The sequence below is a fragment of the Triticum urartu genome, chromosome 1A (assembly GCF_056163025.1).
Source record: "Triticum urartu cultivar PI428250 chromosome 1A, HENAU_Tu73, whole genome shotgun sequence".
Classification (NCBI taxonomy): Eukaryota; Viridiplantae; Streptophyta; class Magnoliopsida; order Poales; family Poaceae; genus Triticum; species Triticum urartu.
The window spans coordinates 94583539-94655627 of NC_141873.1; positions in this window are offsets into that span (position 1 = coordinate 94583539).

Below are 72089 nucleotides of genomic sequence, written 5' to 3' on the forward strand. Positions count from 1 at the left end.
GACTCCTGCCTAAATCTACTACTATTACTCCACACATCGACAGCTATCTAGCATGCATCTAGAGTATTAAGTTCATAAGAACAGAGTAACGCTTTAAGCAAGATGACATGATGTAGAGGGATAAACTCATGTAATATGAAATAAACCCCATATTGTTATCCTCGATGGCAACAATACAATACGTGCCTTGCTGCCCCTACTGTCACTGGGAAAGGACACCGCAAGATTGAACCCAAAGCTAAGCACTTCTCCCATTACAAGAAAGATCAATCTAGTAGGCCAAACCAAAATGATAATTCGAAGAGACTTGCAAAGATAACCAATCATACATACAAGAATTCAGAGAAGATTCAAATATTGTTCATAGATAAACTTGATCATAAACCCACAATTCATCGGTCTCAACAAACACACCGCAAAAGAAGATTAGATTGAATAGATCTCCACAAGAGAGGGGGAGAACTTTGTATTGAGATCCAAAAAGAGAAAAGAAGCCATCTTGCTAATAACTATGGACCCGTAGGTCTGAGGTAAACTACTCACACTTCATCGGAGGGGCTATGGTGTTGATGTAGAAGCCCTCTGTGATCGATGCCCCCTCCGGCGGAGCTCCGGAACAGGCCCCAAGATGGTATCTCGTGGATACAGAAAGTTACAGCGGTGGAATTAGGGTTTTGGCTCCGTATCTGGTAGTTTGGGGGTACATAGGTATATACAGGAGGAAGGAGTACGTCGGTGGAGCAACAGGGGGGCCACGAGGGTGGAGGGCGTGCCTGGGGGGGGGGGGGTAGGCGCGCCCCGTACCTCGTGGCCTCCTGGTTGATGTCTTGACGTAGGGTCCAAGTCCTCTGGATCATGTTCATTCCGAAAATCACGTTCCCGAAGGTTTCATTCTGTTTGGACTCCGTTTGATATTCTTTTTCTGTGAAGCCCTAAAATAGGCAAAAAAACAACAATTCTGGGCTGGGCCTCCGGTTAATAGCTTAGTCCCAGAAAAATATAAAAGTGTATAATAAAGCCCGATAATGTCCCAAATAGAATATAATATAGCATGGAACAATAAAAAATTATAGATACGTTGGAGACGTATCAAGCATCCCCATGCTTAATTCCTGCTCGTCCTCGAGTAGGTAAATGATAAAAACAGAATTTTTGATGTGGAATGCTACTTGGCATATTTTCAATGTAATTCTTCTTAATTGTGGTATGAATATTCAGATCCGAAAGATTCACGATAAAAGTTCAATATTGACATAAAAATAATAATACTTCAAGCATACTAACTAAGCAATTATGTCCTCTCAAAATAACATGGCCAAAGAAAGTTCATCCCTACAAAATCATATAGTTTAGTCATGCTCCATTTTCGTCACACAAGAATGCCCTCATCATCCACCACCCCGATGACAAGCCAAGCAATTGTTTCGTACTTTAGTAATCTCAAACTTTTTCAACCTTCACGCAATATATGAGCGTGAGCCATGGATATAGCACTATGGGTGGAATAGAATATAATGATGGGGGTTACGTGGAGAAGACAAAAAGGGAGAAAGTCTCACATCAACGAGGCTAATCAATGAGCTATGGAGATGCCCATTGATACGTCTCCAACGTATTTATAACTTTTGATTGCTCCATGCTATATTATCTACTGGTTTGGACATTATTGGGCTTTATTTTCCACTTTTATAATATTTATGGGACTAACCTATTAACGGAGGCCCAGCCCAGAATTGCTGTTTTTTTGCCTATTTTAGGGTTTCAAAGAAAAGGAATATCAAACGGAGTCCAAACAGAATGAAACCTTTGGGAACGTGATTTTCTCACCGAACATGATCCAGGACACTTGGACCCTACGTCAAGAAACAAAGGAGGAGGCCACGAGGTAGGGGGCACGCCTACCCCCCAGGCGCGCCATCCACCCTCGTGGGCCCCCTGTTGCTCCACCGACGTATTCCTTCCTCCTATATATACCTACGTACCCCCAAACGATCAGATATGGAGCCAAAACCCTAATTCCACCGCCGTAACTTCCTGTATCCACGAGATCCCATCTTGGGGCCTGTTCTAGAGCTCCGCCGGAGGGGGTATCCATCATGGAGGGCTTCTACATCAACACCATAGCCTCTCCGATGAAGTGTGAGTAGTTTACCTCAGACCTTCGGGTCCATAGTTATTAGCTAGATGGCTTCTTCTCTCTTTTTGGATCTCAATACAATATTCTCCCCCTCTCTTGTGGAGAACTATTCGATGTAATCTTCTTTTTGCGGTGTGTTTGACACTAATGAATTGTGAATTTATGATCAAGATTATCTATGAAAAATATTTGAATCTTCTCTGAATTCTTTTATGTATGATTGGTTATCTTTGCAAGTCTCTTCGAATTATCAGTTTGGTTTGGCCTACTAGATTGATCTTTCTTGCAATGGGAGAAGTGCTTAGCTTTGGGTTCAATCTTGCGGTGTCCTTTCCTAGTGACAGTAGGGGCAGCAAGGCACGTATTGTATTGTTGCCATCAAGGATAACAAGGTGGGGTTTCTTTATCTTATTGCATGAATTTATCCCTCTACATCATGTCATCTTTCTTAAGGCGTTACTTTGTTTTCATTAACTTAATACTCTAGATGCATGCTGGATAGCGGTCGATGAGTGGAGTAATAGTAGTAGATGCAGGCAAGAGTCGGTCTACTTGTCTCGGACGTGATGCCTATATACATGATCATACCTAGATATTCTCATAACTATGCTCAATTCTGTCAATTGCTCAACAGTAATTCGTTCACCCACCATAGAATACTTATGCTCTTGAGAGAAGCCACTAGTGAAACCTATGGCCCCCGGGTCTATCTTCATCATATTAATCTTCCAATACTTAGTTATTTCCTTTGCTTTTTTACTTTGCTTTTATTTTACTTTGCATCTTTATCATAAAAATACCAAAAATATTATCTTATCATATCTATCAGATCTCACTCTCGTAAGTGACCATGAAGGGATTGACAACCCCTTATCGCGTTGGTTGCGAGGAGTTATTTGCTTTGTGCAGGTACTAGGGGACGCGCGCACAACCTCCTACTGGATTGATACCTTGGTTCTCAAAAACTGAGAGAAATACTTATGCTACTTTGCTGCATCATCCCTTCCTCTTCAGGGAAATCCAACGCAGTGCTCAAGAGGTTGCAAGAAGAATTTCTGGCGCCGTTGCCGGGGAGGTTCGTGCAAGTCAAGATTTGACTTCCAACAACGAGCCATTTCTGGCGTCTACGCAAAAGTCAATATACCAAGTACCCATCACAATCACCCGCATTACATTATTTGCCATTTGCCTCTCGTTTTCCTCTCCCCCACTTCACCCTTGCCGTTTTATTCGCCCTCTCTCTCTCTATCCTCCCTCTCTTTCTCTATCTGCCTCTTTTTGCCCGCTTGCTTTTTGTTTGCTTGTGTGTTGGATTGCTTGCTTGTCACGATGGCTCAAGATAACACTAAATTGTGTGACTTTACCAATACCAACAACAATGATTTTATTAGCACTCTGATTGCTCCTCTTACCGATGCTGAATCTTGTGAAATTAATGTCGCTTTGCTGAATCTTGTTATGAAAGATCCGTTCTCCGGCCTTCCTAGTGAAGATGCCGCTACCCATCTAAATAGCTTCGTTGATTTGTGTGATATGCAAAAGAAGAAAGATGTGGATAATGACATTGTTAAATTGAAGCTATTTCCTTTTTCGCTTAGAGATCGTGCTAAAGCTTGGTTTTCGTCTTTGCCTAAAAATAGTATTGAATCTTGGAACAAGTGCAAAGATGCTTTTATCTCTAAGTATTTTCCTCCCGCTAAGATCATCTCCCTTAGAAACGATATTATGAATCTTAAGCAATTTGATCATGAACATGTTGCACAAGCTTGGGAGAGGATGAAATTAATGATATGTAATTTCCCTACTCATGGTTTGAATTTGTGGATGATTATACAAAATTTTATGCCGGATTGAATTTTGCTTCCAGAAATCTTTTAGATTCATCCACGAGAGGCACTTTTATGGAAATCACTTTAGGAGAAGCTACTAAACTCCTAGATAATAATATGGTTAATTATTCTCAATGGCATACTGAAAGATCTACTAATGAAAAGGTGCATGCAATAGAAGAAATTAATGTTTTGAGTGGAAAGATGGATGAACTTATGAAATTATTTGCGAGTAAGAGTGTTTCTTCTGATCCTAATGATATGCCCTTGTCTACTTTGATTGATAATAATAATGAATCTATGGATGTGAATTTTGTTGGTAGGAATAATTTGGGTAACAACGCGTATAGAGGAAATTTTAATCCTAGGCCTTATCCTAGTAATCCCTCTAATAATTATGGTAATTCCTACAACAATTCTTATGGAAATTATAATAAGATGCCCTCTGATTTTGAAACTAATATTATAGAAATTATTACTTTGCAAAAGAATTTCAATGCTTTGATTGAAGAAAAATTGCTTAAGATTGATGATTTGGCTTGGAACGTTGATAGAATTTCTCTTGATGTTGATTCTTTGAAACTTAGATCTATCCCACCTAAGCATGATATAAATGAGTCTCTCAAAGCCATAAGAATTTCCATTGATGAGTGCAACGAAAGAACCGCTAGGATGCATGCTAAGAAAGATGCCTTTATAAGAGCGTGTTCTGCTAGTTCCTATGAAAATAAAGATGAAGATCTAAAAGTTATTGATGTGTCCCCTATTAAATCTTTGTTTGGCAATATGAATCTTAATAATGATGGGACTGAATATGATCCACCTTTACCTAGAAGGCATTCCAAAAATTCGGAGTTTTTAGATCTTGATGCTAAATTTGATGAAAGTGGGATCGAAGAAATTATAACCCTAGATGTTGCTAAACCCACTATTTTGGATTTCAAGGAATTTAATTATGAAATTTGCTCTTTGATTGGTTGTATTTCCTTGTTGCAATCCGTGCTAAATTCTCCTCATGCTTATAGTCAAAATAAAGCGTTTACTAAACATATCGTTGATGCCTCGATGCAATCTTATGAAGAAAAACTTGAATTGGAAGTGTCTATCCCTAGAAAACTTTAAGATGAGTGGGAACCAACTATTAAAATTAAGATAAAAGATCATGAGTTATATGCTTTATGTGATTTGGGTGCTAGTGTTTCCACGATTCCAAAGACTTTGTGTGATTTGTTAGGTTTCCGTGATTTTGATGATTGCTCTCTAAACTTGCACCTTGCGGATTACATTATTAATAAACCCATGGGAAGAATTAATGATGTTATTATTGTTGCAAATAGGAATTATGTGCCCATAGATTTTATTGTTCTTGACATAGATTGCAATCCTTCATGTCCTATTATTCTTGGTAGACATTTCCTTAGAACGGTTGGTGCAATTATTGATATGAAGGAAGGAAATATTAGATTCCAATTTCCGTTAAGGAAAGGCATGGAACACTTTCCTAGAAAGAAAATTAAATTACCTTATGAATCTATTATGAGAGCCACTTATGGATTGCCTACCAAAGATGGCAATACCTAGATCTATCCTTGCTTTTTATGCCTAGCTAGGGGCGTTAAACGATAGCGCTTGTTGGGAGGCAACCCAATTTTATTTTTATTCCTTGATTTTTTCTCCTGTTTAGTAATAAATAATTTATATAGCCTCTGTTTTGGTTGTGTTTTTTGTGTTTAATTAGTGTTTGTGCCAAGTAGAACCGTTGGGAAGACTTGGGGAAAGTCTCGATATCTTAGTGTAAAAAACAGAAACTTTAGAGCTCACGAGAACTGCTGCCAGTTTTATTTGGAAAGTGATATTTAGTTAATTATTTTTTAAGATGATTAATAGATAAATTACTCACGTACAGAAATTTATTTTAGAATTTTTGGGGTTCCAGATATTGCGCTAGTTATAGATTACTACAGACTATTCTGTTTTTGACAGATTCTGTTTTTCGTGTGTTGTTTGCTTATTTTGATGAATCTATGGCTAGTAAAATAGTTTATAAACCATAGAGAAGTTGGAATACAGTAGATTTAACACCAATATAAATAAATAATTATTTCATTACAGTACCTTGAAGTGGTCTTTTGTCTTCTTTCGCTAACGGAGCTCACGAGATTTTCTACTTTGAGTTTTGTGTTGTGAAGTTCTCAAGTTTTGGGTAAGATTTGATGGATTATGGAACAAGGAGTTGCAAGAGCCTAAGATTGGGGATACCCATGGCACCCCCAAGCTAATCTAAGGACACCTAAAAGCCAAAGCTTGGGGATGCCCCGGAAGGCATCCCCTCTTTCGTCTACTTCTATCGGTAACTTTACTTGGAGCTATATTTTTATTCACCACATGATATGTTTTTTGCTTGGATCGTCTTGTATTATTTGATTCTTTATTTGTTAGTTTACCACAATCATCCTTTATGTACACACCTTTTGACAGAGCCATACATGATTTGGAATTTGTTAGAATACTCTATGTGCTTCTCTTATATCTTTTGAGTTATATAGTTTTGCTCTAGTACTTCACTTATATCTTTTAGAGCACGGTGGTGGATTTGTTTTATAGAAACTATTGATATCTCATGCTTCACTTAGATTATTTTGAGAGTCTTAAATAGCATGGTAATTTGCTTAAATAATCCTAATATGCTTAGTATTCAAGAATAGTAAAAACTTTCTTATGAGTGTGTTGAATACCATGAGAAGTTTGATGCTTGATAATTGTTTTGAGATATGAAGATGGTGATATTATAGTTGTGATAGTTGAGTTGTTGTGAATTTGAGAAATACTTGTGTTAAATTTTGTGATTCTCGTAGCATGCACGTATGGTGAACCGTTATGTGATGAAGTCGGAGCATGATTTATTTATTGATTGTCTTCCTTATGAGTGGCGGTCGGGGACGAGCGATGGTCTTTTCCTACCAATCTATCCCCCTAGGAGCATGCGTGTAATACTTTGCTTTGATAACTTGTAGATTTTTTCAATAAGTATATGAGTTCTTTATGACTAATGTTGAGTCCATGGTTTATACGCACTCTCACCATTCCACCATTGCTAGCCTCTCTAATACCGCACACCTTTCGCCGGTATCATACACCCACCATATACTTTCCTCAAAACAGCCACCGTACCTACCTATTATGGCATTTCCATAGCCATTCCGAGATATATTGCCATGCAACTTCCCACCATTCCGTTTACTATGACACACTCCATCATTGTCATATTGCTTAGCATGATCATGTAGTTGACATCGTATTTGTGGCAAAGCCACCGTTCATAATTCTTTCATACATGTCACTCATGAGTCATTGCATATCCCGGTACACTGCCGGAGGCATTCATATAGAGTCATATTCTGTTCTAAGTATCGAGTTGTAATTGTTGAGTTGTAAGAAAATAAAAGTGTGTTGATCATCATTATTAGAGCATTGTCCCAAGTGAGGAAAGGATGATGGAGACTATGATTCCCCCACAAGTCGGCATGAGACTCCAGACGAAAAATTGAAAAAAAGGAACGAAAAGAGGCCATAAAAAAGAGAAAAGGCCCAAATAAAAAAATGAGAGAAAAAGAGAGAAGCGACAATGCTATTATCCTTTTACCACTCTTGTGCTTCAAAGTAGCACCATGATATTCATGATAGAGAGTCTCTCATTTCGTCACTTTCATATACTAGTGGGAATTTTTCATTATAGAACTTGGCTTGTATATTCCAATGATGGGCTTCCTCAAATTGCCCTAGGTCTTCGTGAGCAAGTAAGTTGGATGCACACCCACTTAGTTTCTTTTGTTGAGCTTCCATATACTTATAGCTCTAGTGCATCCGTTGCATGGCAATGCCTACTCACTCACATTGATATCTATTTATGGGCATCTCCATAGCCCATTGATACGCCTAGTTGATGTGAGACTATCTTCTCCCTTTTTATCTTCTCCACAACCACCATTCTATTCCACCTATAGTGCTATATCCATGGCTCACGCTCATGTATTGCGTTAAGATTGAAAAAGTTTTGAGAATGTCAAAAGTATGAAACAATTGCTTGGCTTGTCATCGGGGTTGTGCATGATTTAAATACTTTGTGTGGTGAAGATAGAGCATAGCCAGACTATATGATTTTGTAGGGATAACTTTCTTTGGCCATGTTATTTTGAGAATACATGATTGCTTTGTTAGTATGCTTGAAGTATTATTATTTTTATGTCAATATGAACTTTTATCTTGAATCTTTCAGATCTGAATATTCATACCACAATTAAGAAGAATTACATTAAAATTATGCCAAGTAGCATTCCACATCAAAAAATCTGTTTTTATCATTTACCTACTCGAGGACGAGCAGGAATTAAGCTTGGGGATGCTTGATACGTCTCCAACGTATCTATAATTTTTGATTGCTCCATGCTATATTATCTACTGTTTTGGACATTATTGGGCTTTATTTTCCAATTTTATATTATTTTTGGGACTAACCTATTAACCGGAGGCCCAGCCTAGAATTGATGTTTTTTTTGCCTATTTTAGGGTTTCAAAGAAAAGGAATATCAAACGGAGTCCAAACGGAATGAAACCTTCGGGAACGTGATTTTCTCACCGAACATGATCCAGGAGACTTGGACCCTATGTCAAGAAACAAAGGAGGAGGCCACGAGGTAGGGGGGCACGCCTACCCCCCGGGTGCGCCCTCCACCCTCGTGGGCCCCCTGTTGCTCCACTGACGTACTCCTTCCTCCTATATATACCTACGTACCCCCAAACGATCAGATACAGAGCCAAAACCCTAATTCCACCGCCATAACTTCCTGTATCCACGAGATCCCATCTTGGGGCCTGTTCCGGAGCTCCGCCAGAGGGGGTATCCATCACGGAGGGCTTCTACATCAACACCATAGCCTCTCCGATGAAGTGTGAGTAGTTTACCTCAGACCATGGGTTCATATTTATTAGCTAGATGGCTTCTTGTCTCTTTTTGGATCTCAATACAATGTTCTCCCCCTCCATTGTGGAGAAATTCGATGTAATCTCCTTTTTGCGGTGTGTTTGTTGAGACCGATGAATTGTGGGTTTATGATCAAGATTATCTATGAACAATATTTGAATCTTCTCTGAATTCTTTTATGTATGATTGGTTATCTTTGCAAGTCTCTTCAAATTATCAGTTTGGTTTGGCCTACTAGATTGATCTTTCTTGCAATGGGAGAAGTGCTTAGCTTTGGGTTCAATCTTGCGGTGTCCTTTCCTAGTGACAGTAGGGGCAGCAAGGCACGTATTGTATTGTTGCCATCGAGGATAACAAGGTGGGTTTTTTTTAATCTTATTGCATGAATTTATCCCTCTACATCATGTCATCTTTCTTAAGGCGTTACTTTGTTTTCATTAACTTAATACTCTAGATGCATGCTGGATAGCGGTCGATGAGTGGAGTAATAGTAGTAGATGCAGGCAAGAGTCGGTCTACTTGTCTCGGACGTGATGCCTATATACATGATCATACCTAGATATTCTCATAACTATGCTCAATTCTGTCAATTGCTCAACAGTAATTCGTTCACCCACCATAGAATACTTATGCTCTTGAGAGAAGCCACTAGTGAAACCTATGGCCCCCGGGTCTATCTTCATCATATTAATCTTCCAATACTTAGTTATTTCCTTTGCTTTTTTACTTTGCTTTTATTTTACTTTGCATCTTTATCATAAAAATACCAAAAATATTATCTTATCATATCTATCAGATCTCACTCTCGTAAGTGACCGTGAAGGGATTGACAACCCCTTATCGCGTTGGTTGCGAGGAGTTATTTGCTTTGTGCAGGTACTAGGGGACGCGCGCGCAACCTCCTACTGGATTGATACCTTGGTTCTCAAAAACTGAGGGAAATACTTACGCTACTTTGCTGCATCATCCCTTCCTCTTCGGGGAAATCCAACGCAGTGCTCAAGAGGTAGCACCCATCAATTGATGTTAATGCAAGGAGTAGGGATTGCCATGCAACGGATGCACTAGAGCTATAAATATATGAAAGCTCAACAAAAGAAACTAAGTGGGTGTGCATCCAACTTGCTTGCTCACGAAGGCCTAGGGCATTTGAGGAAGCCCATTGTTGGAATATACAAGCCAAGTTCTATAATTAAAAATTCCCACTAGTATATGAAAGTGACAAAATAAAAGACTCTCTATCATGAACATTATGGTGCTACTTTGAAGCACAAGTGTGGTAAAAAGGATAGTAACATTGTCCCTTCTCTCTTTTTCTCGCTTTTTTGGGCCTTCTTCTTTTTTATGGCCTTTCTCTTTTTTTCCTCACTTGGGACAATGCTATAGAAAATGATGATCATCACACTTCTATTTATTTACAACTCAATGATTACAACTTGATACTAGAACAAAGTATGACTCTATATGAATGCCTACGGCGGTGTACCGGGATATGCAATGAACCAAGAGTGACATGTATGGAAGGATTATGAATGGTGGCTTTGCCACAAATACTATGTCAACTACATGATCATGCAAAGCAATATGACAATGATGAACGTGTCATGATAAATGGAACGGTGGAAAGTTGCATGGCAATATATCTCAGAATGGCTATGGGAATGCCATAATAGGTAGGTATGGTGGCTGTTTTGAGGAAGATATAAGGAGTTTTATGTGTGAAAGAGAGTATCATATCACGAGGTTTGGATGCACCGGCGAAGTTTGCACCAACTCTCAATGTGAGAAAGGGCAATGCACGGTACCGAAGAGGCTAGCAATGATGGAAGGGTGAGAGTGCGTATAATCCATGGAGTCAACATTAGTCATAAATAACTCACATAATTATTGCAAAAATCTATAAGTAATCAAAAACCAAGCACTACGCGCATGCTCCTAGGGGGATAGATTGGTAGGAAAAGACCATCACTCGTCCCCGACCACCACTCATAAGGAGGACAATCAAAGAACACCTCATGTTTCAAATTTGTTGCATAACATTTACCATACGTGCATGATACGGGACTTGCAAACTTCAACACAAGTATTTTTCAAATTCACAACTACTCAACTAGCACAACTTTGATATCACTACCTCCATGTCTCAAAATAATCATCAAGCATCAAACTTCTCTTAGTATTCAACACACTCATAAGAAAGTTTTTACTAGTCTTGAATACCTAGCATATTAGAATTATTTAAGTAAATTACCATGCTATTTAAGACTCTCAAAACAATCTAAGTGAATCATGAGAGAATAATAGTTTGTATAAAACAAAACCACCACCGTGCTCTAAAAGATATAAGTGAAGTACTAGAGCAAAATTTATATAACTCAAAAGATATAAGTGAAGCACATAGAGTATTCTAATAATTTCCGAATCATGTGTGTCTCTCTCAAAAGGTGTGTACAGCAAGGATGATTGTGGTAAACTAAAAATCAAAGACTCAAATCATACAAGACGCTCCAAGCAAAACATATATCATGTGGTGAATAAAAATATAGCTCCAAGTAAAGTTACCGATGGAAGTAGACGAAAGAGGGGATGCCTTCCGGGGCATCCCCAAGCTTTGGCTTTTAGGTGTCCTAAGATTATCTTGGGGTGCCATGTGCATCCCCAAGCTTAGGCTCTTGCCACTCCTTGTTCCATAATCCATCAAATCTTTCACCCAAAACTTGAAAACTTCACAACACAAAACTTAAAGTAGAAAATCTCGTGAGCTCCGTTAGCGAAAGAAAACAAAACACCACCTCAAGGTACTGTAATGAACTCATTATTTATTTATATTGGTGTTAAACCTACTTTATTCCAACTTCTCTATGGTTTATAAACTATTTTACTAGCCATAGATTCATCAAAATAAGCAAACAACACACGAAAAACAGAATCTGTCATAAACAGAATAGTCTGCAGTAATCTGTAGCTAACGCAAGATCTGGAACCCCAAAAATTCTAAAATTAATTTCTGGACGTGAGGAATTTATCTATTAATCATCTGCAAAAATAATTAACTAAATATCACTTTCCAAATAAAAATGGCAGGAGTTCTCGTGAGCGCTAAAGTTTCTGTTTTTTACAATAAGATTAAAAAGACTTTCCCCAAGTCTTCCCAACGGTTCTACTTGGCACAAACACTAATTAAACACAAAAACACAACCAAAACAGAGGCTATATAAATTATTTATTACTAAAAAGGATCAAAAAGCAAGGAATAAAAATAAAATTGGGTTGCCTCCCAACAAGCGCTATCGTTTAACGCCCCTAGTTAGGCATAAAAACCAAGGATAGATCTAGGTATTGCCATCTTTGGTAGGCAATTCATAAGTGGGTCTCATAATAGATTCATATGATAGTTTTATTTTCTTTCTAGGAAAGTGTTCTATGCCTTTCCATAACGGAAATTGGAATCTAATATTTCCTTCCTTCATATCAATAATTGCACCAATCGTTCTAAGGAAAGGTCTACCAAGAATAATAGGACATGAAGGATTGCAATATATGTCAAGAACAATAAAAATCTACGGGCACATAATTCCTATTTGCAACAATAAGAACATCATTAATTCTTCCCATAGGTTTCTTAATGGTGGAATCCGCAAGGTGCAAGTTTAAAGAGCAATAATCAAAATCACGGAAACCTAGCAAATCACACAAAGTCTTTGGAATCGTGGAAACACTAGCACCCAAATCACACAAAGCATAGTATTCATGATATTTAATTTTAATTTTAATAGTAGGTTCCCACTCATCATAAAGTTTTCTAGGGATAGAAACTTCCAACCCAAGTTTTTCTTCATAAGATTGCATCAAAGCATCAACGATATGTTTAGTGAAAGATTTATTTTGACTATAAGCATGAGGAGAATTTAGCACATATTGCAATAAGGAAATACAATCTATCAAAGAGCAATTATCATAATTAAATTCCTTGAAATCCAAAATAGTGGGTTCATTAATATTTAAAGTTTTGACTTCTTCAATCCCACTTTTAACAATTTTAGCATCAAGATCTAAAGACTTCGAATTCTTGGAATGCCGTCTAGGTAAAGGTGGATCATATTCAGTCCCATCATTATCAATATTCATATTGCAAAACTAAGATTTAATAGGGGACACATCAATAACTTTTAGATCTTCATCTTTATTATCATGGAAACTAGAAGAACACGCTTTTATAAAACAATCTTTCTTAGCACGCATCCTAGTGGTTCTTTCTTTGCACTCATCAATGGAAATTCTCATGGCTTTGAGAGACTCATTGATATCATGCTTAGGTGGAATAGATCTAAGTTTCAAAGAATCAACATCAAGAGAAATTCTATCAACGTTCCTAGCCAACTCATCAATCTTAAGCAATTTTTCTTCAATCAAAGCATTGAAATTCTTTTGCGAAGTAATAAATTATTTAATATTAGATTCAAAATCAGAGGGAATCTTATTATAATTTCCATAAGAATTGTTGTAGGAATTACCATAATTATTAGAGGAATTACTAGGTTACGGCCTAGGATTAAAGTTTCCTCTATACACGTTGTTACCAAAATTATTTCTACCAAAACAATTCACATCCATAGATTCATTATTATTCTCAATCAAAGTAGACAAAGGCATATCATTAGGATAAGAAGAAACACTTTTATTAGCAAATAGTTTCATAAGCTCATCCATCTTTCCACTGAAAACATTAATTTCTTCTATCGCATGCAATTTTTTATTAGTAGATCTTTCAGTGTGCCATTGAGAATAATTAACCATAATATTATCTAGGAGCTTAGTAGTTTCTACTAAAGTGATTTCCATAAAAGTGCCTCCCGTGGCCGAATCTAAAAGATTTCTAGAAGCAAAATGCAATCCGGCATAATCTTTTTGTATAATCATCCACAAATTCAAACCATGCGTAGGGCAATTTTGAAGGAAATATGCCCTAGAGGAAATAATAAAGTTATTATTTATTTCCTTATATCATGATAAAAGTTTATTATTCATGCTAGAAATGTATTAACCAGAAACATAATACATGTGTGAATACATAGACAAACAGAGTGTCACTAGTATGCCTCTACTTGACTAGCTCGTTAATCCAAGATGGTTATGTTTCCTAACCATGGACAAAGAGTTGTCATTTGATTAACGGGATCACATCATTAGTTGAATGATCTGATTGACATGACCCATTCCATTAGCTTAGCACCCGATCATTTAGTATGTTGCTATTGCTTTCTTCATGACTTATACATGTTCCTATGACTATGAGATTATGCAACTCCCGTTTGCCAGAGGAACACTTTGTGTGCTACCAAACGTCACAACGTAATTGGGTGATTATAAAGGAGCTCTATAGGTGTCTCCAAAGGTACATGTTGGGTTGGCGTATTTCGAGATTAGGATTTGTCACTCCGATTATCGGAGAGGTATCTCTGGGCCCTCTCGGTAATGCACATCACTGAAGCCTTGCAAGCATTACAACTAATGAGTTAGTTGCGGGATGATGTATTACGGAACGAGTAAAGAGACTTGCCGGTAACGAGATTGAACTAGGTATGGGATACCGACGATCGAATCTCGGGCAAGTAACTTACCGATGACAAAGGGAACAACGTATGTTGTTATGCGGTCTGACCGATAAAAGGTCTTCGTAGAATATGTAGGAGCCAATATGAGCATCCAGGTTCCGCTATTGGTTATTGACCGGAGACGTGTCTCGGTCATGTCTACATTGTTCTCGAACCTATAGGGTCCGCACGCTTAAGGTTACGATGACAGTTATATTATGAGTTTATGCATTTTGATGTACCGAAGTTTGTTCGGAGTCCCGGATGTGATCACTGACATGACGAGGAGTCTCGAAATGGTCGAGACATAAAGATTGATATATTGGAAGCCTATGTTTGGATATCGGAAGTGTTCCGGGTGAAATCGGGATTTTACCGGAGTACCGGGAGGTTACCGGAACCCCCCGGGAGGTATATGGGCCTTAGTGGAAGAGAGGAGAGGTGGCCAGAGATGGGCCGCGCGCCCCTCCCCCCTTGGTCCGAATAGGACAAGGAGAGGGGGCCGGCCCCCCTTACTCCTCTCTCTCCTCTTTTCCCCCCTCCGCGAATCCTATTCCAACTAGGAAAGGGGGGAGTCCTACTCCCGGAAGGAGTAGGACTCCTCCTGGCGCGCCACCTCTTGGCTGGCCAGCCCCCTTTTAGCCTTTATATACAGAGGCACGGGGCACCCCTAGAGACAAAAAGTTGATCCACGTGATCATATTCTTAGCCATGTGCGGTGCCCCCTTCCACCATAGTCCTCGATAATATTGTAGCGGTGCTTAGGCGAAGCCCTGCGACAGTAGAACATCAAGATCGTCACCACACCGTCGTGCTGACAGAACTCTTCCCCGACACTTTGCTGGATCGGAGTCCGGGGATCGTCATCGAGCTAAACGTGTGCTAGAACTCGGAGGTGTCGTAGTTTCGGTGCTTGATCGGTCGGGCCGTGGAGACGTACGACTACATCAACCAAGTTAACGCTTCCGTTGTCGATCTACAAGGGTACGTAGATCACACTCTCCCCCTCTCGTTGCTATGCATCACCATGATCTTGCGTGTGCATAGGAATTTTTTTGAAATTACTACGAAACCCGACAGTGGCATCAGAGCCTAGGTTTTATGTGTTGATGTTATATGCACGAGTAGAGCACAAGTGAGTTGTGGGCGATATAAGTCATACTGCTTACCAGCATTTCATACTTTGGTTCAGCGGTATTGTTGGACGAAGCGGCCCGGACCGACATTACGCATACGCTTACGCGAGACCGGTTCTCCCGACGTGCTTTGCACAAAGGTGGCTAGCGGGTGACAGTTTCTCCAACTTTAGTTGAACCGAGTGTGGCTACGCCCGGTCCTTGCGAAGGTTAAAACAGCACCAACTTGATGGCCATAGCAGCCACGTAGGTAAGATTGGTTCTTGCTTAAGCCCGTAGCAGCCACGTAAAACTTGCAACAACAAAGTAGAGGACGTCTAACTTGTTTTTGCAGGGCATGTTGTGATGTGATATGGTCAAGACATGATGCTAAATTTTATTGTATGAGATGATCATGTTTTGTAACCGAGTTATCGGCAACTGGCAGGAGCCATATGGTTGTCGCTTTATTGTATGCAATGCAATCACGCTGTAATGCTTTACTTTATCACTAAGTGGTAGTGATAGTCGTGGAAGCATGAGATTGGCGAGACGACAACGATGCTACGATGGAGATCAAGGTGTCGCGCCGGTGACGATGGTGATCACGACGGTGCTTAGGAGATGGAGATCACAAGCACAAGATGATGATGGCCATATCATATCACTTATATTGATTGCATGTGATGTTTATCTTTTATGCATCTTATCTTGCTTTGATTGATGGTAGCATTATAAGATGATCTCTCACTAATTATCAAGAAGTGTTCTCCCTGAGTATGCACCTTGCGAAAGTTCTTCGTGCTGAGACACCACGTGATGATCGGGTGTGATAGGATCTACGTTCAAATACAACGGGTGCAAAACAGTTGCACACGCGGAATACTCAGGTTATACTTGACGAGCCAAGCATATACAGATATGGCCTCGGAACACGGAGACCGAAAGGTCGAGCGTGAATCATATAGTAGATATGATCAACATAGTGATGTTCACCAACGAAACTACTCCATCTCACGTGATGACCGGACATGGTTTAGTTGACTTGGATCACGTAATCACTTAGATGATTAGAGCGATGTCTATCTAAGTGGGAGTTCTTTAAGTAATATGATTAATTGAACCTAAATTTATCATGAACTTAGTACCTGATAGTATCTTGCTTATGTATGTTTGATTGTAGATAGATGGCCCGTGCTGTTGTTCCGTTGAATTTTAATGCGTTCCTTGAGAAAGCAAAGTTGAAAGATGATGGTAGCAATTACACGGACTGGGTCCGTAACTTGAGGATTATCCTCATTGCTGCACAAAAGAATTACGTCCTGGAAGCACCGCTGGGTGCTAGGCCTGCTGCTGGAGCAACACCAGATGTTATGAACGTCTGGCAGAGCAAAGCTGATGACTACTCGATAGTTCAATGTGCCATGCTTTACGGCTTAGAACCGGGACTTCAACGATGTTTTAAACGTCATGGGGCATATGAGATGTTCCAGGAGTTGAAGTTAATATTTCAAGAAAATGCCCGGATTGAGAGATATGAAGTCTCCAATAAGTTCTATAGCTGCAAGATGGAGGAGAACAGTTCTGTCAGTGAGCATATACTCAAGATGTCTGGGTATTGTAATCACTTGATTCAACTGGGAGTTAATCTTCCGGATGATAGCGTCATTGACAGAATTCTCCAGTCACTTCCACCAAGCTACAAGAGCTTCGTGATGAACTATAATATGCAAGGGATGAATAAGACTATTCCCGAGCTCTTCGCAATGCTGAAAGCTGCGGAGGTAGAAATCAAGAAGGAGCATCAAGTGTTGATGGTCAACAAGACCACTAGTTTCAAGAAAAAGGGCAAAGGGAAGAAGAAGGGGAACTTTAAGAAGAACAGCAAGCAAGTTGCTACCCAAGAGAAGAAACCCAAGTCTGGACCTAAGCCTGAAATTGAGTGCTTCTACTGCAAGCAGACTGGTCACTGGAAGCGGAACTGCCCCAAGTATTTGGCGGATAAGAAGGATGGCAAGGTGAACAAAGGTATATGTGATATACATGTTATTGATGTGTACCTTACTAATGCTCGCAGTAGCACCTGGGTATTTGATACTGGTTCTGTTGCTAATATTTGCAACTCGAAACAGGGACTACGGATTAAGCGAAGATTGGCTAAGGACGAGGTGACGATGCGCGTGGGAAACGGTTCCAAAGTCGATGTGATCGCGGTCGGCGCGCTACCTCTACATCTACCTTCGGGATTAATATTAGACCTAAATAATTGTTATTTGGTGCCAGCGTTAAGCATGAACATTATATCTGGATCTTGTTTGATGCGAGATGGTTATTCATTTAAATCAGAGAATAATGGTTGTTCTATTTATATGAGTAATATCTTTTATGGTCATGCACCCTTGAAGAGTGGTCTATTCTTATTGAATCTCGATAGTAGTAACACACATATTCATAATGTTGAAGCCAAAAGATGCAGAGTTGATAATGATAGTGCAACTTATTTGTGGCACTGCCGTTTAGGTCATATCGGTGTAAAGCGCATGAAGAAACTCCATACTGATGGACTTTTGGAACCACTTGATTATGAATCACTTGGTACTTGCGAACCGTGCCTCATGGGCAAGATGACTAAAACGCCATTCTCCGGTACTATGGAGAGAGCAACAAATTTGTTGGAAATCATACATACAGATGTATGTGGTCCGATGAATATTGAGGCTCGTGGCGGATATCGTTATTTTCTCACCTTCACAGATGACTTAAGCAGATATGGGTATATCTACTTAATGAAACATAAGTCTGAAACATTTGAAAAGTTCATAGAATTTCAGAGTGAAGTTGAAAATCATCGTAACAAGAAAATAAAGTTTCTACGATCTGATCGTGGAGGAGAATATTTGAGTTACGAGTTTGGTGTACATTTGAAACAATGCGGAATAGTTTCGCAACTCACGCCACCCGGAACACCACAGCGTAATGGTGTGTCCGAACGTCGTAATCATACTTTACTAGATATGGTGTGATCTATGATGTCTCTTACTGATTTACCGCTATCGTTTTGGGGTTATGCTTTGGAGACGGCCGCATTCACGTTAAATAGGGCACCATCAAAATCCGTTGAGACGACGCCTTATGAACTATGGTTTGGCAAGAAACCAAAGTTGTTGTTTCTGAAAGTTTGGGGCTGCCATGCTTATGTGAAAAAGCTTCAACCTGATAAGCTCGAACCCAAATCGGAGAAATGTGTCTTCATAGGATATCCAAAGGAGACTATTGGATACACCTTCTATCACAGATCCGAAGGCAAGACTTTTGTTGCTGAAGTTCGGAAACTTTCTGGAGAAGGAGTTTCTCTCGAAAGAAGTGAGTGGGAGGAAAGTAGAACTTGACGAGGTAACTGTACCTGCTCCCTTATTGGAAAGTAGTGCATCACCGAAAACTGTTTCTGTGACACCTACACCAATTAGTGAGGAAGCTAATGATAATGATCATGAAACTTTAGAACAAGATACTACTGAACCTCATAGATCAACCAGAGTGAGATCCACGCCAGAGTGGTACGGTAATCCTGTTCTGGAAGTCATGCTACTAGATCATGATGAACCTACGAACTATGAAGAAGCGATGGTGAGCCCAGATTCCGCAAAATGGCTTGAAGCCATGAAATCTGAGATGGGATCCATGTATGAGAACAAAGTGTGGACTTTGGTTGACTTGCCCAATGATCGGCAAGCAATTGAGAATAAATGGATCTACAAGAAGAAGACTGACGCCGACGGTAATATTACTGTCTACAAAGCTCGACTTGTCGCAAAAGGGTTTCGGCAAGTTCAAGGGATTGACTACGATGAGACCTTCTCACCCGTAGCGATGCTTAAGTCTGTCCGAATCATGTTAGCAATTGCCGCATTTTATGATTATGAAATTTGGCAGATGGATGTCAAAACTGCATTCCTGAATGGATTTCTGGAAAAAGAGTTGTATATGATGCAACCAGAAGGTTTTGTCGATCCAAAGGGAGCTAACAAAGTGTGCAAGCTCCAGCGATCCATTTATGGACTGGTGCAAGCCTCTCGGAGTTGGAATAAACGCTTTGATAGTGTGATCAAAGCATTTGGTTTTATACAGACTTTCGGAGAAGCCTGTATTTACAAGAAAGTGAGTGAGAGCTCTGTAGCATTTCTGATATTATATGTGGATGACATATTACTGATTGGAAATGATATAGAATTTCTGGATAGCATAAAGGGATACTTGAATAAGAGTTTTTCAATGAAAGACCTCGGTGAAGCTGCTTACATATTAGGCATTAAGATCTATAGAGATAGATCAAGACGCTTAATTGGACTTTCACAAAGCACATAGCTTGACAAAGTTTTGAAGAAGTTCAAAATGGATCAAGCAAAGAAAGGGTTCTTGCCTGTGTTACAAGGTGTGAAGTTGAGTCAGACTCAATGCCCGACCACTGCAGAAGATAGAGAGAAAATGAAAGATGTTCCCTATGCTTCAGCCATAGGCTCTATCGTGTATGTAATGCTGTGTACCAGACCTGATGTGTGCCTTGCTATAAGTCTAGTAGGGAGGTACCAAAGTAATCCAGGAGTGGATCACTAGACAGCGGTCAAGAACATCCTGAAGTACCTTAAAAGGACTAAGGATATGTTTCTCATATATGGAGGTGACAAAGAGCTCATCGTAAACGGTTACGTTGATGCCAGCTTTGACACTGATCCGGACGATTCTAAATCGCAAACCGGATACATGTTTACATTAAACGGTGGAGCTGTCAGTTGGTGCAGTTCTAAACAAAGCGTCGTGGCGGGATCTACATGTGAAGCGGAGTACATAGCTGCTTCGGAAGCAGCAAACGAAGGAGTCTGGATGAAGGAGTTCATATCCGATCTAGGTGTCATACCTAGTGCTTCGGGTCCAATGAAAATCTTTTGTGACAATACTGGTGCAATTGCCTTGGCGAAGAATCCAGATTTCACAAAAGAACCAAGCACATCAAAAGACGCTTCAATTCCATCCGGGATCTAGTCCAGGTGGGAGACATAGAGATTTGCAAGATACATACGGATCTGAATGTAGCAGACCAGTTGACTAAGCCTCTTCCACGAGCAAAACATGATTAGCACCAAGGCTACATGGGTGTTAGAATCATTACAGTATAATCTAGATTATTGACTCTAGTGCAAGTGGGAGACTAAAGGAAATATGCCCTAGAGGCAATAATAAAGTTATTATTTATTTCCTTATATCATGATAAAAGTTTATTATTCATGCTAGAATTGTATTAACCGGAAACATAATACATGTGTGAATACATAGACAAACAGAGTGTCACTAGTATGCCTCTACTTGACTAGCTCGTTAATCCAAGATGGTTATGTTTCCTAACCATGGACAAAGACTTGTCATTTGATTAACGGGATCACATCATTAGTTGAATGATCTGATTGACATGACCCATTCCATTAGCTTAGCACCCGATCGTTTAGTATGTTGCTATTGCTTTCTTCATGACTTATACATGTTCCTATGACTATGAGATTATGCAACTCCCGTTTGCCGGAGGAACACTTTGTGTGCTACCAAACATCACAACGTAACTGGGTGATTATAAAGGAGCTCTACAGGTGTCTCCAAAGGTACATGTTGGGTTGGCGTATTTCGAGATTAGGATTTGTCACTCCGATTGTCGGAGAGGTATCTCTGGGCCCTCTCGGTAATGCATATCACTGAAGCCTTGCAAGCATTGCATGTAATGAGTTAGTTGCGGGATGATGTATTACGGAACGAGTAAAGAGACTTGCCGGTAACGAGATTGAACTAGGTATGGGATACCGACGATCGCATGTCGGGAAAGTAACATACCGAGGACAAAGGGAACAACGTATGTTGTTATGCGGTCTGACCGATAAAAGATCTTCGTAGAATATGTAGGAGCCAATATGAGCATCCAGGTTCTGCTATTGGTTATTGACCGGAGACGTGTCTCGGTCATGTCTACATTTGTTCTCGAACCCGTAGGGTCCGCACGCTTAAGGTTACGATGACAGTTATATTATGAGTTTATGCATTTTGATGTACCGAAGTTTGTTCGGAGTCCTGGATGTGATCACGGACATGACGAGGAGTCTCGAAATGGTCGAGACATGAAGATTGATATATTGGAAGCCTATGTTTGGATATCGGAAGTGTTCCGGGTGAAATCGGGATTTTACCGGAGTACCGGGAGGTTACCGGAACCCCCCGGGAGGTATATGGGCCTTAGTGGAAGAGAGGAGAGGTGGCCAGAGATGGGCCGCACGCCCCTCCCCCCCTTGGTCCGAATAGGACAAGGAGAGGGGGCCGGCCCCCCTTCCTCCTCTCTCTCCTCTTTCCCCCCTCCGCGAATCCTATTCCAACTAGGAAAGGGGGGGAGTCCTACTCCCGGAAGGAGTAGGACTCCTCCTGGCGCGCCACCTCTTGGCCGGCCAGCCCCCCCTTTTAGCCTTTATATACGGAGGCACGGGGCACCCCTAGAGACAAAAAGTTGATCCACGTGATCATATTCTTAGCCGTGTGCGGTGCCCCCTTCCACCATAGTCCTCGATAATATTGTAGCGGTGCTTAGGCGAAGCCCTACGACATTAGAACATCAAGATCGTCACCACGCCGTCGTGCTGACGGAACTCTTCCCCGACACTTTGCTGGATCGGAGTCCGGGGATCGTCATCGAGCTGAACGTGTGCTAGAACTCGGAGGTGCCGTAGTTTCGGTGCTTGATCGGTCGGGCCGTGGAGACGTACGACTACATCAACCACGTTAACGCTTCCGTTGTCGATCTACAAGGGTACGTAGATCACACTCTCCCCCTCTCGTTGCTATGCATCACCATGATCTTGCGTGTGCGTAGGAATTTTTTTGAAATTACTACAAAACCCGACAAATTTCGTATCATTAATTTATCCTCTCCCAAGCTTGTGCAACATGTTCATGATCAAGTTGCTTAAAATTTATAATATCATTCCTAAGAGAGATGATCTTAGCGGGAGGAAAATACTTAGAGATAAAAGCATCTTTGCACTTATTCCACGAATCAATACTATTTTTAGGCAAAGATGAAAACCAAGCTTTAGCACGATCTCTAAGCGAAAAAGGAAGTAGCTTCAATTTAACAATATCATTGTCCACATCTTTCTTCTTTTGCATATCACACAAATTAACGAAGCTATTTAGATGGGTAGCGGCATCTTCACTAGGAAGGCCGGCGAATTGATCTTTCATGACAAGATTCAACAAAGCAACATTAATTTCACAAGATTCAGCATCGGTAAGAGGAGCAATCAGAGTGCTAAGAAAATCATTGTTGTTGGTATTGGTAAAGTCACACAATTTAGTGTTATCTTGAGCCATCGTGACAAGCAAGCAATCCAACACACGAGCAAACAAGAAACATGCAAAAAAGAGGCAAATAGAGAAAGAGAGGGAGGACGAAGAGAGAGAGGGAAAATAAAATGGCAAGGGTGAAGTGGGGGGAGAGGAAAACGAGAGGCAAATTGCAAATAATGTAATTCGGGAGATAAGGGTTTGTGATGGGTACTTGGTATGTTGACTTTTGCGTAGACTCCTCGGCAACGGCGCCAGAAATCCTTCTTGCTACCTCTTGAGCACTTGCGTTGGTTTTCCCTTGAAGAGGAAAGGTTGATGCAGCAAAGTAGCATAAGTATTTCCCTCAGTTTTTGAGAACCAAGGTATCAATCCAGTAGGAGGCCACGCACGAGTCCCTCGCACCTACACAAATAAATAAATCCTCGCAACCAAAGTGATAAGGGGTTTTCAATCCCTACACGGTCACTTACGGGAGTGAGATCCGATAGATATGATAAGATAATATTTTTGGTACTTTTATGATAAAGATGCAAAGTAAAATAAAAGGCAAAGGAAATAACTAAGTATTGAAAGATTAATATGATGGAAGATAGACCCGGGTGCCATAGGTTTCACTAGTGGCTTCTCTCGAGGGCATAAGTATTCACAGTGGGTAAACAAATTACTGTTGAGCAATTGACAGAATTGAGCATAGTTATGAGAATATCTAGGTATGATCATGTATATAGGTATCACGTCCGAGACAAGTAGACCGACTCCTGCCTGCATCTACTACTATTACTCCATACATCGACCGCTATCCAGCATGCATCTAGAGTATTAAGTTCATAAGAACAGAGTAACGCTTTAAGCAAGATGACATGATATAGAGGGATAAACTCATGTAATATGAAATAAACCCCATCTTGTTATCCTCGATGGCAACAATACAATATGTGCCTTGCTGCCCCTACTGTCACTGGGAAAGGACACCGCAAGATTGAACCCAAAGCTAAGCACTTCTCCCATTGCAAGAAAGATCAATCTAGTAGGCCAAACCAAACTGATAATTCGAAGACACTTGCAAAGATAACCAATCATACATAAAAGAATTCAGAGAAGATTCAAATATTGTTCATAGATAAACTTGATCATAAACCCACAATTCATCGATCTCAACAAACACACCGCAAAAGAAGATTACATCGAATGGATCTCCACAAGAGAGGGGGAGAACTTTGTATTGAGATCCAAAAAGAGAGAAGAAGCCATCTAGCTAATAACTATGGACCCGTAGGTCTAAGGTAAACTACTCACACTTCATCGGAGGGGCTATGGTGTTGATGTAGAAGCCCTCTGTGATTGATGCCCCCTCCGGCGGAGCTCCGGAACAGGCCCCAAGATGGGATCTCGTGGATAAAGAAAGTTACGGCGGTGGAATTAGGGTTTTGGCTCCGTATCTGGTAGTTTGGGGGTACGTAGGTATATATAGGAGGAAGGAGTACGTTAGTGGAGCAACAGGGGGCCCACGAGGGTGGAGGGCGCGCCTGGGGGGGGGGGGGGTAGGCGCGCCCCCTACCTCGTGGCCTCCTGGTTGATGTCTTGACATAGGGTCCAAGTCCTCTGGATCATGTTCGTTCCAAAAATCACGTTCCCGAAGGTTTCATTCCGTTTGGACTCCGTTTGATATTCTTTTTCTACGAAACCCTAAAATAGGCAAAAAACAACAATTCTGGGCTGGGCCTCGGATTAATAGGTGAGCCCCAAAAATAATATAAAAGTGTATAATAAAGCCCAATAATGTCCAAAATAGAATATAATATAGCATGGAACAATCAAAAATTATAGATACGTTGAAGACGTATCACCAATCTAGTCCATGCATTCAACCAGTGGCTTAAACAAACATTTCAAGCATGAAAAAGTAACTAGCAATCGACCATATTTATTTAACACATTTTTAAATGCATAAAAGAACTCATATTTAAGTAAGAAAAATCATAGATATTGAAATGACACCATCCAAATGATGGTGTGGCTTGCCTTAGTGCAGAGGAGGGTCACACTCCTCCTGGTTATCCTCAAGGCAAGTCCCTCCTTCCGAAAATAATTAAAAAGCACAAAACAAAATATCAAAAACCAATTTGAAAATCACCAGAAATTCTAGATAGCAAGGAAAATTCCACATTTTGGTGTGCTGCTAGAGCTTTCTGAAACAAACACAATGCAAAAAGAATCAACTTATTTGGACTTATAGGCTAGGAGTTATCACTGGTCAAGTTGTGGTCAAGATTTTTGAATTAAATTGAATTAAATAGAAAATCTGGGGGGGGGTGACGTCGATGGCGTAAAGCCAGGATATGCCTCCACTCGTACCTCTTCGGGTGCAAGTGGAGAGGCTCACACCGGCCCCCACCAGGCAGGAGAGAGAGGGGGAGAGAGGGAAACAAAACGCGGCGGTGCTCCGCCGGAGCTTATGCCGGTGATGAGTGGGTTTTGGGCGAAACCAGAGGGATAGAAGGGGAGAGGGGGTCACGGCGCACTTGCCCATACCCGTGGCATGTCGGGGGATGGCCAGAGCTACTCGCAACCAAGCTCGCAAGTGGCGGTGGCGGTCGGGGCTTGCCGGAGAGGAAGAAGGCGACGGCGAGGGGCGACCCTAGGGGCTCTGCTGCTTCCAGGCGACACCAGTGGATCCCCAATGACACGCCTGAGATGTTGATGGAGCTCGAGGGGCTCTGGAGCAGGTGGTTGGGCTGCGGGGGTCGCCGGTGATCTCTGGTCGAGGCCGACTGCCAGAGGCCTGCCCGACCGGGCTATGACTATCCTACGGGGTCGTGGTGGTTGAGAAGTATGGGGTGAGGCTTCGAAGCGGCGGGAGGGGCTCTATATCCGGAGTGAGAGGGTGGTACGTGGCGCCGCTGGAGCTCTGTGGAAGCCGGAGAACAGCGACGAAAGGCTCCAGTGCGAGGGGGCAAGGGCTTAGTGCTCAGGCGGGAGTTTTCCACGCACGCGGACGAGCACAGGAAGCAGGGAAGAAGCGGACAAGGGCACGAGCGCACTGTGGCTTTTGGCCGCGATGTGCCCGTGCTCGCTGCGGTGTCTCCGGTGTCGGCGATCTCCAGGGAGAGGTCAAGGGTGATGAGTCAGGGCTGGTGGCGCAGCGCGGCAGTCGTCGGCGAGCTCTGGTTCGAGCACGCGCCGAACAGAGGCGGTGGCGCGACGCAGAGCTCGTCGAACGCATGCCAGACCCCGTGTCCGGACGCGGTCACTGCCCTAGCATGGTCAAAATGACACACACGCACGACCGAACCTTGTCTAGGCTATAGTCCACGCAGTGATAGGTCTAGGGAGGATGAGGACTCAATGCCAAGCCGACCAGAGGTGACTCAACCTTCTTGGTAAGTTTCTAGCCAGAAACTTGGCCGCTACTTCTGGATAGCTTCTAGATGGCCATTAAGGCTGATCTCATGGGGTTAAAGGTTCCTTAGGATGGTAAAGAGGCTCAAGAAAAACCAGGGCCAAAGGATCATGGAAAAATACACTTGTTGTACAAAGTGCAATTTTGGGGCAGAAGAGAAATGATTTTCTGTAGCAAAAAAATTACAAAAAGTCATGCCATATTTTTGCTTGGGGAAGTGGGCCAAGGTTCAAAGAATATTGAGGAATTATCTCAAGATTTTTGGAGCAATAAAAATGAGAGTTGCTTTGGAGCATTAGTTTCTGAAATGAGATTCAGAAGAGAAATTGAATATTTTTCTTTTATGAAAAATATTCATTTGGCCATTTTGGGATTTTTCAGAGAAATAAGATTGAATGAGAGGTAGATAGGTCACTTGGGTGAAAATCAAGGGCATGCCCAAGTGATAAGTCCATTTGAATTGATTCCGTAAACATTTCAAATCCAAGGCAAAGGCAAAACCAGGTCCGGAAAAGAGGGAAGCCAAAATCCAAACTGTCACAAACCGCATGGTGGTTTTGTCGCAAGAAGGTCATCTTCACACAATCCCATGTAATGAAAAAGAAAGGGATAAAGAGAGTTGACTTACAATCGCCCCGTCACACCATATTCAAATAAGTCATACATCATCAGAATACACTCATAGTCTGACTAAGGACCACCAAATGAAAAGGAAGATAACCCAACTGCTAGATCCCCGATTGTCCCAACTGGCCTCCACTACTGATCATCAGGAAACGAAGCATAATAACGACCAAGGTCCTCGTCGAACTCCCACTTGAGTTCGGTAGCATCACCTGCACTAGCATCATTGGCACCTGCAACTGTTTGGAAGTATTCGTGAGTCACGAGGACTCAACAATCTCAAAACCCGTGAGATCAATACTATTTAAGCTTATGGGTAGGATGTGGTAATGAGGTGGAGCTGCAGCAAGCGCTAAGCAAATATGGTGGCTAATATACGAGTACAAGAGTAGGATGAGAAACTACGCAACGGTCATGAAAATACAAATGATCAAGAAGTGATCCTGAAACTACTTACGTTCAAGCATAACCCAAACCGTGTTCACTTCCCGGACTCCGCCGAAAAGAGACCATCATGGATACACACGCGGTTGATGCATTTTAAATAAGTCAAGTGTCAAGTTCTCTACAACCGGATATTAACAAATTTCCATCTGCCACATAACCGCGGGCACGGCTCTCGAAAGTTTATACCCTGCAGGGGTGTCCCAACTTAGCCCATCACAATCTCTCACGATCAACAAAGGATATTCCTTCTCCTGGAAAGGCCTGATCAGTCTCGGAATCCCGGTTACAAGACATTTCGACAATGGTAAAACAAGACCAGCAAGACCGCCCGATGTGCCGACAAATCTCGATAGGAGTCGCACGTATCTTGTTCTCAGGGCACACCGGATGGTACAAGCTACGAGTAAAACCAGCCCTCAAGTTTCCCCAAGGTGGCCCCACAGGCTGCCCATTTCGGACCAACACTTAGAGGAGCACTGGCTCGGGGGGGGGGGGGTTTAAAATAAAGATGACCCTTGGGTCCGCGGAACCCAAGGGAAAGTTATGGTTTGTTAGGCAAATGTAAAACCAAGGTTGGACCTTGCTGGAGGAGTTTTATTGAAAGCGAACCGTTAAGGGGGTCCCATAACCCCAACCACGTAAGGAACGCAAAATCAAGGAACATAACATCGATATGACGGAAACTAAGGAGGCAAGAGTGGAACAAAACACCAGGCAAAAGGCCGAGCCTTCCACCCTTTGCCAAATATATAGATGCATTAATTAAACAATAGATATAGTGATATCCCAACATATCATTGTTCCAACATGGAACAACCTCCTCTGCACCTGCAACTAGCAAGGCTATAAGAGGGGCTGAGCAAAAGCGGTAACATAGCCAAACAACCATTTGCTAGGAAGGTTGGTGAGAGGCTTGACATGGCAATATGGGAGGCATGATAAACAAGTGGTAGGTAGCGCGACATAGCGATAGAACAAACAGCTAGCAAGCAAAGATAGAAGTGATATCGAGGGTAATGGTCATCTTGCCTGAGATCCCGCAAGGAAGAAGAACGAGTCCATGAAGAAGACAAACATACGTAGTCGAACGAATCCTCACAACTCCCAAAGAAACCGAAGCTAACGAGAGAAGCAAACCGGAAAGAAGCAAGCAACAAGGTAAACACACAAGCATAAACATGGCATGATGCACAACCAAGGATGATGCATGTACGGTTTAAAAATGCATGGCATGGCAAAGTGCACAAACAAAACTACAAGTTAAGTGGGGCTCAACATGTAACAAGATGCATGTTGACGAGACACCACATTCAATTATTTAGTTCAGTCCCGGTTAGGTACTCAACAATATTAAATGTTGTTAAACATGGCAAGAGGTGAAGCATATGTAAACTACACATCTAGGCAAGTTTAAATGAGGCCGGAACAACAAACAAAAAGTCCGGAAAATCCCCATATGCATATTATGAATTTGGTACTATTCTGCCTTAAACCACATTTTAGAGTTGCTAAACATGCAAGGTGAGTGCACCGTGTTAATCTACGCATTTTTCTACCCCATTTACAAATAAAGTTTGTTAAATTTGGAGCTACGGTTATTTTGTTATGATTAAATCATTTTAACATGCTATTTAAGCAAATTGAAAGGAAACAACATTTCAAACATGGATGGAAGTTGGAAAATATGAAACTAGATGAAATTCTAAGCATTTTCACATATAAAATAGTTTCATATGATGCACGGTTCATGAGTTATTATATGCATGAACATGAGGGACTATTCTGTAAAACTGGAACTCTCTAGAAAATAGCAAATTCACAGACGCTGGGAACAAAATATACGAGCCGAATCTGGATCTAGGCAAAGGTTGCTCACATTAGGCCAGGCCCAGCTGGCGCAGAGGAGGCCGACCGGTTGAAGGGGTGGCAGAGGTGGGCGCTGGGCTATGACAATGAAAAGAGGTCGGCCCACCTGACGCTGGAAGGCCTGCTGGTGAGGTCAACGCACGCGGTTGTTGTCCGTGTGCTCGCACACACGCACAGATGGTGAAGGGCGCGCCGGCAGCGGTTGTCCGGCGAGGACGACGATGGGGCAAGGTGGGCAAGGATGGGAATGAGCGGATCCGAGCGTCCTACACTAGATCTGGGCAACGGCGGCGGCTGGTCGGAGCTCCGGCGACGGATGCGAAGGATCCGAGGCAGCGGCGGCCTTGGCAGGCTCTTGCGGGCAGAGAGAGAGAGGCTCGGGTGAAGGAGGAAGAGAGAAATGAGAAGAAGGATGCGAGGCAGGGCTCTGGCCTGACCTGGGTATGGTTGCGAGGCCCTCCGGTGGCCGGCGTCGAGGTCGCCGGAGAGGCGGGGAGGAAGGGCGGCGGCGGGCGGCGGGGGGGGGGGGCACGGGTGCCTGCGGGCTTCGGCAGTGCAACGCGGGCTTCCTTCGGGCCCAGATCTGGCCCGGGGCAGGCCTGTTGTTGGCCAGGAGGGCCGCAAGGAGGTGGGAGGTCGAGACGCGCTGGGGAGGCGACATGGAGGCGGGGGATTGGTCGAGGCGCGGTCAGGTGGTGGCACCGGCGAGTGGCAGCGCACCATGTGGCGGATCTAAGGTGGAGGCGTACGGAAATTTAGGGGGAGGCGGCTAGAGGTAGGTGGAGGGGTCTAGGTTGCCCAAAAAAGGCAGGAGGGGGTCTATATATAGGGAAGGTTAGGGTTTGAGGGGGTTAGGAGGGGTTTTCGGACCCTCCGATGTAGATCGGACGGCACCAGACGCGAGGAGGAGGGTAGTTGGGCCTATGTGGGGCTAGTGGGCTGTGAAAAGAAGGTCTTGGGCTGAGAGGAAAGAGGAGGAATGCAGCCCGGCGACTGTTTCCAGAGACCGAAAACATCCGGCGATAAACTGACTATATTGCCGCTATAGTTATCCGTTGGGGCATCAAACGAACTCCGAATGTGATGAAACTTGGCAGGCGGCCTACTGACAACATAACTACACCGCATGCCAACTTTCAACCCATTCCGAGAACATTTTCTAGCGACTTATAAAATACTATTTTGGATGTGCTGCGGGCACGTGCGAGTGTGCCTGGGCATAGACTGGACAACGGAGAGAACTGAGGGAACCCCGATGGATGCAAGTTTTGAAAACATGATGATGCAATGCACATGATGACATGGAAAGATGCAACACAAAAGCGAATGACTAGGCAACAACAACAAATAGCTGTAAGACACCTGGCGCATCGGACTCGGGGCGTCACAACACTCCTCCACTTACAAGAGATCTCGTCCCGAGATCTAAGGATGGCATCAGAGAGAAGCGGAAGAGCAAGAGGTAAATTTTTTTTTCTTATTTGACAAAAGAGTGAAACCAACGAACCTTGAGAGGTTAAACAAATTGAAAGAAGGAATCCAATAAAGATGCAAGAAGTTGAAAACACTCCGTTATAAAGAGGAACAAGGAACATTGCGAGAACCTTGTAGGTTGAAGGACATGAAACAAGAGCTTCATGGACCAAAAAGAATCTGAAAGCACACCGGTAGGAAAGAGAAACAAGAACACCATGTGAACCTTGGAGTTAGCAAAGCTATGAATGACAAGAACAATGGACAAGAAGTACATGCAAGCACTCCGATTGAAACGAGATGTACAAGGAACGATAAAGATCAATTACGACAACACTCCGGTTGGAAATGGAAGGCATAGAATATGAACTTGGCAAAATGAAAGCACTTGGATGAGACTCCGGTTGGAAGAGGAATGATAGCCACAACACTCCGGTTAAAACAATATAGAGAAGGAATAAGAATGATATAATTTGAACAGCACTCCGACTGTAAATGGAAGGAATTGAACATGAAGTTGACAAGATGAGAGGATACTTGATGAAATCAACAACACACTGCCTCCGGAACTATTGAAAGAATGGAACAATGGGTAAGAAAGATTTTAGACAGCACTCCGGTTGAGAAGGGAGGCAAAACTTGATAGAATGGGAAGAACTTGAAAAGAGGGCACGACACTCCGGTTGGAAATGGATAAGCACGGAAAGAACACGGTCCTCACAATCCGAGATGATGAGTGAAGAGAGCAACATCACAATGCCTCCAGAAGGAAGAATAGAAGATATATAATTGGAATTAAAGAAAGGAGAAGAAAAAGTCAGCTTCTGCCACCAATGAAATAGGAAAGCACCCTTCCAAGAAGGTTAAAACGGAGTTCTTGGAAAAACCAACAACGAAACGAATAATCTTGTAGTGGGCTTATGGAAAACATCTCAAACTAAGGTGAAATTTTGCCACCGAAAATAATGATTGATCGAGAACAAAGAAGAGATGAAAAACTTCTTCACCGAGATAGGAAGGAGAAGATTGGATCATTGATAAGCACCACAATCGCAACCATCCTTAGGATAGGATTTAGGTGAAATATAACCCAAAATAACTCCAATGAAGAGGTTGACGGGTGTGACGCCCGGATATTTAAGCTACAGTAATCTCTGCTAACAATGCCACATCACCACGATTACTGTTGTTAACCTCGCGATGATTCTACCCCGTTCGAATTCAAAATTCAAATTCTAGATAAACGATAAAGATTTCAAAATATTAAACTAAAATGTTCGGTTTGTACTAAATATTACATAGATAATTATGGTGTAGAAGATACAGTTTTATAAAATGCATAAATATTTTAAATTGAATTAAAACAGAAAGTGAAATAAATAAAAGAAAAGATTAAAACCAGAAAACAAAAGAACAAAAAAATAATAATAGAAAGAGAACCCCCCCTCTCCCCTGGGCCAGGAGGCCCAACTAGCCACACAGCCGGCCAGCCCAGCAACCGTCCGGCCCAAACCCCACTCCTTATCCACTCCCCTCACCCCCCCGCAACCCTAGCCGCCACCCTCCTCGATTCCCCACTCCCCTCGCTCACTCCCCACTCCCCGATCCCCTTCTGGATCAGGGCAACCACCTCAGCGCCCCGTGCCCTCTGCCCCCCCCCGGAGCTTCGCCGTTGCCAGGCACTCGCCGGCCCCCAACTACACCGCCCCGCCGCAGGCACCGCCGGCCGGGTGCGCCCCGCCGCATCGTGCTCCGACCACCTCTGGCGCCGCACGAGGACCGCGCCGCCGGAGCCCCCCCTCACCGTCTTCGCCAGGATCGGCCACCGCCCCGGATCGCCGTCGCTCGGAGCCACGTCGCCGACGCCGCCCTGAAGCTACCGCGCCGTCGTGTCGCCGCCCCGTCGCCGGATCTCGCTTCCCTGACTCCTCCCCGAGCCGCTGCCAGTTCCCTACATCCCCCTGTGAGGCCCCCCTCCTCCTCTCTTCCCTGCATGCGCCCGTCGGCGGCGTCCCGCGTCCATCGGCGCCGACCCGCGTCCACGCCCGAGGCCCCTAGACCACGCCCCTGCCGCCTCCAGTGCTTGCATGGCCGCCCCCGCGCCCGTTTGCCGGCGCGTGACCCGCGTCCCTATCGCTAGTCATCGCCGCAACCGCGCCTGCGTCCCGCGCGCCTTGGCCTAGGCCTCATGCCATGTCGGCGCCCGCCTCTGCGAGCTGTCGCACCGCCCGTCCCTGCTGCCTCGTCGCCTACAGCCTCCTCGCGTGCGAGCCGCTGCTTGCTACCTGCTGTTGCTGTTGCCTGCATGCTGCCTAGCTGCTGCTTTGCTGCTCCTTCTGCCTGCTCCTACCCCGCTGTCGTTGATCGCGTCGTAGCCGCCCAGCCCACGCGCATCTCCGAGTGCTCCTGTATGCTCCCGTGCCATGGCCATGACTTGCCTGTGCTATGTGCACGGCCGTGTGTGAGGCCGGTTGGCTCTCTGTACATGCGGCCAACCCGCTAAACAAGGGCCTAAATAAAAAGATTTGTTAGGGGTACTTAGTGATAAGTTAGCTTGTAGTCCATGGCAAGTGGGACCCCCTGATTAAATTAGCTAGATGATTTATTAACACATGTGCCAATGACATGTGGGGCCTATGCCCCACAACGATTAAAAAATGAATAAAATAAATAAATAATAAATAATTAAATTAATTAATTAATTAAGTTAATTAATCCTGTTAATTAATCTAATCAATTAGTTAGGTTAATTAAACCCTAATTAGACTAAACAGTCTATGACCAGTGGGACCCACACGACAGCGACCCAGTCAACACCTCTGTTGACTGCTGACGTCATGCTGACGTCATGATGATATCAGCATGCACTGTTCTGGATAATGTTAAATTAAATTAATTAATTAAATTCCAGAAATTAATAAAATGTTTAGAAAATCATATCTTTTAATCCGTAACTCGGATTAAATTATTTTCAACATGAAAGTTGCTCAGAACGACGAGACGAACCCGGATACGCATCCCGTTCGTCCGCCACGCACCCCTAACATATCAAACTCGCAAATTTCCCCCTCCGGCTCCTTTGCCCAAAAACGCGAAACACCGGGAATACTTTCTCGGATGTTTTCCCCCTTCGCCGGTATCACCTAATACCGCGTTAGGGAACCTCTAGCACCGATACTTGTCATGTCATGCATCGCTATGCATCTGCTTGCTTAAATATTTATTGTTTCTTCCCACTCTTCTCTCGCTAGACACCAAGACCGAAGCTGCTGCTACCCAGTACGACTACGGAGTTGACGACCCCTCTCTCTTGCCAGAGCAACCAGGCAAGCCCCCCCTTTGATCACCAGATATCGCCTACTCTTCTCTATACTGCTTGCATTAGAGTAGTGTAGCATGTTACTGCTTTCCGTTATTCCTATCCTGATGCATAGCCTGTCCTTGCTACTACTGTTGTTACCATTAGCTGCTATCCGACTGCTTAGTATAGGATGCTAGTGTTCCATCAGTGGCCCTACACTCTTGTCCGTCTGCCATGCTATACTACTGGGCCGTGATCACTTCGGGAGGTGATCACGGGCATATACAATATACTTTACACAGTTACCTTACCTGTGATACTGTTCGGAGATGGGGGCTGAAGGGGCAGGTGGCTCCATCCTGGTAGTGGTGGGCCTGGGTTCCCGACGGCCCCCGACTGTTACTTTGAGGCGGAGCGACAGGGCAGGTTGAGACCACCTAGGAGAGAGGTGACCTGGCCCTGGTCGGCGTTCGCGGACACTTAACACGCTTAACGAGATCTGGGTATTTGATCTGAGTCTGGCCATTTGGTCTACACGCACTAAGCATCTACGCGGGAGTAGTTATGGGTATCTCGGCGTCGTGGTATCAGCCGAAGCCTTCGTGACGTCAGCAACTGAGTGGCGCGCGCCGGATTGGACCGTAAGCCTGCTCTTGTATTAAGGGGGCTAGTTCTGCTTCCGGCCGCGTTCGCAACGTGCAGGTGTGCTATGTGCGATGGGCCCAGACCCCTGTGCGCTTAGGTTTAGACCGCCGTGCTGACCTCTCTGTTGTGCCTAGGTGGGGCTGCGACGTGTTGATCTTCCGAGGCCGGGCATGACCCAGGAAAGTGTGTCCGGCCAAATGGGATCAAGCATGTTGGGGAATGTGGTGCACCCCTGCAGGGAAGTTAATCTATTCGAATAGCCGTGATCTTCGGTAACAGGACGACTTGGAGTTGTACCTTGACCTTATGACAACTAGAACCAGATACTTAATAAAACACACCCTTCCAAGTGCCAGATACAACCGGTGATCGCTCTCTCACAGGGCGACGAGGGGAGGATCATCGGTTAGGGTTATGCTATGCGATGCTACTTGGAGGACGTCCGTCTACTCTCTTCTACATGCTGCAAGATGGAGGTTACCAGAAGCGTAGTCTTCGAAAGGACTAGCTATCCCCCTCTTATTCCGGCTTTCTGCATTTCAGTCCACATATAATAGCCTTATTCCAGTTGATACCAATGCATACATATGTAGTATAGCTCCTTGCTTGCGAGTACTTTGGATGAGTACTCACGGTTGCTTTCTCCCTCTTTTCCCCCTATCCCTTCTACCTGGTTGTCGCAACCAGATGTTGGAGCCCAGGAGCCAGACGCCACCTTCGACGACGACTCCTACTACACCGGAGGTGCCTACTACTACGTGCTGCCCGCTGACGACGACCAGGAGTAGTTAGGAGGATCCCAGGCAGGAGGCCTGCGCCTCTTTCGATCTGTATCCCAGTTTGTGCTAGCCTTCTTAAGGCAAACTTGTTTAACTTATGTCTGTACTCAGATATTGTTGCTTCCGCTGACTCGTCTATGATCGAGCTCTTGTATTCGAGCCCTCGAGGCCCCTGGCTTGTAATATGATGCTTGTATGACTTATTTTATTTGTAGAGTTGTGTTGTGATATCTTCCCGTGAGTCCCTGATCTTGATCGTACACGTTTGCGTGTATGATTAGTGTACGATTAAATCGGGGGCGTCACAAGTTGGTATCAGAGCCGACTGCCTGTAGGAATCCCCCTTCCACACTCCTTGGCCGAAGTTGAGTCTAGACATTACAAAAACTTTTACTAACATGGCTGTGTGCCTTACGGGCCCACGTCGCCATCTAGGTGGTAGTAGGATCTTTTATTCCTCGACTTTTACACTGGGACTCTCAACTCTCTTCTATTCAGGTTAAATGATTTTGCTAAAAACAAAACTAACTCTAGGTTCTCGTAAATACTTTCTCCCGGAGAGCCCCTTAGTACAGATGATCGTCTGCTGCACCAGGAGATTCTGAAGATCCTTTATAGTGTTCTCTCAAGACTTTGTGTCTTCGCTTTTTGCATTCCCTACCGTTGTTATATCCTTAGGGATAACTGCATACACTTGCCAGTCTTACATTGAACCCCATTGATCTTGTTAATACAGGATGCCTCGAACTGCTCTTCGTTATTTCAAGAATCCTTTGAGCTTACCGCCTTGTAGTTCTTGCCCCATGAATACCCCCTATGGATAAATCCTCACACATACCGAGGATTTGTTTCTCCCCGGTTGTTCTTGTGATCCGCAAAGGACTTCGAAATACTATTTGGTCTTTCGAAAATCCTCAGGAGCCTTTTGCTCTTGAAATTCTTGCTTACTTGCATTATGGTTAATTCCATACTTCTAGTAATCTCTATCGGCATCCTTTGTCACTATCATTTTGAGTCACTTGATTCGATATGTTGCGAATGCACGCAATCATCAGTTATTCCCTGAAAATTATCCTTTCGGCTCGGACGTCATTTTAAACATGAGTTGGATCTCGACCCATCAAGTTGTCGTCGATTGTACCCCTAAGTCTATTCAAACTTATCCATTCTTAATCAGAGCGTTTGCTTCTGATCCCTGGGTGAGAAATCATAATTCCTTTACATTTGAGCTTTGAATTAGTCAGTTGTTTCTATAATTTGATCTCCTTGCATTCTTTCTCCCTCTGTTGGGTACCGATGCTCACATCAGACCCCTTGTGGACCACCATATCCTTTGTTGGATTTTATCCGACAGCGTCCTTCATATTCTATAAACTTGTGAGTGTTTCCTCGGATACATAATGCTTTTGGTGAATTGTATCCTCTGTTTTCTCAACCATGCTCTGTTTTTGAGCTGGTGGTATTTACGATTGAAGCTTGGGGTATATGATTCCACGATACCCTGGCGGGTTGAACCTATGCCTTTCTTAATCTGTGTGAACCCGAAAGTTTTCACGGGTCATACTCCTCTGGTAATTCACCAGGTAGGTTTTGACACGGAAATCATTTTTAACTAGAGCAGTGAATGAAAGTTATTGCATTGAAGAAGTGGGAGTCGACCTTGAACCTTGCGTTCATGCCCATGGACATGATGTAGATCTTATCATTAAAGCTTCTCTTAAATTAATTATTCCTTTGATATAAGTTCATCTTATATCTGGGATCTGTCCTTTTGCAATCGTGGTTCCGACCATGTTCTCCTTTAAATACCATTTCTCGTGCAAGTTTAAGTACTTGTCTTCTGCAAAGCATTACACTAGTCCAACCTCTACTTTGATCTGTCTTCGAGTATTACCCCATGGTATCTCGAGATTATCTTGGAACTACATAACTTCCTATGAGTTCTGCATCGAGTACTACATTCTCACTGATTACAATTTTTCATGGGCTCTGAGTTATTAAACACTAAAAGACACCTATAATTGACTAAGGTCCGCACCACGATTAAACAAATCTTGGTAACCTTCATTACTTACAAGTTTGTACCCGATCACGTCATCCCTAGCCTGATCGGCTATAGCATTACCATGCTAAATTTTAACTGTGCTACCTGGCCCTTATTCCCGGAGCACAACTTTCGACGATGAGCTCAGCTCATGTTGACCTTACTCGTCATAGCATTTCGCCTTGAACAGCAAGCTTGATTTTGAGTATGTGTCTAATCCTTGGTTCCAATAACCTTTCGCTTCATCATTCCTTTGACTTGATGTCATCGCCGACTGATTACATCTTCATGAAATTTCTCGACAAATGTGTCATGATCATCATCGGCATTCGGAGCTCTTCCTGTATATCAATTGAGTTCATGATGAGAAATACCATCCTTGCCCTCGATGATTTGTGTTGTCATCGACCACTTATTGACTTCCCTCCAACACAAACTTGTTCCTGATTTGTGTTGTACCTTGAGTTCCTTGCTATCCGACTTATGATATGTTCTACCGCGGAGTATTACCATATTTAATGTCAAGAAGGTTGTGAGGATTGCTCCACCTCTTAAGAATTCTTGCTATAATGATACTTCTCACCATCACAATTCTTTCTTGGTCCTCGTGTTGATTCCAACCGGGGTACCCACAAGTGAACGGTGGGGTATGGATTCTGCACTTCTAGCAACCCTATTGCTTTGAAGTTAATGATCGATAATTCATTCTTAGACTATCGGTTGCTGAGCCACCATTCTAACACTGATCATGCTACATAACCCCATAATTCGGGTGCACCTTTCAACCAATGTTTAATTGTGTATGTTTTCCTCAAGCATACCTCCTTATGTCATCTGATCTGAGAAATGTTATCTCCTTTTTCACATAGTTGCGGAAATCCATCCTTTTGGAAATCTCGAGGAATTGACGCCGAGTCCATCAACCACCTCCTCGTCCTCTCCTTGGTTAGATGATGAACTCTTGTTTTGGAACTCGCTTCCATAGTTCATTTCCAAGGATCTTACATTATCATCTAGTCAATGTGTGTTACACCTTTTCTTCTCAGGCACCCTGAGTCTGAGGTATCCTAACACCGACCAGATCTGAATCCCGGTCAGATATGATGGTTGGAATATATTTCCAAGGGTAATAACAATGTTCTTTTATGACCCGGTAAGGTGATGTCTTGCCCAGCACACTTGGCCGGAGGACCTATTGTTAATGTTTCCTTTTTAACAAGGTTATCCATTCTTCCCTGAGGAAATTGTAAGACTTATTCTACAAATTATTCCTGATGGATCCTTTGTGTTTCCAAAGTCTGATCTTCACCTGATGACCATGTCAATGCTATCTCGAAGCATGTCAATGGTACTCCGATTTTCAACAGGAACATTTGAAGCACGATGCTAAATTTTATTTATCATTTATCCTAACACCGTTGTATGGGTAATATCATGAGATTCCTCCCCCCTTACCTAAAAGGTTTTCTACTTTATATCCTGTCTTGGATATCATCCTCTGTTTGTCCTTGGGAAGGATATACCCCTAAAATATGTGTTTAAACACATTTTCCTTTCCGTTGTTCTGTTTAATCTGTTGATCACATTTCCTTTCCATTGTATTGTTTAACCTTTCCAGTAATCTGACTTAACTGAGCAGTGACATTTCCCTGCTTAGTTAAGCACCTTGTTGTACCACTCCGTCAGTAAGACCCTGATACTATTGTTGATGACATTCTGGTAACCACCGATGGATGAGAACTTTGCCTATTGGTCCGCCTCGTTCAACGAGCAGGAAAATAGTTCTCTTCGTCCCTCGCCCTTGGTACCTACGCTGTTGCCAACACAACTGGCAGGCTACCCTCTGACATGCCTTATCTACATGATCGTGCAAGGCATCACCACCCTTCCTACTTTTACCCCACATGGTGGGCCCATAACCCACAGTTCCACAGGATCGAAACCTGACTCTCCTGTACACCCTGTTGTCAAACTTATTCCTCGCGCGTGGCCTCGTATGTAGTTCACGGGCCACCTTCCTAGTGATCTACTCTGGTATCAGACGCAATACTTATTCTCATGCCCTGAAACCCTTTCACCTTCTAATTGGGCATCGAACGATTGCCTATCCGCTTGATACTTCTTACTATACCCTCTTGCTTGGCTCTCGATGTGTTTCATTTGACCAAATCGAGAGATACCCTTGTGTTCATTCATGGGTAACCCCCAATGGTTAACCCTTATAGCATTCTATCATTGTCGAACTGCCCCTTACCTATTCGTAAGTACGAGACCGACCCCGAAGAAAGGATGCGACTTCGTCAAGATGACCTGAAGTAGAGAAATGGAGACATCAACGTAAAGGATCAACTACTTCGTCGAGTACAACAATGACCGAGAAGACCAATTAGAATTTCGCAACCTAGTCTTTTCCCCTTACTCCCCTCCTAAATCTCGGGACGAGATTTCTTGTAGTGGAGGAGAATTGTGACGCCCGGATATTTAAGCTACAGTAATCTCTGCTAACAATGCCACATCACCACGATTACTGTTGTTAACCTCGCAATGATTCTACCCCGTTCGAATTCAAAATTCAAATTCTAGATAAACGATAAAAGATTTCAAAATATTAAACTAAAATGTTCGATTTGTACTAAATATTACATAGATAATTATGGTGTAGAAGATACAATTTTATAAAATGCATAAATATTTTAAATTGAATTAAAACAGAAAGTGAAATAAATAAAAGAAAAGATTAAAACCAGAAAACAAAAAGAACAAAAAAAATAATAGAAAGAGAACCCCCCCTCTCCCCTGGGCCAGGAGGCCCAACTAGCCACACAGCCGGCCAGCCCAGCAACAGGCCGGCCCAAACCCCACTCCTTATCCACTCCCCTCACCCCCCGCAACCCTAGCCGCCACCCTCCTCGATTCCCCACTCCCCTCGCTCACTCCCCACTCCCCGATCCCCTTCTGGATCGGGGCAACCACCTCAGCGCCCCGTGCCCTCTGCCCCCCCCGGAGCTTCGCCGTTTCCAGGCACTCGCCGGCCCCCAACTACACCGCCCCGCCGCAGGCACCGCCGGCCGGGTGCGCCCCGCCGCATCATGCCCCGACCACCTCTGGCGCCGCACGAGGACCGCGCCGCCGGAGCCCCCCTCACTGTCTTCGCCAGGATCGGCCACCGCCCCGGATCGCCATCGCTCGGAGCCACGTCGCCGATGCCGCCCTGAAGCTACCGCGTCGTCGTGTCGCCGCCCCGTCGCCGGATCTTGCTTCCCTGACTCCTCCCCGAGCCGCTGCCAGTTCCCTACATCCCCCTGTGAGGCCCCCCTCCTCCTCTCTTCCCTGCACGCGCCCGTCGGCGGCGTCCCGCGTCCATCGGCGCCGACCCGCGTCCACGCCCGAGGCCCCTAGACCACGCCCCTGCCGCCTCCAGTGCTTGCATGGCCGCCCCCGCGCCCGTTTGCCGGCGCGTGACCCACGCCCCTGTCGCTAGTCATCGCCGCAACCGCGCCTGCGTCCCGCGCGCCTTGGCCTAGGCCTCGTGCCATGTCGGCGCCCGCCTCTGCGAGCTGTCGCACCACCCGTCCCTGCTGCCTCGTCGCCTACAGCCTCCTCGCGTGCGAGCCGCTGCTTGCTACCTGCTGTTGCTGTTGCCTGCATGCTGCCTAGCTGCTGCTTTGCTGCTCCTTCTGCCTGCTCCTACCCCGCTGTCGTTGCTCGCGTCGTAGCCGCCCAGCCCACGCGCATCTCCGAGTGCTCCTGTATGCTCCCGTGCCATGGCCATGACTTGCCTGTGCTATGTGCACGGCCGTGTGTGAGGCCGGTTGTCTCTCTGTACATGCGGCCAACCCGCTAAACAAGGGCCTAATTAAAAAGATTTGTTAGGGGTACTTAGTGATAAGTTAGCTTGTAGTCCATGGCAACTGGGACCCCCCTGATTAAATTAGCTAGATGATTTATTGACACATGTGCCAATGACATGTGGGGCCTATGCCCCAGAACGATTAAAAAAATGAATAAAATAAATAAATAATAAATAATTAAATTAATTAATTAATTAATTAATTAAGTTAATTAATCCTGTTAATTAATCTAATCAATTAGTTAGGTTAATTAAACCCTAATTAGACTAAACAGTCTATGACCAGTGGGACCCACACATCAGCGACCCAGTCAACACCTCTGTTGACTGCTGACGTCATGCTGACGTCATGATGATGTCAGCATGCACTGTACTGGATAATGTTAAATTAAATTAATTAATTCAATTCCAGAAATTAATAAAATCTTTAGAAAATCATATCTTTTAATCCGTAACTCGGATTAAATTATTTTCAACATGAAAGTTGCTCAGAACGACGAGACGAACCCGGATACGCAGCCCGTTCGTCCGCCACGCACCCCTAACATATCAAACTCGCAAATTTCCCCCTCCGGCTCCTTTGCCCGAAAACGCGAAACACCGGGAATACTTTCTCGGATGTTTTCCCCCTTCGTCGGTATCACCTAATACCGCGTTAGGGCACCTCTAGCACCGATACTTTTCATTTCATGCATCGCTATGCATCTGCTTGCTTAAATATTTATTGTTTCTTCCCCCTCTTCTCTCGCTAGACACCGAGACTGACGCTGCTGCTACCCAGTACGACTACGGAGTTGACGACCCCTCTCTCTTGCCAGAGCAACCAGGCAAGCCCCCCCTTTGATCACCAGATATCGCCTACTCTTCTCTATACTGCTTGCATTAGAGTAGTGTAGCATGTTACTGCTTTCCGTTATTCCTATCCTAATGCATAGCCTGTCCTTGCTACTACTGTTGTTACCATTAGCTGCTATCCTACTGCTTAGTATAGGATGCTAGTGTTCCATCAGTGGCCCTACACTCTTGTCCGTCTGCCATGCTATACTACTGGGCCGTGATCACTTCGGGAGGTGATCACGGGCATATACAATATACTTTACACAGTTACCTTACCTGTGATACTGTTCGGAGATGGGGGCTGAAGGGGCAGGTGGCTCCATCCAGGTAGTGGTGGGCCTGGGTTCCCGACGGCCCCCGACTGTTACTTTGAGGCGGAGCGACAGGGCATGTTGAGACCACCTAGGAGAGAGGTGACCTGGCCCTGGTCGGCGTTCGCGGACACTTAACACGCTTAACGAGATCTGGGTATTTGATCTGAGTCTGGCCATTTGGTCTATACGCACTAACCATCTACGCGGGAGTAGTTATGGGTATCCCGGCGTCGTGGTATCAGCCGAAGCCTTCGTGACGTCAGCAACTGAGTGGCGCGCGCCGGATTGGACCGTAAGCCTGCTCTTGTATTAAGGGGGCTAGTTCTGCTTCCGGCCGCGTTCGCAACGTGCAGGTGTGCTATGGGAGATGGGCCCAGACCCCTGTGCGCTTAGGTTTAGACCGCCGTGCTGACCTCTCTGTTGTGCCTAGGTGGGGCTGCGATGTGTTGATCTTCCGAGGCCGGGCATGACCCAGGAAAGTGTGTCCGGCCAAATGGGATCAAGCATGTTGGGGAATGTGGTGCACCCCTGCAGGGAAGTTAATCTATTCGAATAGCCGTGATCTTCGGTAATAGGACGACTTGGAGTTGTACCTTGACCTTATGACAACTAGAACCAGATACTGAATAAAACACACCCTTCCAAGTGCCAGATACAACCGGTGATCGCTCTCTCACAGGGCGACGAGGGGAGGATCATCGGTTAGGGTTATGCTATGCGATGCTACTTGGAGGACTTCCGTCTACTCTCTTCTACATGCTGCAAGATGGAGGTTACCAGAAGCGTAGTCTTCGAAAGGACTAGCTATCCCCCTCTTATTCCGGCTTTCTGCAGTTCAGTCCACATATAATAGCCTTATTCCAGTTGATACCAATGCATACATATGTAGTATAGCTCCTTGCTTGCGAGTACTTTGGATGAGTACTCACGGTTGCTTTCTCCCTCTTTTCCCCCTATCCCTTCTACCTGGTTGTCGCAACCAGATGTTGGAGCCCAGGAGCCAGACGCCACCTTCGACGACGACTCCTACTACACCGGAGGTGCCTACTACTACATGCTGCCCGCTGACGATGACCAGGAGTAGTTAGGAGGATCCCAGGCAGGAGGCCTGCGCCTCTTTCGATCTGTATCCCAGTTTGTGCTAGCCTTCTTAAGGCAAACTTGTTTAACTTATGTCTGTACTCAGATATTGTTGCTTCCGCTGACTCGTCTATGATCGAGCTCTTGTATTCGAGCCCTCGAGGCCCCTGGCTTGTAATATGATGCTTGTATGACTTATTTTATTTGTAGAGTTGTGTTGTGATATCTTCCCGTGAGTCCCTGATCTTGATCGTACACGTTTGCGTGTACGATTAGTGTACGATTAAATCGGGGGCGTCACAACGGGTTGCAAAGCATCTCCTGAATGAAGAGAAAATGATGGGTTTAAAATATCTCATTCTTAACAACTTGTGAATCATGAAATACAAAAGAAATTGTCAAGAATGACCTAACACCACGTCAAAAGATAAGGTAGAAAGAATTGCACTTGAATGGAAGATGAGGAATGCTTGAACTCCTCAAGACAAAACATGTGTTGAGCACCATGTTTAAATTTTGAGTAAAGCTTGGCGGATCATAACATCGATAGAAATCTTGAAGAACAATTGAAGAATGAAAAGAATCCTTAACGAACAACCATGTAGAGCCTCCATGAAGAACTCCGGTAATAAAAGAATGATCAGACGAAAGGAGAGTTGAAAAGAACTCTGAGAGTAGCCTTGCAATGATTAGATGGAGCTTTGAAATGATATAATTGAAATAACTTGGAGCTCCAGAAAAGAAAAGATGAAGCATCTCGAACCGGGAAATGTGAGATGATGAACCACTCTGGAAAGAAGAAATCAGATCACTTGAATGAAACAAAAATAAGAGTTACGTTAAGCGTATCCTTCACCAATTTAAATCGATGACAAGCCACGGATTTGGCATACTACTTATTCTTGTAGAAAGGATTAAGAGAGATATAGCACGAACTTGAGAAGGTCTTGAACGATCCACTGGTAGGATTGAAACAACGAATAAATAGATATGGTAACAAAGGAAGAGGAATCTTGATCAAACCGCCGTAAGAATTGAAAATGAAAGTAGCAAAGGCACAATTCACCGGGAAGAATTGGAAAAATTGAATGAAGATACTTGAGGGGATTTAGATACATGATAACAAAGAGAACATGAACTGATTAAATGATATTTGAATGATGCATCGGAAGAACTCGAGAACAAGGGCTGAAAGCTGAAATGAATAATTCTGAGATGATGGGCTCTGAATAATCAAACTGAAAAGACTCCTGAATTGCTCTGGATGGGTGAAAAGAATTCTCAAAATCGAAAACAATTATGAGAGGATGGCATCAAGCTTGAACTTCGCGTCTTTGGAAGAACGAGTAAGATTTGGAGGAAAACTCTTCTTTGGACTTCAAATGTTTAGAAAGATGATGGGAAAACACCACCGTGAATAGTTGAGACACTTCAGAAGGATTAAAAGAGGAAAAGATGAGCCAAAGATAAAAAGAATTTGAAAGCGACCTTGGAGAAGGCACATGACTGATGAAAATTCATACTTACGTCAAACTTGAAAAGAAATTTGAGAATAGCTCCAGAAAAATTAGAAGAGTCAGGTAAGATCCCAAGAAAAGACCTGTGGGTTAGGGCCCACTGAAAAGAAACACTGTTGAAGTGATTTAAAAAAGAGATTGCGCCGGTTGAATTAAATGACTCAAAAGAGATAACAACCTCGAGATAGCTTGAACGGATTAGGAATGAAAACACGAATCTCCTAAGATATCTTCAGCACTCCGGATATGAATAGAGAGAGGTGAATGATTATGAGAGGCTTAGATGAGAACTTCCAACATGGAAATCATGTGAAACAAAAAGAAGAGATATTATCAACACCGAAGCTTGAATGTCGTCCATCGGGGAAGAACAGAGAACGAAGAATGATAAACTTGTAGCTCCTGAGCATCTTCATGAGACTCACCGGGTACGAACATTGAAGGAAAAGAATGATGAGACTTCACATGAATAAAATGGATAGTTGATTTGATATCTCTGAGTCTTTGAAGACAAATGGCGGGAGGGTGGGAAAACAAAGGCAACTTGGGACGGATGAAACAAACGTCGTTGAGAAAACTGAGATTGGATCTTGCAAATGGGAAAATGATAGGATCATCTTGAAGAGAATCACACCGGATGGAAAGAATGGAAAAGACAACCTTGATGATCAAGAAGGATTAGCATCCACATAGAAATATGAGAACACCACTTGAAAAAGGTATGGAATCAACACTTGAAATTGAAGCAACTCAAATACCACAACTCAAAAACAAAACAAAGATTTGGCTTGCAGAATAAGCCGGAACAAATACATGTGATATAGATTTACCCAATCCCATATCATGCATTTGTCGAAAAGATATTCTAGGAGCTACTTGAATTCCCACCTATAAACTCCCGAAACTTTCTGGTTATGCAATCTGGTGTTGGGGATACAGGGAGGCACAATATATATCACACAACTAACAAGCCCTACGCTCCAACTGTATCCATCCGTCAACACATAACCAAGAAAACTTTGGAAATCATGTACCTCAACCTTCGAAAAGCATCCGTTATATGAGCTATGGCAATACACCTGAACTCCCACCCAGTACTGGGTGGCGTTGAGGCTATCTCACCACTAACTGCATAAAAGAGATTTTCGATGTCGGCAAACTCAGTAATTCTAGAACTGCAACGATAAAATTGTGACGACAACACCTCGGAGCTCAACTCCCCTGGACACTGCCACAACCCCTAAATGTCAGGAGGCACCAAGAACAACGTTCTCGTCACAAGAATATCGGAAAAATCCCAAGATACCCGCGTGATCCTAATTTTTTAGTGAAATTTGAGGAGAGGAAAGTCAAAACATCTACGCCAGGAGGCCTCACCAGAGCGACGAAGGGACCGAGGAGTAAAAAGAATCCTACTCTCCGATATATATAATCTTAAGACTCAGTTTTTTTCTAGACTCAACAACGTTAGCGATTCGATCAAGCAGGGGGCTCCTAAGTTGGGGATGACTCTCATTACCAACTTGTAATGCCCACGATGCGGCTATATCTCCCACGTGTCGAGGCACGACTTAGAGGCATAACCGCACGGTCGTTTTGTCGCAAGAAGGGTCATCTTCACACAATCCCATGTAATGAACAAGAAAGGGATAAACAGAGTTGGCTTACAATCGCCACGTCACACCATATTCAAATAAGTCATACATCATCAGAATACACTCATAGTCTGACTAAGGACAACCAAATGAAAAGGAAGATAACCCAACTGCTAGATCCCTGATCGTTCCAACTGGGCTCCACTACTGATCATCAGGAAACGAAGCATAATAACGACCAAGGTCCTCGTCAAACTCCCACTTGAGTTCGGTAGCATCACCTGCACTGGCATCACCGGCACCTGCAACTGTTTGGAAGTATCCATGAGTCACGAGGACTCAACAATCTCAAAACCCGTGAGATCAAGACTATTTAAGCTTATGGGTAGGATGTGGTAATGAGGTGGAGCTGCAGCAACTGCTAAGCAAATATGGTGGCTAACATACGAGTACAAGAGTAGGATGAGAAACTACACAATGGTCGTGAAACTACAAACGATCAAGAAGTGATCCTGAAACTACTTACGTTCAAGCATAACCCAAACCGTGTTCACTTCCCGGACTCCACCAAAAAGAGACCATCATGGCTACACACGCATTTGATGCATTTTAAATAAGTCAAGTGTCAAGTTCTCTACAACCGAATATTAACAAATTCCCATCTGCTACATAACCGCGGGCACGACTCTCGAAAGTTTATACCCTGCAGGGGTGTCCCAACTTAGCCCATCACAATCTCTCACGATCAATGAAGGATATTCCTTCTCCCGAAAAGGCCCGATCAGTCTCGGAATCCCGGTTACAAGACATTTCGACAATGGTAAAACAAGACCAGCAAGACCGCCCGATGTGCCAACAAATCCCGATAGGAGTCGCATGTATCTCGTTCTCAGGGCACACCGAATGGGACAAGCTATGAGTAAAACCAGCCCTCAAGTTTCCCTGAGGTGGCCCTGTAGGCTGCCCGTTTTGGACCAACAATCGGAGGAGCACTGGATCGGGGGGGGGGGTAAAATAAAGATGACCCTCAGGTCCGCGGAACCCAAGGGAAAGTTATAGGTTGTTAGGCAAATGTAAAACCAAGGTTGGGCCTTGCTGGAGGAGTTTTATTCAAAGCAAACTGTCAAGGGGGTCCCATAACCCCAACCATGTAAGGAGCACAAAATCAAGGAACATAACACCAGTATGAAGGAAACTAAGGCGGCAAGAGTGGAACAAAACACCAGGCAAGAGGCCGAGCCTTCCACCCTTTGCCAAATATATAGATGCATTAATTAAACAATAGATATAGTGATATACCAACATATCCATGTTCCAACATGGAACAACCTGCTCTACACCTGCAACTAGCAACACTATAAGAGGGGCTGAGCAAAAGCGGTAACATAGCCAAACAACGGTTTGCTAGGAAGGTGGGTTAGAGGCTTGGCATGGCAATATGGGTGGCATGATAAACACGTGATAGGTAGCGCGACATAGTGATAGAACGAACAACTAGCAAGCAAAGATAGAAGTGATATCGAGGGTAACGGTCATCTTTCCTGAGATCCCGCAAGGAAGAAGAACGAGTCCATGAAGAAGACAAACAGACGTAGTTGAACGAATCCTCACAACTCCGGAACAAAATCGAAGCTAATGAGAGAAGCAAACTGGAAAGAAGCAAGCAACAAGGTAAACACACAAGCATAAACATGGCATGATGCACAACCAAGGATGATGCATGTCCGGTTTAAAAATGCATGGCATGGCAAAGTGCACAAACAAAACTACAAGTTAAGTGGAGCTCAACATGTAACAAGATGCATGTTGATGAAACACCACATTCGATTATTTAGTTCAGTCTCGGTTAGGTACTCAAAAATATTAAATGTTGTTAAACATGTCAAGAGGTGAAGCATATGTAAACTACACATCTAGGCAAGTTTAAATGAGGCCGGAACAACAAACAACAAGTCCGGAAAATCCCCATATGCATATTATGAATTTGGTACTGTTCTGCCCTAAACCACATTTTAGAGTTGTTAAACATGCAAGATGAGTGCACCATGTTAATCTATGCATTTTTCTACCCCATTTACATATAAAGTTTATTAAATTTGGAGCTACGGTTATTTCGTTATGAATTAAATCATTTTAACATGCTATTTAAGGAAATTGAAAGCAAACAACATTTTAAACATTTGAAACATAGATGAAAGTTCAAAAATATGAAACTAGACGAAATTCTAAGCATTTTTCATATATAAAACATTTTAATATGATGCACAGTTCATGAGTTAATATATGCATGAACATGAGGGACTATTCTGTAAAACTGGCACTCTCTGGAATATAGCAAATTCACAGACGCTTGAAAAAAATATACGGGCCGAATCTGGATCTAGGCGAAGGTTGCTCACGTTGGGCGCAGAGGAGGCCGGCCGGTTGAAGGGGAGGCAGAGGTGGGCGCTGGGCCACGTCATGGAGAAGAGGCCGGCCCACCTGACGCTGGAAGGCCTGCTGGCGGGGTCAACACACGTGGTTGTTGTGCGTGTGCTCGCACGCACGCACGGATGGCAAAGGGCGCGCCGGCAGCAGTTGTCCGGCGAGGACGATGATGGGGCAAGGCGGGCAAGGACGGGAACGAGTGATACGTCTCCGTCGTATCTATAATTTATGATTGTTTCGTGCCAATATTCTACAACTTTCGTATACTTTTGGCAATTTTTATACTATTTTTGGGACTAACATATTGATCCAGTGCCTAGTGCCAGTTCCTCTTTGTTGCATGTTTTTTCTTTCATAGTAAATCCATATCAAACGGAGTCCAAACGGGATAAAAACTGACGGAGATTTTTTTTAGAATATATGTGATTTTTGGGAAGAAAAATTAACGTGAGACGATGCCCGAGGGGCCCACGAGGCAGGGGGCGCGCCCCAGGGGGTCAGGCGCACCCTGGGCCCTCGTGGCCACCCCGTAAGGCGGTTGATGCCCTTCTTTAGCCGCAAGAAAGCGAATATCCGGATAGAGATCGTGTTAAAATTTCAGCCCAATTAGAGTTACGGATCTCCGGGAATATAAGAAACGGTGAAAGGGCAGAATCAGGGAACGCAGAAACAGAGAGAGACAGAGAGACAGATCCAATCTCGAAGGGGCTCCCGCCCCTCCGCCGCCATGGAGGCCATGGACCAGAGGGGAAACCCTTCTCCCATGTAGGGAGAAGGTCAAGGAAGAAGAAGGAGGGGGGCTCTCTCCCCCTCGCTTCCGGTGGCGCCGAAATGCCTCCGGGGGCCATCCTCATCACCGCATTCTACACCAACACCTCTGCCATCTTCACCAACATCTCCATCACCTCCCCCCTCTATCTACAGCGGTCCACTCTCCCGCGACCCGCTGTACCCTCCTCTACTTGAACATGGTGCTTTATGCTTCATATTATTATCCAATGATGTGTTGCCATCCTATGATGTCTGAGTAGATTTTCGTTGTCCTATCGGTGATTGGTGAATTACTATTATTGATTTAATTTGCTTGTGTTTATGTTGCTGTCCTTTGGTGCTCATCATATGTGCGCGCGCGTGGATCACACCATAGGGTTAGTTGTATGTTGATAGGTCTATGTATTGGAGGGCAAGAGTGACAGAAGCTTCAACCTAGCATAGAAATTGATGCATATGGGATTAAAGGGGGACCAATATATCTTAATGCTATGGTTGGGTTTTACCTTAATGAACGTTAGTAGTTGAGGATGCTTGCTAATAGTTCCAATCATAAGTGCATAGAATTCCAAGTCAGGGATGACATGCTAGCAATGGCCTCTCCCACATAAAACTTGGTATCGGTCTAGTAAAGTAGTCAGTTGCTTAGGGACAATTTCGCAACTCCTACCACCACTTTTCCACACTTGCTATACTAACTTTATTGCTTCTTTATCTAAAAAGCCCCTAGTTTTTATTTACATGCTCTTTATTATCTTGCAAACCTATCCAACAACACCTACAAAGTACTTCTAGATTCATACTTGTTCTAGGTAAAGCGAACATCAAGCGTTCGTAGAGTTGTATCGGTGGTCGATAGAACTTGAGGGAATATTTGTTCTACCTTTAGCTCCTCATTGGGTTCGACACTCTTACTTATCTAAAGAGGCTACAATTGATCCCCTATACTTGTGGGTTATCAAGACCTTTTTCTTGCGCCGTTGCCGAGGAGTTATTGCGTGGGGTGAATATTCTCGTGTGTGCTTGTTTTCTTTATCACTAAGTAACTTTTATTTGATGTTCTAAGTTGTTCTCTGTCTTTTGTTATGGATATGGAACACGAAATACCAAAAAATTAGGTGTACCTGCTACTCATGGAGATGGGGAACCTCCTAAAACCCTCGATGCTGGTTATGTGAAAGATATTATGTACTACTTTGATAATCCTAAGAAAACCCCATTCAACTTAGTAATGGGAGACACGTTGGATCAATGTGAATACTTTAGGTATTATTGCTTGAATCAAAAAGGGAAACTATTATGGGATCAAATTCATATGTTGCATTGGTATGCTCGGGAACTATGCTTGAGATATGACTATACTTGTTGCTCTAGGATGAAGGCTCCACACCTTCCCTTTTCATGCAAATTGAATGATGATGAAACCTTGGCATCTTATGCTAATGGTATATATGATTACTATGATGTGGAACAAATAGAAGAATTTGTTGCTTTTATGGGTGCTTATGAAATTGAATCTTTGTTTAAAGAGTGAAATTTTTGATGATTTAGTTTATAGATCTGAAAATTTAGCTATCCTTAAATATTGCTATGATAATTCTGAATTCAATTCCGATATTGATGATTTTATTGAGGGAGTCTCCGCTGTCCAAGAAGAGACTAATATTTCACAGGAGTCTATGGAAGAAGGAATTGATGAAACTATGAGCTCATTGGATGAAAAAGATGATGAGGAGAGCGAAGAACAAAAGGAGGAAGAGCGGACTGATCACCCGTGCCCACCTTCTAATGAGAGTAACTCTTCAACTCATACATTGTTTAATTTCCCTTCGTGCTTACCGGAGGATGAATGCTATGATGATTGTTATGATCCCGTTGATTCTTTTGAAATATCCCTTTTTGATGGTGCTTGCTATGCTTGTGGCCAAGATGCCAATATGAATTATGCTTATGGATATGAACTTGCTATAGTTCCTTATGTTAAACATGAAATTGTTGCTATTTCACCCACACATGATAGTCCTATTATCTTTTTGAATTCTCCCAACTACACTATATCGGAGAAGTTTGCCCTTATTAAGGATTATATTGATGGGTTGTGTTTCACTACTACACATGATGATTTTGATAGATATTATATGCATGTGCTTGCTACTCCTACTTGCAATTATTATGAGAGAGGAACTACATCTCCGCCTCTTTATGTTTCCAACACGAAAAAATTGCAAGAAACTGTTTATACTATGCATTGGTCTTTACTTTGTGTGCATGAATTGTTCTTTTATGACATGCCGATGCATAGGAAGAGAGTTAGACTTCGTTGTTACATGATATATGTTACTTTGTGCTCACTACTAAATTACAAATCATTGTTAATTAAAATTGGCTTTGATATACCTTGGGATCTGGGTGGATCCATCACTTGAGCACTTTATGCCTAGCTTAATGGCTTTAAAGAAAGCACTGTGAGGGAGACAACCCGGAAGTTTTAGAGAGTGATTTATTTCCGTTGTGTGCTTTTATAAAGTTTAAAAACAAAAAAATAAAGAGGGGAACCCAAAACTTTTTCAAAAAGGAAAGTGAAAGTGAGAGAGACAAGCATTGTTGAAGTGGGGGAGCTCCTTGAACTTTGTTCATGCTCACGGAAACTTTGTGAATCTTGATTACAAAAACTTTTCAACAAAAATAATTATCCCCTTTTACAATTCCATTGTATTATAAAAAATAATGTGCCACGGTTTGCCTTTAGGATGTTTTAGATGCTTGTTGGTTTGTACGGTGCAGGACAACAACTTTGGCTGTAGTGCGTGATTTTACATTTTTTGCTGGAACATCAAACGGTTCTGAAACGTATTGCATTGTATTTCTATACAAATTTTTTATTCCTAATTTTGGTAGAATTTTTGGAGTACCAGAGGTATGGTGAATGTTCAGATTATTACAGACTGTTCTGTTTTAGACAGATTCTGTTTTTGATGCATAGTTTGCTTGTTTTGATGAAACTATCGATTTATATCAGTGGATTAAGCCATAGAAAAGTTATATTACAGTATCTACAATGAAAAAACAAAATATGAATTGGTTTGCAACAGTACTTAGAGTAGTGATTTGCTTTATTATACTAACGGATCTTACCGAGTTTTCTGTTGAAGTTTTGTGTGGATGAAGTGTTCGAAGATCGAGGAGGTCTCGATATGCGGGAAAGGAGGAGAGGCAAGAACTCAATCTTGGGGATGCCCAAGGCACCCGAAGTAAATATTTAAGGAGACTCAAGCGTCTAAGCTTGGGGATGCCCCGGAAGGCATCCCATCTTTCTTCGACAAGTTTTGGTATGTTTTTGGATTCGTTTCGTTCATGCGATATGTGCAAATCTTAGAGCGTCTTTTGCATTTAGTTTTCATTTTTATTTTATGCACCATGCTGGTATGAGATAGTCCTTGGTTGATTTATAGAATGCTCATTGCACTTCACTTATATCTTTTGATTATGGCTTTATAGAATGCTTCATGTGCTTCACTTATATCATTTGAAGTTTGGATTGCTTGTTTCTCTTCACATAGAAAACCACCATTTGTAGAATGCTCTGTTGCTTCACTTATATCTATCAGAGCGTGGGAATATCTTTTGTATAAAGAATTAAACTCTCTTGCTTGACTTATATCTATTTAGAGAGATGACAGGAATTGGTCATTCACATGGTTAGTCAAAAAATCCTACATAAAACTTGTAGATCACTGAATATGATATGTTTGATTCCTTGCAATAGTTTTGCGATATAAAGATGGTGATATTAGAGTCATGCTAGTGGGTAGTTGTGGATTGTATAAATACTTGTGTTGAATTTTGTGATTCCCGTAGCATGCACGTATGGTGAACCGTTATGTGATGAAGTCGGAGCATGATTTATTTATTGATTGTCTTCCTTATGAGTGGCGGTCGGGGACGAGGGATGGTCTTTTCCTACCAATCTACCCCCCTAGGAGCATGCGCGTAGTACTTTGTTTCGATGACTAATAGATTTTTGCGATAAGTATGTGAGTTCTTTATGACTAATGTTGAGTCCATGGATTATACGCACTCTCACCCTTCCATCATTGCTAGCCTCTTCGGTACCGTGCATTGCCCTTTTTCACCTCGAGAGTTGGTGCAAACTTCGCCGGTGCATCCAAACCCCGTTATACGACACGCTCTATCACACATAAACCTCCTTATATCTTGCTCAAAACAGCCACCATACCTACCTATCATGGCATTTCCATAGCCATTCCGAGATATATTGCCATGCAACTTCCATCATCATCATATACATGACTTGAGCATTTATCGTCATATTGCTTTGCATGATCTTAAGATGCTAGCATGATGTTTTCATGGCTTGTCCGTTTTTTGATGTCATTGCTACGCTAGATCATTGCACATCCCGGTACACCGCCGGAGGCATTCATGTAGAGTCATATCTTTGTTCTAGTATCGAGTTGTAATATTGAGTTGTAAGTAAATAAAAAGTGTGATGATCATCATTATTAGAACACTGACCCATGTGAGGTTATCAAAATAAAATAGGCCAAAGAAGCCCAAATAAAAAAAGAGGCCAAAGAAGCCCACCAAAAAAATAAAAAAACAAAAAAACAAAAAATGAGAGAAAAAGAGAGAAGGTGCAATGTTACTATCCTTTTACCACACTTGTGCTTCAAAGTAGCACCATTTTATTCATATAGAGAGTCTCTTGAGTTATCATGTTCATATACTAGTGGGAATTTTCATTTTAGGACTTGGCTTGTATATTCCGATGATGGGCTTCCTCAAATGCCCGAGGTCTTCATGAGCAAGAAAGTTGGATGCACACCCACTTAGTTTTCAGTTTGAGATTTCATACACTTATAGCTCTTAGTGCATCTGTTGCATGGCAATCCCCACTCCTCGCATTGACATCAATTGATGGGCATCTCCATAGCCCGTTGATTAGCCACGTCAATGTGAGACTTTCTCCTTTTTGTCTTCTCCACACAACCTCCACCTTCATATTCTATTCCACCCATAGTGCTATGTCCATGGCTCACGATCATGTATTGCGTGAAAGTTGAAAAGGTTTGAGAACATCAAAAGTATGAAACAATTGCTTGGCTTGTCATCGGGGTTGTGCATGATTTGAATATTTTGTGTGGTGAAGATGGAGTATAGCCAGACCATATGATTTTGTAGGGATAACTTTCTTTGGCCATGTTATTTTGAAAAGACATGATTGCTTTATTAGTATGATTGAAGTATTATTGTCTTAATGTCAAATGATAGACTATTGCTTTGAATCACTCGTGTCTTAATATTCATGCCATGATTAGATATGTGATCAAGATTATGCTAGGTAGCATTCCACATCAAAAATTATCTTTTTTATCATTTACCTACTCGAGGACGAGCATGAATTAAGCTTGGGGATGCTGATACGTCTCTGTTGTATCTATAATTTTTGATTGTTCCATGCCAATATGCTACAACTTTCATATACTTTTGGCAACTTATACTATTTTGGGACTAACATATTGATCCAGTGCCCAGTGCCAGTTCCTGTTTGTTGCATGTTTTTTATTTCGCACTAAATCCGTATCAAATGGAGTCCAAACGTGATAAAAAATGACGGAGATTTTTTTGGAATGTATGTGATTTTTGGGAACAAAAATCAATGCGAGACGATGCCCGAGGGGGCCATGAGGCAGGGGGCGCGCCCCAGGGGGTCAGGCGCGCCCTGGGCCCTCGTGGCCACCCCGTAAGGCGGTTTATGCCCTTCTTTCGCCACAAGAAAGCTAATATCCGGATAGAGATCGTGTTAAAATTTCAGCCCAATCGGAGTTACGGGTCTCCGGGAATATAAGAAACGGCGAAAGGGCAGAATCAGGGACCGCAGAAACAGAGAGAGACAGAGAGACAGATCCAATCTCGGAGGGGCTCTCACCCTTCCGCAGCAATGCAGGCCATGGACCAGAGGGGAAACCCTTCTCCCATCTAGGGATATGGTCAAGGAAGAAGAATAAGGAGGGGGACTCTCTCCCCCTCGCTTCCAGGGGAGCCAGAATGCCGCCGGGGGCCATCATCATCACCACAATCTACACCAACACCTCCGCCATCTTCACCAACATCTCCATCACCTTCCCCCTCTATCTATAGCGGTCCACTCTCCCACAACCCGATGTACCCTCCTCTACTTGAACATGGTGCTTTATGCTTCATATTATTATCCAATGATGTGTTGCCATCCTATGATGTTTGAGTAGATTTTCGTTGTCCTATCGGTGATTGGTGAGTTACTATGATTGATTTAATTTGCTTGTGGTTATGTTGCTGTCCTTTTGTGCTCATCATATGAGCGCGCGCGTGGATCACACCATAGGGTTAGTTGTATGTTGATAGGACTATGTATTGGAGGGCAAGAGTGACATAAGCTTCAACCTAGCATAGAAATTGATGCATACGGGATTAAAGGGGGACCAATATATCTTAATGCTATGGTTGGGTTTTACCTTAATGAACTTTAGTAGTTGCGGATGCTTGCTAATAGTTTCAACCATAAGTGCATAGAATTCCAAGTCAGGGATGACATGCTAGCAGTGGCCTCTCCCACATAAAACTTGCTATCGGTCTAGTAAAGTAGTCAATTGCTTAGGGACCATTTCGCAACTCCTACCACCACTTTTCCACACTCGCTATACTAACTTTATTGCTTCTTTACCTAAACAGCCCCTAGTTTTTATTTACGCGCTCTTTATTATCTTGCATACCTATCACCTACAAAGTACTTCTAGTTTCATACTTGTTCTAGGTAAAGCGGACGTCAAGCGTGCATAGAGTTGTATCGGTGGTTGATAGAACTTGAGGGAATATTTGTTCTACCTTTAGCTCCGACACTCTTACTTATCAAAAGAGGCTACAATTGATCCCCTATACTTGTGGGTTATCAACGAGCGGATCCGGGAGTCCTACACCGGATCTGGGCAACGGCGGCGGCTGGTCGGAGCTCCGGCGACGGATGTGAAGGATCCGAGGCGGCGGCGGCCATGGCAGGCTCCTGCAGGCAGAGAGAGATAGAGAGAGAGTCTCGGGTGAGGGAGGAAGAGAGAAAGGAGAAGAATGACCCGAGGCAGGACTCTGGCCTAACCTAGGTGCGGCGGCGAGGCCATCCGGTGGCCGACGTCATGGTCGCAGGAGAGGCACGGAGGAAGGGCGGCGGCGGGCGGCCGGGGCGCGCGGGTGCCTGCGGTCTTCGACGGTGCAACGCGGGCTTCCTCCAGGCCCAGATCTTGCCCGGGGCGGGCCTGTTGCGGGCCGGGAGGGCCGCGGGGAGGTGGAGGCGCGCTGGGGAGGCAACATGGAGGCAGGGGATTGGTTATGGCGCGGTCAGGTGGCGGTGTCGGTGAGTGGCGGCGCGCCAACTGGCGGATCTAAGGTGGAGGCACACGAAAATTGAGGGGGAGGCGGATAGAGGTTGGTGGAGGGGTCTAGGTTGCCCAAAAAAGGCAGGAGGGGGTCTATATATTGGGAAGGTTAGTGTTTGATCGGGTTAGGCGGGGTTTTCGGACCCTCCGATATAGATTGGACAGCACCAGACGCGAGGAGGAGGGTAGTTGGGCCTAGGTGGGGCTAGTGGGATGTGCAAAGAAAGTCTTGGGCTGAGAGGAAAGAGGAGGAATGCAGCCTGATGACTGTTTCCGGAGACGAAAAACGTCCGACGATAGACCGACTATACTGCCGTTATAGTTATCCGTTGGGGCATCAAACAAACTCCGAATGCGATGAAACTTGGCAGGCGGCCTACTGACAACATAACAAAACATTTTACGACCACTTATAAAATACTATTTCGGATGTGCCGCGGGCGTGTGCGAGTGTGCCAGGGCTCAGAATGGACAACGGAGAGAACTGAGGGAACCTGGACGGATGCAAGTTTTGAAAACATGATGATGCAATGCACATGATGACATGGCAAGATGCAACATGCAAGCGATTGACAAGGCAACAACAGGGAATAATTGGAAGACACCTGGTGCATCGGACTCGGGGCGTCACAGAACACGAGGCCGTTTCCTCCATTCTGCGGTATGCCAGGCCTTGTTTCGATCGGCTGTTTCATCCAAGCCGGTTGGCTCCCGATGAACATGACGACGACGTAGTTTCTCCGTTCCGACCCAGCCATGTACACGAGCCCTGGCCGTACGTATGAGCGAGTAGGCGTTTGAGACCCCGCCCGTATGTACGTACGTGGCCGTATTTACTTTCTTGCGCCCTGGCTGTACGTATGTGTACATGCTCTGTGCACGCCTCTACTACGACACGTGTGCGCCTATACTACGACACGTGCCCTTCCTTACACGACCATGGTTCATAGCTGCAGCTTACAGATAGACCGATCGTACTCCCTCCGGTCCTTTTTACTCTGCACATTGGATTTGCCGACAGTCAAACTTAGCTAAGTTTGACCAAATTTATATTAAAACTTATTAGCATCTATAATATCTAATAAATATAATATGAAAATATATTCCAAGATGAATCTAATGACATTGGTGTTGTTATGTGAATGTCTATAATTTTTTTATATAAACTTGGTCAAAGTTGCATGAGATTGACTTCGGACAAACCTAATATGTAGAGTAAAAAGGACCAGAGGGAGTATGTACATACACATTCACGACCAGAATGACAACACTATGTACGCTTCGACCAGGTGGGTCCTGACTGTCAGGCACTTCCTTGCATGCGAGGATGTAGCTGGTGGGTCCCAACAGTCAGAGGGAAACATTTTTTTCATGAAATACGGTGGCCCGTCCGGTGGGTCCCTGCTGTCAGGTGGAGGAATCATTATTTTCCGTGTAATAAGGAGGCACTTCCTTGCTGCAGCTGTGGACCCAGCTATCAGCCTCTTCACGTAGTACTCTCCCGATGGAAGTCGTTCGTTGACCACATTGACCACGCCGCGCCGAGAGCACCAAGACGGTGGACGACGGCGAGGCCTAGGAAGGGGACGATGCGGAGCCGGGGAAGACGCGGTAGTAGATGCCAACGTGGAGATGAGTATGAGGGTTCACTAGTTCGGCTGCGGTGTGAGGCCGCCGTCGCCGCAGAATAACAGGGGGTGTGGGTGAGTAGAGAGATGGCCTAGCCAGCGGTGGGAGTAGTAGGGTGTTAGGGGACGTAGCAATAATCCAAAAAATTTCCTACGTGTCACCAAGGTCAATCTAGGAGATACTAGCAATGAGAGAGAGGGAGTGCATCTTCATACCCTTGAAGATCGCTAAGCGGAAGCGTTACAAGAACGCGGTTGGTGGAGTCATACACGCAGCGATTCAGATCGCGGTCGATTCCAATCTAAGCGCCAAACAACGGCGCCTCCGCGTTCAACACACGTACAGCCCGGGGACGTCTCCTCCTTCTTGATCCAGCAAGGGGAGAGGATAAGTTGTGGGAGAACTCCGACAGCACGACGGCGTGGTGGTGATGGAGCTCGTGGTTCTCCGGCAGGGCTTCGCCTAGCGCTATGGAGGAGGAGGTGTAGGAGAAGGGAGGGGCTGCGCCAGGGGAAGGGTGTGGCTTCCCTCTCTATCCCTCACTATATATAGGGGGAAGGGGGGGTGGAGGAGGCGCCCTAGGGTTCCCTAGGGGAGGGGCGGCGGCCACAGGGGAAACCCTAGATGGGTTTGGGCGCCCCCACCCCTAGGAAACTTGCCCCCATGCCGGGAGGGGTGGCTGCCCTAGGGGAGGCGCCCCCACCTCTGCAAGATATGTGAGATGGGGTGGGACGGGCACTCAGACCCTTAGTGGGCTGATGTGCCCCCTCCCATTGGCCCATAAAGCCCCCCAACGCTTGTCGAGGCCTCCGAAACCCCTTTCGGACACGCCGGTCGTCACCCGGTACCCCCGGAACAATTCCGGACTCCAATACCCTTCGTCCAATATATCGATCTTCACCTCCGGACCACTACGGAACTCCTCGTCACGTCCGAGATGACATCTGGGACTCCGAACAACCTTCGGTAACCACATACTATTTCCCATAACAACTCTAGCGTCACCGAACCTTAAGTGTGTAGACCATACGGGTTCGGGAACCATGCAGACATGACCGAGACATGTAGTGACCAGACCTCAAACAGTCTGATCTCTGTGTTCCGGTGTCATCCGTGGATCCGTAATGCTGACACCACACAGTACTCGGAGGATTTATAGCAGAGTAGCAATCACACACTTATTACATCAAGTGTCTCATAAGAGAACTTATTATAATAAATATGGCTTAAGGCCATCTAATAACGATAACAGCGGAAGGCTTGGAAGATAAGTGAGTCCATCAAATCCAACGGCATCACTGAGTATAGAACCACGACCTAACTCCTTAATCGTTGTCTGAAAAGTCTGCAACATTAACGTTGCAGCCCGAAACGGGTCAGCACATGGAATATGCTGGCAAGGTAGCACATAGAGAGTAATGGAATAAAACAGCTATACTATATGCATATTTGGCTGGTGGAAAGCTCTATGGTTACAGTTTTGCGTAAAGCCAATTTTTCCCTACTTCAAAGGAATAAATTTATTTAACTATCATGGTGGTTGTTAAACATTGAGAATGGTTGACAGCATTCTCAATCCCAATTAAGCATCATCATTAAACATAACCCAACAAAATTAATTTAGAGTAACATGTTGAGATTCACATGATAATCCAGGTACTAGGTACTCAAGATGTCCATAACTGGGGACACGACTAATCATGATTAGTTTATTACAGTCTGCAGAGGTTTGCGCACTTTTCCCCACAAGACTCGATCGCCTCCGTTTGGTTTCTTGCACTACATGGTGTTTGAGAAGACGGATGACCGAGACATAGTCTTTCAGAAGCGCTAGCACCTTACAATCGGGTAGACCGTACCACCTACATCCCCTACATCTGCTAGTCTACCACTGTAAGAGTTCGCACAACTTAGTCAACTATGCTAGAGCCCATAATAGCTTGTGGCTGCACACGGAAGTTTCTAGTAGGAATAGTCTCATGATCCCTTTGAGCCTGGGTGGTGGTCCAAAAGAAAACAGGCAAGTCCTGGAATACCCAGGTGCCTCAATCCACCCAGATGTGTGTTTAAGTTGCCACCTTAGATAAACCATTAATTAACAAACTCACATCTGTCATGGATATCACTCACCCAATCCACGTTTACTAGCATAGCATGGCATAATAAGCAAACGTAGAAGTAACTCCCAAAGGTTTGATAATAAACAGGTAATAGGTACTACCTCAACTACTTCCCATCCCACAATTTAATTAGATCCTAATCATGCAATGTGTGAGGATTGGGTAGTAGGAAAGGTATGATCAAAGTGTTACTTGCCTTGCTGATGATCCGCGAAACCTAGAGATTCGAAGTAACAAGCGGTGCACTCCGGGTATTCTATCGTAGACAAACAAACAAGCATACAATAAGTACTCAACTAATGCACAGGTAAAACTCAAATAAGAGATCTAACCAGAAGGTTCAACTTAAGAACTCCGGTTGGCAAAAAGAATCAAATCGAACGAAGCAACGAAAGTCAAACGGTGAAAGAAAACAACTTCGTTCTACTAATATGGATTTAGGGCAAATTTTAGAGTAGCAAAATCTGGTTTAAGTTGGTTAAATGGATAGAGGGTTTCGAGACGAAACTCCAGGCGCTTGAATCGCCTGATTCCGATAAACGAGCGAAAAGTTATACTAAAACGAAAATCGGATCAGGAATCGCGATCAGAAAAATCGTGGATTTAATCCGAGAAAACAAAAAATGGCGAACGTTCGCTATTTAAATAAACCGGAAAAACGGATCTATTTAAGTAAAACCGAATAAAAAACCGACGGAAAAACCGAACGGTTTTTCGAAAAAAACCCGGCGCGGATTTCGAGGCGGCGGCGAACCTCGGGCGGCGTGCGGCGAGGCGGCGGCGGCGGCTTGGGGCTGGGGAGGCTAGGGTTTTCCCGGGTGGGCTGCCCCGGCTTATAAAGCCTGCCCGGGCCGGTGTCGGTGCGCGTTTTTTTAATTACGCGCAGAAGAAAAATAAAAAGAAATACTAAACGGACTCCAAAAATTCTGAAATAAATTTTCACGAGCTTCTAAAATCAAGCCGCACAAGGTGAACATTTATTTGGGACCTAAATGCAATTTTGAAAAACGCACATTTTTCCTAAATTCAAATAAAACACCGAAAAACTCCGAAATAAAATCTTATTTGATTTTATTACTAAATCCTCAATATGTCTTTATTTTGGGAAAGTCATTTTATTCCCTCTCTCATATTTTTGTAATAGAAATAATTGATGATAAAATAAATAAAATCAAATGATCCTATTCTCAAAATTTAAGAAAACTCAAATATGAAAATAACCAAATCTCCAACTCTCTCCGTGGGTCATTGAGTTGCGTAGAATTTCTGGGATCAACCGAAATGCAAAATAAAATATGGTATGCAATGATGATCTAATGTATAACATTCCAAATTGAAAATTTGGGATGTTACAAACCTACCCCCCTTAAGATGAATCTCGCCCTCGAGATTCGGGTTGGCTAGAAAATAGCTGAGGGTGGTCCTTGAGCAAATCTTCCTCTCGTTCCCAGGTGGCTTCATCCTCCGTGTGGTGGCTCCACTTAACCTTGCAAAACTTGATAACTTGCTGCGAGTAACTCGGCTGGCAAACTCGAGAATCTTAACTGGTTTCTCCTCATAGGTCAAATCGTTATCCAACTGAATTGTTTCCAATGGCACTGTGTCTCTCAACGGTATGTCAGCCATCTCCGCGTGACACTTCTTCAACTAGGAAACGTGGAACACATCATGAACTTCTGACAATCCTTCAGGCAATTCCAACTTGTAGGCCACTTCTCCCATACGCTCAAAAACTCAATATGGTCCTACAAATCGTGGCGCTAACTTCCCTTTAACTCCAAAACGCTTTGTTCCCCGAAGTGGAGATACTCGTAGATAAGCTCTATCTCCGACTTCATAAACTGTCTCCTTGCGTTTAGAATCTGCATAACTTTTCTGTCTGGATTGAGCTACCTTGAGCCTATCGCGAATCAATTTCACCTTCTGTTCAGACTCTTTAATCAAGTCAGGTCAAAACAACTGGCGGTCTCCAACTTCATCCCACGACAACGGTGTCCTGCACGTCCTTTCGTACAATGCTTCGAAAGGGGCCATCTTTAAACTGGTTTGGTAACTGTTGTTATAAGAGAACTCTGCATATGGCAAATTGTCGTCCCAACTTGATCCATAATCTAGCGCACAAGCTCTCAGCATATCCTCCAAAATCTGATTGAATCTCTCGGTCTGTCCATCTGTCTGTGGATGAAAAGCTGTACTGAATTCTAGCCTGGTTCCCAAGGTTTCGTGCAACTGCTTCCAGAACTTTGAGGTAAACTGGGTTCCTCTATCTGATACGATACTCCTTGGAACTCCATGAAAACATACGATCCTGGTCATGTATATCTTTGCCAACTTAACACTGTTGTAAGTGGCCTTTATTGGAATGAAATGAGCTACTTTCGTCAATCGATCGACTACAACCCAAATCGAGTCATAGCCTGAACGAGTCCTGGGTAATCCCATGATAAAATCCATGCCTAGCTTATCCCACTTCCATTCGGGTATCGGCAATGGTTGTAACAATCCTGCTAGCTTCTGATGCTCTGCCTTTACTCTCTGACATACATCAAAAACTGCTACATACTCCGCAATATCCTTCTTCATTCCGTTCCACCAGAAAATATCTTTCAAATCGAAATACATCTTGGTATTTCCTGGGTGAATCGAATACGGTGAGTCGTGTGCCTCTTGCAGTATCAACTTCCTGATCTCCGGGTCATTGGGCACGTAAATGCGGTCTTCAAAACCATAGGGTATCGTGCTCATCCTCACAAAATCCCTTAGCTTTTCCTTTGCTAAGTTTCTCCTTAATAGCGGCAATTTCTTTGTCAGTCTTCTGAGCTTCTCTGATTCTATCCATCAAAGTTGACTGAATCTCCAATGCTGCTACATAGCCTCTCGGAACTATTTCCAAACATAGTTCACGAAGATTTTCTGCTAACTCCCTTGGTATTTCTCCCATCATTAATGTATTGACGTGGCTCTTACGGCTTAATGCGTCAGCTACTACATTAGCCTTTCCGGGATGGTAATGCAATCTCATATCATAATCCTTGATGAGCTCCAACCATCTCCTTTGTCTGAGGTTTAACTCCTTCTGTGTGAAGATGTATTTCAAACTCTTATGATCCGTGTACACCTCACAATGATTTCCAATGCGGAAATGTCTCCATGTTTTCAATGCATGCACTACGGCTGCTAACTCCAAATCATGCGTAGCATAATTCAACTCATGAGGTTTCAGTTGTCTTGAGGCATATGAAACAACTCTCCCTTCTGCATAAGCACTGCTCCAAGTCCTCGATGTGAAGCGTTGCAATACACCTCATAATCTTTGGTCTAGTCTGGCAAAATCAACACTGGTGAGGTAACCAAGCGTTTCTTCAACTCCTGGAAACTAGCCTCACATTCCTCCGTCCATATGAACTTGGTATCTTTCTTCAACAACTCAGTCATAGGCTTCACAATCTTTGAGAAAGTCTCAATAAATCTCCGGTAGTATCCTGCGAGTCCAAGAAAACTCCGGATCTCTCCAACTGTTGTTGGGGCTTCCCACTTGGTCACGGTATCAACTTTAGTGGGATCAACTGCTATACCTTCGCCAGATATAACGTGTCCGAGGAATCCTACTTCCTTCAATCAAAACTCACATTTGCTGAACTTGGCATATAATTGATGTTCTCTGAGCTTTCCAAGTAGTAGTCGCAAATGTTCCTTATGCTCCTCTTCATTCTTCGAGTAAACCAGGATACCATCAATGAACACCACGACGAACTTATCCAAAAACTCCATGAATACTTTGTTCATCATGTTCATAAAATAGGCAGGTGCGTTAGTCAGACCAAATGACATAACGGTATACTCGTACAGCCCATACCTGGTGGTAAAAGCTGTCTTCAGAATATCCTATTCTTGAATCTTCAACTGGTGGTATCCTGATTGTAAATCGATCTAGGAAAATACCTTAGCTCCTTGCAATCGATCAAACAGATCATTGATCATTGGTAGTGGGTACTTGTTCTTGATCGTTACTTCATTCAATCCTCGATAATCAACAACCATCCTTAACGATCCATCCTTCTTCTCCACTAGAAGTACTGGCGATCCCCAAGGCAAAGAACTTGGGCGGATATATCCCTTATCCAGTAACTCCTTAATCTGCTTCTTAATTTCCACCAAATCTTTTACTGGCATCCTATATGGTCTCTTTGATATTGGCCTTGCATTGTGCCTGGCAATAGCTCAATCAAAAACTCAATATCTCTATCCGGTGGCATGCCTGGCAACTCCTCTGGAAATACTTCAGGGAAATCCTTTACCACTGGTACTTCCTCCTGCACAACTCCTGTTAGGCAATTTACTTGAGTCCTCTTTGGCACATGCCGGGTTACATACTTGATCCTTCTCCCTTCTGGGGTGGTAAGCAAAATTGTCTTACTAGCACATTCAATATTCCCTTCATACTTTGATAACCAATCCATGCCTAATATCACATCCAATCCTTGGGATTCCAATACTATTAGGTCTGAGGGAAAATCATAGTTACCAATCCTTAATGGTAACCGATCACACCATAGACTAGCCACATACTCTGCTCCAGGCGAGGTTACTAACATGGGTGACCTAAGGGCTTGGCACTACAAGGATACCCTATATAAAGCAACACATATTCTCCAACGTTTTAACTGTATGTTGCAAAATTCACCATAGATACGCATATAAGCATTACACAGTATGCGTTGTACAGTTGCACCTCGTGACCCTATTGTAGTACAAGTAAAGCCTAGCACACTACCCAAGCCCAGCCTCGTTCTTGTAATAGCCCGGCCCAAATTGGCTTTCACGAATAACCTAGGTCGTTTTGTCCCCAGCCTCCCCTATGCCTTAGGCTCCCATGCCAGCCGCCGGCCCTCGCGGCTGTGACCAACCCGCATCCCGGCGCGCCACCCCCTCTTCACTCCCCTGCGGTCCTCCATCCCGGCGGCCGCTAGCACCACTTCCCTGCAACCCCGCATCCCGGTGCGCCGCCCCTCGTCACCACTCCCCTGTGGTCCTTTCCTCTATCTCGGCGTGCCGCCAGCACCACTCCCCTGTGACTCTGCATCCCGGCGCGCTGCCCCTCATCACCCTTCCCCTGCGACCATTGGTGAATCCAAGGTATGGCCATGAATATGCTCAAGCCTGCCCACCAAGTTTGAGAAAATATTTTTTAATCACAAGCCCATGAACGGCAGGAACAAATGTTTGAGCCCTAGGTACGCAGAGAAGGTGGCGGCCAAAGAGTTTGATTTGTTTATCCGGTGTTCCTGCATGATGGTCTTGACTATTGAGAGCTGCAAAGACCGTCTGGGCTTAAGAAAATTCTGCAGTTGTTTCTGCACCTGTGTTCATGGTCACGGTCTCATGGAGGTAAGCTTCTGTATGTTTGTTTGGCAGGCGAGCCAAGAAGTTACTTAAGCTTATGATTTGTGCCTTTTGTTCTTCATCCATTAGGTATATGACTTAAAACCAGAGACTCATACATGATTGTCGTGGTATTCAGTGTCCACATATTGCTTAGTTGTAGCATCCTGGATAAAGTGGACATGTTATGTTAGAGATTAAGGTTGTCATTGTCAGAAAATATGTCAGGGCCACTGAAATTTCAAATAGATAATGCACCAATACAACAGATAAGTTGTCAGGACACCGATTCCAAGTCACAACGATCTAGCCGGTAACACCTCATATCACTTTGCGGCCTCACGCACGGTATCCCACGGGTGTCGCCTTACCATGGCCCGGGACCGTTTGCGCCTTTTGGCTCACGTATATGATAGTGTCGCTAGCATCCATATGACAGAGAACCCGGGCCGACATGGCTAGTCGTGAACCCAAAGCGGCACAGACCTATGGAGACAGGCATACATGAATCACATCGAACATGTCGGTCATCACCGAGTGATTCCGGGCTGTAGCACTGGGCTAACAGGACTCCGGGGAACCCCGGGCTGTAGCAGGCTAGGCAAGACTCCGGAAGTCACCCGTGACATTTCCCTGAAGGGACAGACATAGGGACGAAGTGAAACACATGCCAGCCAGTCAAGTGTCCTGAACAGTAGTGCTGGGCTAGCAGGACTCCGGTGAACCGGGCTGTAGCGGACTACTATGGCTCATGGAAGCACTAGACTACATTTCCCCATAAGAGAGACTGCCAAGGATAAACAACTAGATTGTCGGATCCCACACATACCAAGCATTTCAATCATACACACAATATGCTCGATATGTGTAGATACAGCATGGCATCACAACATAACTCTACAACTCAAGTATTTATTCATTAGGCTCCGAGGAGCGAGATATTACAAACATGGGTCTCATGACCCAGCAATCATAGCATACAATGCAAAGCACATGCGGAAGCTTAACATGTCTGAGTACAGACATCTACAAATGAAGAAGGCTAAGAAGCCTGACTATCTACCAGATCCTGCCAAGGGCACAAGATCGTAGCTGAGGTATCAAGCTAAACGTCGAAGTCCACGCGGAACTACTAGCGAGACTGAAATCTCTCTGCAAAACATAAATTAAGCAAACGTGAGTACAAGAGTACTCAGCAAGACTTACATCAGAACTAGCTACATATGCATCGGTATCAACAAGGGGGTGGTGGTGGAGTTTAACTGTAGCAAGCCAGCTTTGACTCAGTGGCTAACCTGAACTACAACTGCAAGCAACTCTTTTGAGGTGGCGCACACGAGTCCACATATTCACCATTCAATACACCACTATGGATCCGCTCCCGTCTCCCTACGAGAAGGCCATCCATAGCACTCACACTTATCTTGCGAGTTTTAGAGTGTCCACTTTCACTTGTCTATGAACTGTTATAGGCAACCTAGAAGTCCATTACCGCGGACACGGCTATTCGAATAGATCATTTATAACCCTGCAGGGGTGTACTTCGTCACACATGTTTCCACCACTTAGCGTCTCCACACGACATGTGCTCGGCAGACTTCAAGCGAAAACCGACGTGGGTGTAGACCACGACCTGACTAACCTCACAAGTCTCTAGTCCAGGTTTATCGCCTATTTAGGTTCCATCCGCAAGGAAATCTGGCCGGGGTGTCCTCAACGGCCCCGAACGATGTGAACAGGGTTCCCGAGACACCAAACGGGTGACTCGGTACACCGTGCCACGGTGTATCTACCGCAACATAGCCCACCTCTAGGGTCAGCGCTACGCACGGCCGCCAACACATGTCCTACAAACACCAAAAACTAGTTGCAACTCCTGGACAGAGGCGAGAGGGGTCAGTAAGTCGAGCGGGGTCATATTTCAGGGCCCAATGTGTGGTAGTAGCTGTTTCATGGATCACAAACACAGAGCTCGGTTCCTGAGGACGATTTCAATGAGACAACCCACCATGTACTCCTACATGGCCTCTCACCGCTACCTTTATCAAAATGTGTTCACACACTTAGCTCACACACAGTAGGACATGTTTACACACCTCCGATCCATCCCCGATGAATCAGACCTGACTCAACTCTAAGCAGTAGCAGGAATGACAAACAAGCATGAATGAGTAGGCACATCAGGGCTCAAACAACTCCTACTCATGCTAGTGGGTTTCATCTATTTACTGTGGCAATGACAGGTCATGCAGAGGATAAGGGGTTCAACTACCGCAACAAGTAACAGATGAATCGTTGTTGTCCTAATGCAGTAAAAGAGAGCAGGAGCGAGAGAGTGGGCTTGTATCGGAATGAACAAGGGGGTTTTGCTTGCCTGGCACTTCTGAAGATAACATTGAGTCTTCATCAGTGTCAACGATCACAGCGTTGGAGCAGCGTCTACCGAGAGGGGACAATTACCGGCAAACAATGAAGAACACAATCAATGTGATGCAACAATATGATGCATGATCATGACATGGGAATATGCTGTTGGTTGAGCTAATGCAACTAACAACAGGTTAAATGGAGTTGGTTTGAACACTAGGTTCAAATTCAAATTCAAACTATGAATTCAAATAATGCATTATCATATTTTGGACTAAACAGTGAGGTTAAGTTGTTCGAACATGCATGAAAATGGTACAGATGGATTCCTTGAATTTTTCTGATAATTTTTCATATATAATTTATCTTATTTGGAGTTACGGTTGAATTTCTATGATTTTTAGAAGTTTTGGGCATATTCTGAAAATAAATAAATCATTTCTGACTTATTTAAAATCCCAGAAGCATATACTGCGTCAGCATGACGTCGGGCTGACGTCAGCAGGTCAAAGGCGTCGACCAGGTCAAACCTGACCAGTGGGACCCACTGGTCAGTGACCCAGTCAACTAACCAAGTTAGTTAGCCCTAACTAACTGGATTGGGCCCACTGGTCAGCGACTAACCTAAATATGATTAGCCCTAACTAACTTAGTTAGCCGGGAGGGGCCCGCATGTCAGTGGCTCATCTAATTACCTAAGTTAATTAACACTAACTAACCTAACACTAATTAAGCAGGCGCCTGGGCCCACACGTCAGGGGAGGTCAAACCTCGGGCCGATCAGGTCAAACCTGCCAGCGACTTGTCGTTGGCGACGACAGAAATGGCAGGGCGGCTCTGGAATGCAATACAGGGGACCATTCGAGGCGCCGTTGGGCTCTACGGAAAGCTGGCGATCCCGCGCATCCAACGGTGCAAACGGGGCGAGCTGGGGTGGCCATAATCCTCGCCGGCGTCGAGCTCAGCGGCTGCCGGACCTCGGGCGTTGGCAGAAACGGCGCTATGGTGCACAACAGGGCGAACCCGTGGGTGCTGCAGGTTCACGGGAGCACGGCGAGCACGCTGGTGATGCTCGGGCGAGCGGACGAGCTCAGGAGCATGGAGCTCGTCGGCCGTGGCGGCGGCGAGCTTCGGCGGAGGTGGGGAACGGAGCTAGAGCAAGAACGCGAGCAGGGAGGAGGGGGAGTCGGTCCATGAGCTCACTGTGGTTACAGAACGCGTCTCAGTGGGCTCTGGGCGACCTGGAGATGGAGAATCGGGCCGGCGATCATCGGTGCCCGTCGGTGAAGACGGCGGCGATGGCGTCACTGCAGGGCTCCCAGCGTCGCTTGGAGCGGTGAGGAGGAAGAGTAGGTCGAGGCGGAGCTTTGGGAGGCGTCGGGGAGGCGAGGCGGTGGCTGTGGCCGCGGCGAACGGCGTCGGTGGCGACGGGCGCGTTCGGACGGACGCGCGCGAGAGAGACAGAGGAGGGAGGGCGCTCGAGGGAGAGAGAGGGAGAGGTGCAGGGGACCGAGGAGGGTCGCGTGGCGATGCTAGAAGGGCCGTGGCGTCGCGGTGGAAGCAGGAGGTGGCCAGACGCGTGCTCGTGCGCGCCGGCCACGCGCTCGTCCTCCTGGCGAGGGGGAAGACGACAGAGTGGAGCCCCTGGTGGGCTGGGCCGTCTCATGGGCCGCACAGGTAAGTGGCCAGGTTGGCTTTTCTCTCTCTGTTGTTTTCTGTTTTCTATTTTCAGACATTTGTTTTGATTTAATAAAAATTCTAAATCATTTTATAAAATCCTGAAAATAAATATGTGACTAGAACTAAAATATCCCAAACCACATAAAATGTTCCAGAATTATTGGACATATATTAATTATATAAAGAATATATATCCAATGCAAATAGTTATTGAATTAATTCAATGGCCCAAAATAAATATCTCTGAGATTCCAAAAATATTGTTTTAAGTTTTACCTCTTGCCAATATTTTCAGAGACTAAGAGGAACATTTTCTTGGACTTCTTTGAAAAGATTTTAATGTTGATTATTTTTGAAGTGATTTATGATGGTTTCAACTAACCTCAATTCAACTTTCAGAATTTAGACATGATGCATGATGCTCACTCAGGTAAATAGCTACAAGCAAATCCTAGGGATGTGACAACTCACCCCCACTAAACAAGAATCTCGGCCCGAGATTCAAGACATGAGGTAAGATGAAGGGGAAAACACAAGCTAACATAATCTTGACGATCCAGGTTGCATCTCATAGGGTTGTTGATTCGATCACCATCATTGTCTCGATGTCTTGCTCTGAGAACTCCAACCAACATAACCACGAGAGGGAAGGGAAAACTCTAGAAGGATCGATCTTCTCGGAGATCGAACAACTCAGGATCAACTCATGGAGTGAGACATAGGAACATCTCTGGAGCTGAGAGGCAAAACTTGCATCAGGAGCGATAGAAGAAACAATTTGACGAGGGTTTCAAAGTAGCGAGGGAAATTGCCATGATTCCAGAACAGGGCACCTCGGGGAGGGTGACTCGAAGAACTATTCCCTTAAGTGGCAAAAAGAATTACTTTTGACCCATAGATCATTGAAACTCTTCTCACCAGCCTGAGGCAATCACAAACGATCGCGTGAAGGATTTTGAAGAAATGGCATACTCATACCAGAATGGATGTTGTGGACTACCTTGTTGAAGACAACGCAATGGATGATTTTTGCTTATCATCGGAAATGGATGGGACCTATGGTAAGTCCACTTTTGAAGATGATCATGAACAACAACTACTGAGGTGCAAGCTGGGAGCAAAATGCAAATGTTGGGAATGATTCTAGTAACTGGGGAGAAGGTTCACCGGCAAAGGTGATTCCACCAATTGGATGGCTATCGAACAGATGAGAGAACGGGGGCACATTCCAGTTAACGACAACATCAGAACCTAGTGCCTGAGCGTGCTCTCAAGAACTTGAGCATTTCTGTATTCATCAAGGTTTTACCAATATCGGTGTCAAGGATCCTGGCAACACAACATACCACCATGATGGATGGTGATGGATGATGCAGATGCAAAGGAGGATAACACTTTCTCAGATTTCACCTTAGCGAGGCCAAGGAAACAAAATCTGGATGATCGACCGAGAGACATTTAGCACTCCGCTTCTAATGTTC